This window comes from Mirounga angustirostris, unplaced genomic scaffold (assembly GCF_029215605.1).
Source record: "Mirounga angustirostris isolate CCGP_5_RB_7025 unplaced genomic scaffold, mMirAng1.0.hap1 SCAF_1, whole genome shotgun sequence".
Classification (NCBI taxonomy): Eukaryota; Metazoa; Chordata; class Mammalia; order Carnivora; family Phocidae; genus Mirounga; species Mirounga angustirostris.
Window position 1 is genome coordinate 109,719,120 of NW_026991709.1, and position 72,089 is coordinate 109,791,208.

A 72,089-nucleotide genomic window follows, 5' to 3' on the forward strand; every position below is an offset into this window, starting at 1 on the left:
CCATGTTGAAAATGACTTCTTTGGGTCTTCTGACATCTGTTAGTCCCAACAATCATGTGGGTAAATATAGCCATACTCTGTTATTAGAACATATTATCACAATAATTAATAATCACTTTTTAATATTAAAATTTTAGACCAACCTAAATGAAAATGTCACTGAAAATCCAAATTCAAAGGCTTTCCTGATTTATGATTCTAATCTCTTTCGTCTTCTGCTTCAGATTCCTCCAAAATCAGATTGTGGAGAGATGGGATTAGGAGAGAGAAGCAAGGATCTTTTTGCATAACTCATCCTGCTGCAGTCCCTGGGCTTTACATTTGCAGGAAGCAGGCCTCCTAATAGTGGCCTGCATGGATGCAAGTATGAGTTCTTTGGAGGACCTATCTGAAGGGCCTCACTGTAGTTGTCTAGTATGTGTCATGTGCTTTCCAGCAAGGCTTTTTCCAACCACTTCACAGCTCCAATTTGCTCCTGGGGTCATCTTACCTAGATTAAAGCCCTTCAGACTGGGGGCTGGAGAAATGGCTCAAACTTAACATCCCTTGACTGATAGGAAACTCATATGACCTTGCCAGGCTAATAAGGGCTACACTGCTGTTGCTTCTTCTTATATCTTTGCCAATATGGACTAATTCAGCAAGCTTTTCATCTACTCAGTCTTCTGGATAAGGAGCAGCTTAAGCCATTACATTCACATATGCATTTGGACCTCTAGGGGCATATGCCTGGTCTCCTAAGAACTTGCTTACTGTGCTCTATCCTATAGCCTGAAATTGTTTTCTTTGCTGATCACATAACAAACATTTTTAATATGTGATTATTATCCTTGTTTTGGAGTATCCTACTCCAAAAACTTCCTTTGAGAAAGAAACTGATTGGGTCAAACATTAAACCCTAGTTCCCTCTACTGTGGTCAAAGAAATGGAGTTTTGTGGGTTTTTCCCATTTAGAAGTTTCTCTGGAAGCAGATTCTCTGATCAGAGGAATTTAGCAGATTTATTAAGGGTAAGTGGGGCAGAGTGGAAAAGGATGTCTCCAAAATTTAATTCTCCAAAGTATAAACATCAAGAAGAGAAGAAAAGAACTCAGAAACTGGGATACCTAAAAGAGAGTAGATCTTTAATAAATTCTACTTTGGTGTAAATTCTTAGGTTAATTTTTGATGTAAATCTTCTTCAGTATAAATTCTGTACTAGCCTCACTTGCTCATCTAACAAGTTAAATAAAATTAGTTGGAAGCATACCAATTAGATTTTTTTTTTAAAGATTTTATTTATTTGAGAGAGAGAATGAGATAGAGAGAGAGCATGAGATGGGGGAGGGTCAGAGGGAGAAGCAGACTCCCTACTGAGCAGGGAGCCCGATGCGGGACTCGATCCTGGGACTCCAGGATCATGACCTGAGCCGAAGGCAGTCACTTAACCAACTGAGCCACCCAGGCGCCCCACCAATTAGATTTTTAAGTGATAAAAAGTAAAACGGAAAAGAAAGTTTCTTATAATAGTTAACATTTGCATAACCAGTTACAAGAATTATCCTCTTACTGAATGAAAAGATTTTATTTTAGATTTTAAAGATCAATGCATCCTAGTGAAAGAAACAGACTAGTAAGGAAAACATATTTTATGGCAATTTTCATGTTCTTTTACAATTACAACTCAAGTTTCAAAGTTCAGGTCAGTAGATACATATTGTCTCCATATTCTGAAGATAAATACTAGATTTATCTGTGCCAAACTTGATGAAAGCTGGCAAAACCAGTCCTCTACCAGCCTTTACAGTTAGAACACTAGAAAGATGTCTCATAAAATCTGAATGTACTTCTTTCCTCTGGGAAAATGGAAGTAATAGATAGAAATAACTCTGTAACCTTTTGGTAAGTTTCTCTATTTTTGCCTGAAGTACTTCTATGAGTCTCTGTTACTTGCAACCAAAGGATCCCAGACTAAAATATGAAGTACTATAGTCTTAAATGGATCTTCAGACAACCATATCATTTTCCTTTGTCTAAATTGGTTTCTAATGGAAGTAAGGAGGGAACATCTGAAGTAATGAGACCATTCTCTGGAAGGTTATATAGAAGGACATCTTAAGGTCATCATGTGGAGAAGACCCAAGGTTCTGGTGGTAACTCAGTCATCCTGACAACAAACAAAATAAAAATTGCCATCTCAGCTACACTGAGGGCAGGCACATTCTAAAGAAGTCGGTAAAATGAGGACATGTCTCACTTTCTATAATGTATTATTGCTATTATTTATCTCTTAGCCTATGTAATAGTTCACATATATTATCTTCCTTATAAGGCTATGCAGCTCTGAGGACATAGTTCCTAATTCATCTCCGTATTTGCCCATCAATCAGCACGAGGTCTCTAATTTAGTATTCAGTATGTGCTTAATAGGTATTTGTTAACTGAGTGAAAATGATGAAGGAATAGGATTAACTTGACTCCTGTTGAAAATTCTGACACTCAGGGATCTTCCCTATAAGACTATGCATCTCTGAGGACATAGTTCCCTAATTAATCTCCATATTTGCCCATCAATCAGCATGAGGTCTCTAATTTAGTATTTAGTATGTATATGTATATATTTAGTATTAATAGATATTTGTTAACTGAGTGAAAATGATGAAGGGATAGGATTAACTTGACTCCTGTTGAAAATTCTGACACTCAGGGATAGCTCAATTGAAAACAAGGGGAATATGCATTAAAAGAAGAGGCTCTCTGAGATAGCATGTACAGCTAGAGTAGTGGTTTCCAGTCAGAACTAGTTTGCTCCCAGAGCACCTGCAGCGATATCTGGAGACATTTTTGTTTGTCACCACTGGGGGGTGAGGGAGGACACTACTACTATCTAGTGGGTAGAGAGGGCAGAGATGCTGCTAAATATGCCAGAACAGCTTGTAAGAAGGTACACTGGTGTCTTTTTGTTTTGTTTTTTGTTTCATTTTACATTTGAAAACTTCATAATTAAACTTTCCTAACAGGTGTTTTAATATTTTTATTCAATGTGCCATCTGACTCACTACATAAGCTGTGGTTAGTTTTGTGAGCCTGGTCACAAAACTCCCCACCCCTCTACAAAAAGGAATTATCTTGTCCATACGATCAATAGTGCCAAGGTGGAGAAATACTGTACTAGAGTTTTATCCGATCAAAGACCCCTTCTTGATGACTGGAACAGGAAGCATGTCTTTGGGTTTCAGTTGCTAATAACAACAGCTGATGCCAAAAATATTATTTGCCCCATTACAGCAAATATCCCCTTATCTTTTTTAGTGATAAAACATCCTGAGTTTTAGCTGGGCCCTTGACTACCAACTAAAGACTATATTTCTCATCTTATAGCCAAGAATGAGGGTGGGACTGAATTCTAGCCAATGGAAAGGAGTGGAAGCAATGCCTGCTTTGCTCTTAAAAAGGAAGATTTTTGTACTCTCCATTCTTTCCTTCCTTCAAGTTATAACATGGATATGGAGGATGTGAGACAAGTTTTCTGTGAAGCCTGAGGGAGTGCAAGGCTCAAAGTTAAGTCTGCTCAGTGTACATCTTCCCGGCCAAAGTCATCTTTGCCTAGCAATAGAAGAGTAGAATCAGAGATGTTTCATCGGAGATGGCCACAGATATCCTATCCTCAGTCTTTCACAGTTTTGGATTAGTGCAGAGGAGTTCTCAGTGTCCTTGAGAAGGGGGACAAGAAAGCTGATTGGGAATTTGAACAGACCTTAACAGATGGAATAAGGAGGATGGGAAGTGACCTTAGACATGGCAGAGTGAAAGTAGAGGGGGATGAGGATGCTATGATAGTGGGTATAAGTGGGCTCAAGTTTGATGAACAAATAGCAGTAAACCCCAGGATAGGACTGAGAGAAAGTAAGCAAAAGAACTACCATTCTGTGTAGGCCAATGAGTACTGAATCCCTTCTAAAATATAATTTATGTCATCCCCTCAAGAAAAGAGAAGGGAATGAAAACAATCTGGAATTGACAACTTACAGAAAGAAACAGAAAAATTCATAGGCTTTCTGCATAAATACACAGTGACCTCCAGTGGATGGAGGTGAGAAATCTTTCAAAGATCCACAAAATCTTGCCTAGTCATGGAGATGTTTTGAAGAAATGGATTCTGAAGAAAGACAATAGTTTCCAAATTCTAAGAAAGTATTCAAGACGGACTAAAGTAAATAGTATTTGAAGAGGGCATAGAGGAAGAAATGTAGTAGAATGAATATTGGGGTGATATCTGAAACTTTCTACCACCTTTTCAAATGGGCTGAATGCCCCAACAATGGATCCTGGGCATTTATTGCTATAGAAGGGGAATAGATAGAGTTCAAAACAAATTGTCAGTTGGTTCCTATATATGGTTAAAAAAAGTCCTAATTGCATAAATAAGAAATAAATTTTAAATTTAAATCATAAATCTTATTAGCACAAGAGCCAGAGTTATGAGAAATAAAGGGTATTTAAGGAGCAAATTCCTAAAATGCAAAGACCACCAAGCTTTCAGATTAGCAATCCTCAGAGGAAGAAAGCATGATGATTTAAGGGTGGTTTTCTCAGTCAAAGGAGACAGAAATTCAACCTGTTACTAGGAAAAGGAGCCTTATAGGACATAGGACTAGATCTTAGAGGTTTGTCTGTGTCTAGGAGTGAGAACTTTCACCCACTTCCATTGATCCTAGAGCTCTGTGTAATAAATAAAGCCAAACAGAATCAGTGCTACTAGAGTGATATCAACTATATATTTTGGGTGACCAGGCTCACAAAACTAACCACAGTTTGTGTAGTGAGTCAGATGGCACATTGAATAAAAATATTAAAACACCTGTTAGGAAAGTTTAATTATGAAGTTTTCAAATGTAAAATGAAACAAACAAACAAAAAAACAAAACAATAAAAAGACACCAGTGTACCTTCTTACAAAATTTACAAAAAAATTAAAAATTTGCCTGATTTTCATTGGATTTAAAAAATAAATAAATATAACTCAACTATTCTCCTTCTTCGTATCATTCCATTATCTTAAAAGAGACAATGTTTGCCTTAGCACAGATGTGAATCCTCAGGCAATAGAGCAAAGAAAAGGTATTAGAGCTCAAGAGCCAGGCTGTAGAACCCATGTCGGGATCTGGGCCTATGGCTGGGCCTGGGTCTAAGTCTGTGGTGGGCCTGTGGATCATGAGCTAGGCCTGGCCTGGGCCTGGACCTGGGTCTGGGTCCTAGGCTAGACTTGGGGCCTGAAGCTGAGGCTGGGACAAGCCTAATCCTAAATCTGGGTTTGGGATTATGCCTAACTCTGGATTGGATCTGGGCCTAGATATAGGACTTGGCCTAGGGCTGGGACCCAGGTGTGGTCTTTTCCTGAGGGGTTTCTGGGTTTGAGGCTGGACCTAGGGCTGGGGCTGAAGCTGCAAATTTTTATCTATAAGAGGAAGTTTCTGTTCCAGCTGCAGAGGTCTTGCTCCTGATTAAGTCAGTAGATATCAGGAGTCATATCTAGACTTGCTCTCAAACAAGGTCTCTGAATTTATCTCAGTGACTATGAATTTTGCATCAGCAAAGCAAAGTCTTTCAGACTCAGTCTTCTGTTTAAATCCTGAAATCTTGATATCTGAATTAAAATAAAAGTTCATGAATCATCTACAAAGAGTGAGAGTTTGACTTCTTTGCCAATTTGGATGCCTTTTATTTCTTTTTGTTGTCTGATTGCTGTGGCTAGGACTTCTAATACTATGTTGAATAGCAGTGGTGATAGTGGACATCCCTGCCGCGTTCCTGACCTTCGGGGGAAAGCCCACAGTTTTTCCCCAATAAGAATGATATTTGCTGTGGGTTTTTCATAGATGGCTTTTATGATATTAAGTTATGTACCCTCTATCCTTACACTGTGAAGAATTTTAATCAAGAAAAGATGCTGTAATTTGTCAAATACTTTTTCTACATCTAATGAGAGTATCACAGGGTTCTTGTCCTTTCTTTTATTAATGTATTGTATCACATTGATTGATTTGCAGATGTTGAACCAACCTTGCAGTCTAGGAATAAATCCCACTTAGTCATGGTAAATGATCCTTTTAATATACTGTTGGATCCTATTGGCTAGTATTTTGGTGAGAATTTTTGCATCCATGTTCATCAGGGTTATTGGTCTGTAATTCTCCTTTTTGATGGGGTCTTTGTCTGGTTTTGGGATCAAGGTAATGCGGGCTTCATAAAATGAGTTTGGAAGTTTTCCTTCCATTTCTATTTTTTGGAACAGTTTCAGAAGAATAGGTATTATTTCTTCTTTAAATGTTTGGTAGAATTCCCCTGGGAAGCCGTCTGGCTCTGGACTTTTGTTTGTTGGAAGATTTTTGATGACTGCTTCAATTTCCTTGCTGGTTAGGGGTCTGTTCAGGTTTTCTATTTCTTCCTGGTTCAGTTTTGGTAGTTTATACATCTCTAGGAATGCATCCATTTCTTCCGGATTGTCTAATTTGTTAGCACATGGTTGCTCATAATATGTTCTTATAATTGTTTGTATTTCTTCGGTGTTGGTTGTGATCTCTCCTCTTTCATTCATGATTTTATTTGTTTGGGTCCTTTCTCTTTTCTTTTTGATAAGTCTGGCCAGGGGTTTATCAATCTTATTAATTCTTTCAAAGAACCTGCTCCTAGGTTTGTTGATCTGTTCTACTGTTCTTTTGGTTTCTATTTCATTGATTTCTGCTCTGATCTTTATTATTTCTCTTCTGCTGGATTTAGGCTTTATTTGCTGTTTTTTCTCCAGCTCCTTTAGGTGTAGGGTTAGGTTGTGTATTTGAGATCTTTCTTGGTTTCTTGAGAAAGGCTTGTATTGCTGTATACTTCCCTCTTAGGACTGCCTTTGCTGCATGATGTTGGTAAGAATGAGGAGTAAGTGGAACCTTCCTACACTGTTGGTGAGAATGCAAGCTGGTGCAGCCACTCTAGAAAACACTATGGAGGTTCCTCAAAAATTTGAAAATAGAGCTACTCTATGACCCAGCAATGGCACTCCTAGGTATTTACCCCAAAGATACAAATGTAGTATTCCAAAGGGGCGCCTGCACTCCAATGTTTATAGCAGCAATGTCCACAATAGCCAAACTATGGAAAGAGCCCAGATGTCCATTGACAGATGAATGGATAAAGAAGATGTGATACACACACATACACACACACACACACTGGAATATTATGCAGCCATCAAAAATGAAATCTTGCCATTTGCAACAAAGTGGATGGAACTAGAGGGTATTATGCTAAGCAAAATAAGTCAATCAGAAAAAGACAATTATCATATGATCACACTGATATGTGGAATTGGAGAAACATGGTAGAGGATCATAGGGGAAGAGAGGAAAAAATGAAACAAGACAAAACCAGAGAGGGAGACAAGCCATAAGAGACTCTTAATCTCAGGAAACAAACTGAGGGTTGCGGGAGTGGTGGGGGGTGGGAGGGATGGGTGGCTCGGTGATGGACTTTGGTGACAGTATGTGCTATGGTGAGTGCTGTGTAAGACTGATGAATCACAGACCTGTACTCCTGAAACAAATGATACATTATATGTTAATAATAAAAAATAAAAAATAAAATAAAATAAAATTCATCAAGAGGAGAGAACACAAATGAAGAGATAGCTTTAGTTATGGCATAACAATATTTGTAGTGAGAGGGCACTTAGCTTCTTTAGTTCTTTTAAATCCTAAATAATTATTAGTTATCAAGTTTATGTTTTAAAATGATAACTTATATTTTAATCAAACATGTTGCCTTTGGATGTCATTGATATTGTTTTTGAAATTGAGTGATTATTACAGTAATTTTATTTCTAAACTTTTGTGGGCCTGTGATTCTATTAAAATGGATCATAGTTTATAGTTATCTATGTAGAGATGCCTTAAGAACCACTCTTTCAGTTCCAACTCTGTCTTTGACTTGACTTTGAACATGATGGTTACTCTTAGAACCTCACCCTTGGGTGTCTATGTGGCTTAGTCAGTCATGATCTTGGGGTCCTGAGATCGAGCACTGCGTCAGACTCTTTGCTCAGTGGGGAGTCTGCTTCTCCTCTGTGCATGCTCTCTCTCTTACTCTCACTCAAGTAAATAAATAAAATCTTAAAAAAAAAAAAAAAAAAAGAACCTCACCTTTGGCTAACAGCTCTGCCTCCTGGACTTGTGAACAGTCTATCAGCTAGTAAAAACAAAGTATAGAATCAACAAGCTGTATCCATTCCTTTCATAGGAATCGTCCTCCACCAGGCCTCACTATCAAAATTCTTCTCCTAGAGAATGCAAGCTACTGTGAGCAATTCAGTTGTTTGAGTTGAACAAAAGTGGTCATGAATAGTCTAGAGATTGTAGAATACCCCATGATACACTGCTGAAGTGCAAGTTACTATCTCAATTTGTACTTATTTTGCTTCTTCTGTTTTGATCCTGGTTAAAGAAAATAACAATTATTGAGTTTCTATGATGTGTCTGGCACTTGATACTCATTTACTCAGTTAATTTTCAGAATGACCTGCAAAGTAGTGTTGTGATCCCTATTTAATATGAGGAATATGAGCTTGAGATATATTTAATCACTTGCCTCTAGCTATGTAGGTATATTTGTCTGAACCAGGATTTGAAGTTAACATCCTCAGACCCTATATAGGAGCTGTCTGACCTCTGCCTATTCTCTGATTCCTAGGGTGTCTACAGAAGGGACAGTGCTCCCTAACTCATAAAAAAATGCTTGCCTTTGGTTTCTGACCCTTATTAGTTTTCCTGACCCTCATTTTTCCTTCAATATTGTGACTTAACTTCTGTCTGGAATCTGAGCCCCAGTCTATGGTTTACTGCTAGCTATTCTCTTGGTATGGTTTCTATGTGAAATTTTTAATGTATGTAACAACTGACTTAGTTCTGTGAAACTGCATAAAGAAGACCTCAAAGGGCTTCCTGACTCGCCCTCCACCACTCCTCCTCATCAGTTGCAGAATTGCAGACTTCAACAAGAAGAGACTATACCTTGCATTTCCAAAGAGAAGAAGCCTACTTTATTACTTCAGAAAGACAAGGGAAGAATTTTTCCTTACCCAGCAGCAAGCTCAGCCAATAAGAAAATACCATAATTCAGCCAATGAAAAATCATCACTACTCTCAACTTTTGCTTTCCTCCAGTAGACTTTTTTTTCTCTAAAGCAAGCACTCCCAACTTCCTCCTTTTCTCTATAATGTTCCTTTCCTTTGATTTCCAGACTTGCCTATGGTTTGTCATAGCTTGCATGTTCCCAGTTGCAATTCCTCTGCTATACCCAAATAAACCCATTTTGCTGGTAAAATAACTGGCTGTTTTAAGGTTCATAGTTTGGATTTATGTAATGATGTAGAAATTAAGATATATGATATATAAACTAACAAAAAGAAATATAACAATTCTTGATTTTTACAAGATGGTGTGGGTGTGTGTGTGTGTGTTATTCAAAATAAATTATGAATCCCAAGGCAATTTGTTATCCTTACCCAGTATAATATGCTGTTGTCTATGCCAGTCTTTGTTTTTAAAGAATGCAAATTAATTTTAATATTGGACTAAGGCATTTCTAAGGAAGGAAAATCTGTTGTAAAATGTCATATGATTCAAATTTCATTTGTATTCCACTTTGAATAGCATTGCCTGTGGCATCACTTCATCTAGTAGCACAGATGGTAGAAATGTGTTTATATATTTATGTTTTTTATATTCCTTATCAATTTCATTCATAACCTTTGGTGCTGTCATTTGAGGCAGTTTTCATTATTGAGACTCTAAGATATATGTGGAAATGACCTGTTCAGTTGCCCTGAGTAAACAAATCCAGGAAACTCAGGGTCATGAGAAAGTCATTAGTTATGACCTAGAAGAGTTAATGTAGCAAAGAAAATCAGGAAGCTTCTGTTGACAACAGATTATTACTCAACGTCATTTTTTTTAAGTAGGCTTCATGCCCAGTGTGGAGCTCAGTGCAGGGCTTGAACTCACAACCCTGAGATCAAGACCTGAGCTGAGATTAAGAGCCGGATCCTCAACTGAAAGAGCCACGCAGGTGCCCCTCAACATCACTTTTTGGTAAAAAAACAAATATCAAGAGTAAAACAGAAAGCCTTATCTGCACTATTCCTTATTAACATACTTAGCATGGCTAATGGTTGTCCTGGCCACCAGAGTCTCTAAGGGTCTCTGCACATTCTGCATGTAGTCATCAGCACCTAAGCCTCTGAAATTACGCTAGGAGAGAAATGACAGCTCTGTTTTCTTTTACTCTTTTTCATGAAAAACAACATCTGGACAGTGAACCTTTAAATCAACTTGATTAAGCATTGACTATTAAAAGCAGAGTGCTAATGATGTAAAGGAAAAATGACGGGACATGAATATCAACAAGTCATATCAAGGTAGTGGCAAAAAGGGATTTTCCAGTCTGAGCTGGATTTACATATACAAAATTATCTAAATGTTAGCCTGTTATAAATTCTGTGGTGTTGGGAAAATAAAATAAGATATTAATTCATGCCTAAAATCTCACACCATCTTTGTTTGTCCTTCAGGTAGGAGTTTTGAACTGTAGTAAATGAAAATAACCTTCCCTGAAAGGTGATGCCATACAGTAACTGGTACAAGGTTGCTTAAAGGAGAACCAGAGCAGGATGGTGTGGATGAGCCCATGAAGCAGAGTTACCTCTTAAGTCAATATGTGCTGATTTGCTTTGGGGCTGCCTATCTGTCACACTGACATGAATGGATATCTAAAGGCAGGTTTTTCTAGAAGACAGAGAGACAGAGACAGAGACAGAGACAGAGACAGAGACAGAGACAGAGAAATGGAGTTGAGCAGTGCCTGGGTGGCTCAGTTGGTTAAGTGTCTGCCTTCAGCTCAGGTCATGATCCCCAGGGTACTGGAATTAGGCTCTGCTCATGCTCTCTCTCTTGCTCACTCTCTCTCAAATAAATAGAATCTTAAAAAAAAAAAAAGAGTTGAATGACACCAAAAGAAAATGATCAGTGGGGTAGGTAGGCCATAGCTGCTTGAAATTATATGGAAAGCATGATATTTAAGAACAGAGATTTTATTATTTTTTTATTTAAGATTTTATTTATTTATTTATTATTTATTTATGAGAGTGAGAAAGCAAGAGAGCAGGGGAGAGGAGCAGAGGGAGAAGGACAAGCAGGCTCTGCACTGAGCCTGTAGCTAGACTTGGGGCTCCATCTCACGACCCTGAGATCATGACCTGAGCCGAAATCAAGGGTCAGATCCCCAACCAACTGAGCCACCCATATGCCCCAGGACAGAGATTTTAGAACTACACACTCCTGGGCTCAAATCCTTCATCCATTTACAATTTGTGGAGACAAGATACATAACTGTGCTATGGCTTAGTTTTCTCAGCTGTATTTCCTAGAGTTATGGATAAGATTAAAGATGATGAGTATCATGAGGGTGGTATAAGATTTAGCTCCACAAAATTAGAAAACATTTGGATCTTGTTAGCTAATATTAATTCTATTATTATTATCATCACTTCCATTGCATAGTAAGAGTGTGGATTCTGGAGTCAGACTATTTAGGCTCAAATCTTTTCTCCTTCATTTACTAACTTTGTAACCTTTGCCAGGTTATTTACCCTTGATGTGCCTTGATGTCCTTATCTATAAAATGATAACTATTCCTACCTTGTGAATTTGTTAGGAGGGGTAAATAATTTAATTCACATGGAGCTATTAGAATCATTAGATCCTGCAAATAGTAAACATTTTAAATGTTAGATGACATTACACCTGTATAATTTTAAATGGTTTAAAGAACACTGAACAGTGGCAATTTGATCATAAGACAGGGTGGTTTCAGTACAGACTGAAGGTTGGATTTTGGGTTTTGTTGGTGGTGGTTTGTTTTGTTTTGCTATGACTGTCTAAACTAACCTCAGGTGCCTGAAAGTTGGGATTATTTTTTTCCAGGATTCTGTTATGGCTGGAGCACTACCTACAGTCATAGCCTCTCTAAGTAGGAGGGAACTCAGAGGTCATCCAGGCCCATTTAAGACATGCACACTTTTCACGGCATCTCCAATAACACAAGGCATAGCCAATGATGGGGAACACATTACATCTCAAGGCAGCTCATCCAATTTTCAGATACTCATAGGATAGAAAGTTTGTTCTTGTCTGGAACTGAACATAACCTCAATTCCCTCCTAACCACTAGACAAGTTCTGTCCTGTAAAGCATCTCAGACTAAATCTAATTCCTCCTCCCTATGAAAATTTTTTGAATATTTCCAAATAACATTCAAATCTACTCTTCTCTGCACCATACTGAGTTCCTCTTTTCTTGAAGCTAAGTTTCTTCTATTGTTGCTTGTATAAGAGCAGCATGGAGTTCTGTGGAATCCAACTGAGCAGACATGAAATTTCCATGTGCTTAACTTGGGCAGTTTATCAGATTCCTCTGATGGAGGAATCTGCCTCACAGAGATGGAAGAGGTAATATACTACTTTAAAGGTAGCAATAGGGATTAAATGTATGAATAGATGCATAACACTAAGCACAACATAGGTGCTCAATAATAATGATAATTATCCTGATAATTACTGTTTTATGTAGAATGTTTCTGCTGCTATTCTGGGCCTTCTTCGATGAAAGTGTTCAATGTACCAACATGGAAGAGAGTGAAATAATTATATACATTCTTCTGTACTATTTCTAGATGTGATCTAATGTCAAATTTTAGGAGTCTCATAGAGACATTTGAAATCACTTATAAATAATAAGTGTGGTGAAAGTTACAGAATGCTTATTATGTGTTGTTCATTGTGTTAAGCCTGTTAGGTACATCATGCACTATCTCCATTACAACAATACTATGAGGCAGAAAGCCATTACTACCCCTACTTTAGAAGAACAAATTAAGGTTTAGTGATACTAAAAAACCTTTGCAAGTTCACATAGCTAGTAAGTGGCAAAACTAAAATATAATTCAGGTCTCTCTGATTTTCTTTTAAATTCTCTTCTATGTTACCTTTTTTTCACTTGTGGTATGAGTTGATTTAACATTTATAATAGCAAGAATGTTGTCATCTCCTCAATTTGCTCCCACTGAAAACAGATAGAGAACTAGGATAACAAAACCCAAATTCCTTGTCAAACATCTACAACAAAACTAGAAGCCAAGTATCCCCACAAATCCACAATACAACTGGGGAAATGATGACAATAGTGGAGTGGAAGGAAGTAGATGGAAATAATGAAATATCTGATGGATCTGGAAACATGAGAACCCCCAAATTGCCAGTAATTACTCACTGAAGGTGTGAGGGGCCAATCTGAAAATCATCAGTTGCAACTAGGGGTGGGAGGTAGATTTTTAACTTGGCACAAGGGGTCCACAGTCAGGTGTGAGGTTGCTAGAACAATTCAGTCTTATGAATTTTCAAAATTAATCAACAGAAGCTGTCTTCTAGGATAAAGTTCAACTATGATGAAGAACAAACTTCTGGGTATAGAAGCCAAACTGAAAAGAACAGTGTCAACGGAAGTAATGAAAAGAAAGTTCCAGATAAAAGAAATGAGTGGGTGAGTGGGCAGAGCCAGGAGATCTCAGGAAATATAGGGCAATTTTTAAATTGACTTTACAAAAAACTCAGAATAGCAGGCTCTAGATCTGGGGTGTTGGAAGACCTGGAGGGTCCAAAATGATTCCATTCATGTTGTTGCCTGCCAGGGGAGGGAGCTTAGCTGGGACTCTCACCAGGAGTCTTGATTCTTCTCCACATGGGTCTATCACCAATGCTTTTTGGACTTTCTCAGGCCTAAGGACTGGGTTCCAAGAAGACCTAAGAAGGAAACAAGAAGCAAAAGCTATCAGTTATCTTAAGACCTGGGCTCAGAAATCCCAGGAAATCACTTCTGCTACATTCTACTGGTCAAAGCAGTCATAAGGCCAACCCAGATTCAAGGTGTGGGGAAATAAACTCCACCTCTCAAAAGGAGAGTGGCACATATGACCAGTAAGAAAAGAACTGATGGAGGCCATCTCTGGAAACTATCTAACATGCATGTTTATATTGCAAAGAATGAAAGTGTATCCAGTTATTGATATAACTACACTGAAACAAACTATTCCAACTGACTTCAAAATATAGTCACAGATTATACATCTTTGGTAGGTATATTCTAAGGACAAAAATAACTGCAAAATGAAATATGTATCTTAAAAGAATTTTAAAAATCATATTGTTTGTGGTAGTGTTGATAACTGACATTCTGAAACTTACCTGTAAGCTAGAAAAAACAAACGAGAAAATTATGTGATATCATAAATTTATCATTCCTTATGTTATTGAGAATAAGGATTCTTAGCTCTGGAAAAATAAGACAGTATAAACTCATGGTATATTTTATCTTAATTTTTTTTCTTATAATGTATTTTATCTTAAAAAATGCTATCCAGTAAAATTCCTAGAAAAATGAGCAGTCTAGAAGAAACACACTAATAGCACTAAAATTGAAATATTATGTCTCACTAAAAAGAATGAAAGTTCCTTAATAAATGGTTGATTTCAGTAATAAGAAATGTATAAGATGGGCATGCCAAATAGCAAGGGAATTATCAAAAACACCAAAAAAGTCATACCAAAATATTTAGGAGCCTACTTGAGAAGGGAACAATTTGACCATAAACAAAGATATAACTACAATAAGTTTAAACATATCACAAAGTTTAAATCCATGAATTTAATATGGTCAATATGGGAAAATGCAGCTTATTATTTTAAAAACTGCTAAATGCAGGAAAAGAACAAGCATTTATCCTTTTTCTTCTACATATATTTGGCTACCCCTGGGGAATAGTAGATATGTAAAATGCCTCTTCATAGGAGTATTATAGCTAATAAGTAAAGAAGGAATATTAGATTTAAGATATTACCATATTTCAATTCTCCAAAGATTCATGAATCAATTCATTCATTTTTAAGGGTTTCTAACATTACAAAATGGAGGAAACTAGACATCATGTATCTCCTGATGAAAGAACACAGCAGCATCTGTGAAGTCATATTACAAAAGCAACCAAGCAAAAGTGAGCATGAAACTGAGTAAGCCTCCATATTCAAAACCCAGTAATCAGAGGAACATGTTAAGTGACAGTCACAGGGATATAATCAGAAAAATTCAGACCACAGCAAAATCTACAGGGAAAACAACCTAATTTATTCAACAAGTAAATTACAAAAGAATAAAAGAACTGGAGAAGATGCCTAGAAATTTTAGAGACATTAACCAAGTATAACATGTCATTCTAATTTGAAAAACTGAAAAAAGAATTTGGTTTATACACATATACTATATTGTACATATATATGCACACATATATACATGGACATTATATATTTAATATATATATATACATCATACATTATATGATATCTATCACATTTTTCATAGAATTAAAAATTTTAAAATTGGATATTTAATATATGATGACATTGGAGAAATATTAAGAAATTTCAGATGCAATAATTAAATCTAAATCTCAAATCTCAACAAGTATGTGTTTCTCTCTCCCCCAAATTTTTGCATTGTATTGCTGGTTCCACTTCAGCCTGTGTTGCATGAGTTTCTTAGTCCCCTTAGATTACATGTTCTTCTAATGGCAGATGGCAGGAGCACACAGGCCAAACTTAATCATACAGCCCTACATAGTCTCTGCTGGTGTCATGTCATGTCATTAATATTATAAACTATTTTCATGACCAAGTTCAATATCCACAGGTAGGGACATAAACTTTGTCCATAGGGGAGGAACAGCGAAGTCACATGGAAAGATCAAGAACATATAACCCTACAATGGAAGAGAAGTGAAGACATGAAAACAATAAGTCATTCTACCACATAATTATTTTAAAAATGAATTCTTATCTTTTAGAGATAAATATTAAACATTTATGGATTAAATGATATGATGCCTGGCATTTACTTCAATAAATGATGAAGGTACAGGTAAAACAAGGTCTTCCATGCGTTGATATATATTGAAGCTATGTGATGGGGACATTGAGAGTTCATTTTACTATTGTTTATTTATTACGAGTTTACTTGTTGCTCCAAAATAAACAGTTAAAAATTTCAGGATAATTGAAAACAAATACTCAATGTGTTTTCATCACTATGTATAGATCATAGAATTGTGAGCAAAAATTTGCTAGACATTCTTAGATATACAAATAGTTTTGAATAGCATCTTAGGGAAGGAGAATTTCTTAAAAATGAAGTAATTCTGAATTGTGAAAGATGAGACAACAAACCAAGTATGTTTATTCTTTCTGAGAAACTTTGAGTGATACATGCTTGTATAAATGACTAATGTTTCTCTTTTTTTTAGTTCAAGAAGCACTTTTATTTACATTATTTTAATTAGATCTCTCTTTGAAATTTTATTATATGTAGATGTAGATATTTTAATTATATATTTATCTGTACCACAACAGAAATATTTCCTGGCTATCAAAAATATCAGATGTCAGTTTTCTCTGCAAATGTATGCGTTATACCACTCATGTCTAGGAAAAACAACAAGTACACGACTGAAAGATAAAATCAAAGGAAAAAAAAAGAACATTCATTCAGGACTTTGTAGCCAGCAAAGTGTTTCCATATTTATCACCTCAAATTCCACATGAGTAAGTGAAATTATTTAAAAAAATCATATCCTGTAATTTACACTTACCCTAAGAAGACTATTTTAAGATGTCATATATAATAATCCCTCAATAATTCTGGTTAATCTTAAAATCTTAAGTGACTAATGTTTCACAGTAAAACCATTTCAATTCTATAAACAAGATATATCCACAATCACCTATTTAGTGATTATTCAGTGATCTGGTAAAATGAATGATCATTTATCTTTTAAGCATATCACAATTATTGAACAAAACAAAAAATAAAATTCTGATCCCCCGTTTTTTACCCATATTCTACATTATCAAATTGCTGCCTAAATTACAAACTCTTTTCATTCTGTTCCCAAGATCACTCAATCACTTCACATTTTTGTTTGATGATATGTTATAGAAATTATTTAGTTCTTCATTTTATTTATCTAAATTTTAAGACCTGTTATTTATAACTTATAGTGTACCTTAAGCTCACATAAACCTTGTAGATAGCATTTTATGAGCTTCATCCTTATTACTCTATAAAAGCTCGGTGTACTTTCCAAAAATGCAAAAAAGCAGAGATGAAAAAAATTCAGAGGTTTTATGAATGGTGCTTTTCCTAATTATTAGACATGTAGAAGTGATAGTTCTTTCCAACTCATTGAATCTGTATCATTATTCCCTAAATGTCAGTAAAAGCAATTATAAAAATAACGCAGTATTTTAACAAAATAAAATATTTAGAGTTAGGAGTATTTTGTCTAGTAGAAATCATTTACATAATGCTGATTTAAAAATAAATTATGCTTTGGCTCTTACTTGAATCTATATGTGATATAGGTATTAAAATGTATATTTAGGGCGCCTGGGTGGCTCAGTCAGTTGAGCGACTGCCTTCAGCTCAGGTCATGATCCCAGAGTCCTGGGATCGAGTCCCACATCGGGCTCCCTGCTCTGCGGGGAGCCTGCTTCTCCCTCTCCCACTCCCCCTGCTTGTGTTGCCTCTCTCGCTGTTTCTCTCTCTGTCAAATAAATAAATAAAATCTTTAAAAAAATGTATATTTATTGATAACTGAGCACAGTTTGGGGGATATTTACAAATTGTAACTGACTAAACTGGAGTGTACTGGAACTGAATTTGAAAATAACAGTTGAGGTGGGGCGCCTGGGTGGCTCATTCCATTAAGCGTCTGCTTATATATGAATGAGTCACCCAGGTGACCCGATTTTGAATGTATTTAGAACCCATGGCACATCTCAGTTTGTCTCATCAATCTCTGGTATAGACAAAAGTTTAATGAGAAAACATGACATAGGAACAAAATGGTTGAATTATTGATATAAAGAGCTTTACTTTCTGGTTAAATGTATTACAGATGTATGTATTTATCTCTCTATATAACAAATTTCTATATGTATGTCAAGACTTCCTCCAGGTCCACCAATTTGGGAGCATGAATAGATCACAGAATATCAATGCTTTGTCTTGCTTATGCTCCACCTACTCAGCATGTCTAAATCCTGCCCAGGTGTGTATTTATGTAAGGCCACTGGGATATGTTTCATTTAGGCTCATAAGTATACTCATGCTTCCTTCTCTTCTGGCAGATTCTCTCTCATGGCATCCTGCTGGGATTGCTGAACACAGATTTTACTAACTACTTTGCTCCTGATAAGTACTTCCACTTAGATCTGGCATCAAAAGTTCCAATGGAAACCACCATCATTGCCAATGGATGTTATATTATTATTCAAGTTTCAAAATAGCCTGATGTTCCAAGTTTACATTTGGGAGAATCTTTTTTGTCTGTTTTTACCTTCTACTATATGGAGGTTTTGGGTAATGTGTGTGGGAGTTTGGGGTGGGAGGGTGTTGGGAGGGTGTTGCTCACAAAGCTCTGCTACTTGTGCCCCAAAGTTTTACAAAGATTTTAATGAAACAACTGTTTTTCAATTAACTTAAATCCTCTCTTCTCCACAGAACTCGGACATGACTATGTGGGACTTAGGGAAAAAAAAATCTAAGTAAACCACATTGTGCTGCACTCAGAATCACCCATTTCTCATGTCAAAGGCCTTGTCCTAAAAAAGAATTGGCTGAACTCACCTGTTTCCACTGATGATGAGTTCTTTCCCTGCGGAACCCTTCATACACACACACACACAGTGCATGCCACCCTGCCCCATCGTTTACCAAGCAAGAGTCTTTATCCTGGCTGTAGACAAATTGAAGCAAAAATTGAGGTAATAGTTTCTAATGTACACATTAGAACTCTTGTAGAATGTGTCATTTTTCTAGCACACCAAATATTTGCTACTTAGTTTTTGATCATTGAAACAACAGGAGGTGGGTACAATATAATATATGCAAGCAGAGATAGCCCTGTTTCAGCAACTGATATTAAGAATAAATAACCTCATCCTCTCCCCCATGATAACAATTTTAACGTTTGCTACAAATAACTTGAATGGAGACCTTTAAAACACATACTTTTATATATTTTAACTTAGTACACTTTGAATGGAAAGCGCTGAAATTAGCTTTCATTAAATTAATTTCAAACTCTTCACATTCTTGAAAGTCAAATTTCAAATGAAGAAAACTACATTTTTAGGAGGAAAAAATTAAAAATCTCCCTTCCCCATATTATTGTTTTGTTATTGAAAATAATGCTCCATAATGGTTTGTAAATGGCTTTGATTTTTAAATACCTTAGTGGATTAAAATTTACAGTGATCACTTGGACTTCTTCTTTTTAAAAAATTTTTATTATTATTATTATTATTATGTTCAGTTAGCCAACATATAGTACATCATTAGTTTTTGATGTAGTGTTCAATGATTCATTAGTTGAGTATAACACCCAGTGCTCACCACAACACTTGCCCTCCTTAATACTCATCACCTGGTTACCCCATTTCGCCCACCCCCCTCCCTTCTGTAACCCTCAGTTTGTTTCCCAGAGTCCAGAGTCTCTCATGGTTTGTCTCCCTCTCTGATTGATTTCTTCCCCTATGGTCCTCTGCACTATTCCTTAAATTCCACATATGAGTGAAACCATATGATAATTGTCTTTCTCTGCTTGACTTATTTCACTTAGCATAATCATCTCCAGTACCATCCATGTGGATGCAAATGGTAGGTATTCATCCTTTCTGATGTCTGAGTAATACTCCATATATGAACCACATCTTCTTTATCCATTCATCTGTTGAAGGACATCTTGGTTGAGATTGTCCTGGAGAGTTTATGTTTATTTGGAGTCATATCTAAGTTTCAAAGCCAATTCTGACACTTGCCTTGCTTAATTTCTTAAAGCCTATTTCCTCAACAGTACATTGGAAACAGTAATACAACCAATGTGGTAAGGCTCTTGAGGGATCTAATGAGTTACCAAGACACAGCTAATAATTTTTTACACAGCATTCGTCAGTCTTTTTCTTTATGTGACATACACACACACATCAGTATAACATTATATATTTCAAGTATTGGTCTATATAGACTTAAGTGTGACATGAAAAAATTATAATTTAGTATCATTAAGGATCAAGTCAAACCAATATATTCACAGCGAGAGATTAAAAATCTAATTACATATTATATAGAATAAGAGCAAGTTTTATATTTGAATACATTGTTACTTTCAATAGAAAGTTATCAAAGAATAAATTTTCTAATAAAATATCCATATTATTAAAATTTAGACAAAATATGAACATGACTTATTGATTCTAACTGGGAATCTCACTAAAACAAAAATCACAAGATTCTGGGTTACAGGACTTAACGTTGCATTACAAAAGAAGCCAACTACCTATAAACCTTATACATCTGGTCGTTAATAGAATTTTCTATCCTCACATGTTACATATTCTCAAGCTTATCCATAGATTCCATATCATGTGGTTAAATTCAAGATTATAAATGAGTCCAACATCCTGCATGTGTAATAAAATGTGACTGACTGGAGGAGGAGGAAAAGATGGTGGAGAGTATGTGACCCTATCCCAACCGGTCCCCAGAATTGAGCTGGATATCTATCAGACCACTCTGAACACCCATGAAATCAGCCTGAGATGTAAGAAGATATATCTGGATCTCTACAAACAGAATATTGCAGGCAGTTTCAAGGTGTGAAGTGGGGAGCCATAATTCCGCAGGCACATATCCAAAGATAAATGGAAGGGGGAGGGAACCATGGGGATCCTACACCACCAGTGAGTGATAGCCTCCTGTGCTGGGGACCAGGCACAGACTCACAGACTGGTAGCAGAGGGGAAAGGACTTTAGGGCAGCCCCCTGGATTGAAACCTGGAGTGATGGGACCCTGCGTGTGAACTGGGGGCAGCTGGAAGTTTTAGAAGCACAAAGGGCAGAGATGTGCCCCCATGCCCACCTAGAGGCAAGGACTGGGAGTCCTGCTAAGGGGCACACAACCCAGGATGCTGCAGTTTTTAGGAGCACAGACAGAAACTGAGACAGTGTGGCCTGGAGAGCTCACTGAAGAACAGACTGTGATCTCTCTGCTCTGAGGCAGAGGGTTGGAAATGATCTCTTCTGCTCTGACTCTTGGAAGAGATGTGGAAATGTGCCAGGGAAAGCCACCAGAGAACAAAAGCCCTCCAAAAACGGTTTTCACCGAGGTCATTCCCCCCCACAGGGGGTAGGGCAACTCCGCCCAAACAGAGTTGCCTGAGTAACAGCCCAGCGGGCCCCTCGCCCAGAAGATAGGCTGGGAGAACAAGAGGCCAACAACCCTAAGGTCCCTATAAAACAGGTGCATCTTGCTTGGGTTGTGGTCAATAATTTGCACTCTGTACATTGCCTCGACCACCCCTCAACAGAATGACTAGGAGGAGGAACCCCCAAAATAAGAAAAAACTCAGAGACTGTGACTTCTGCCACAGATTTACAAATGGATATAGATATAACCAAGATGTCAGAAATGGAATTCAGGGTAGCAGTTGTGAAGACAATAGCTAGAATGGAGAAATTGATTAATGGCAACATAGAGTCTCTAAGGGCAGAAATGAAAGCTGAACTGGAAGAACTTAAAAATGCTAGCAGTGAGATCCAATCTAATCTAGATAGTCTAACAGCTAAGGTAAATGAGGCAGAAGAATGAATCAGTGATCTAGAAGACCAATTGATAGAAAAGAAAGAAAAAGAGGAGGCCAGGGAGAAACAACTCAAAATTCATGAAAACAGAATCAGAGAAATAAGTGACACCATTAAACGTTCAAATGTCAGAATTATTGGGATCCCTGAGGGGGTGGAGAGAGAGAGAGGACTAGAAGATATATTTGAGCAAATTGTAGTTGAGAACTTCCTTAATCTGGGCAATGAAACAAACATTCGTGTCCTAGAGGCAGAGAGGACCACTCCCAAGATCAAGGAAAACAGACCAAAGACCCAGCATGTAATAGTAAAACTCACAAATCTTAGAACCAAGGAAATCATCTTAAGGGCAGTTAGGGGGAAGAGATTCCTTACATCAGAGGGAGGAACATCAGAATAACGTCAGACCTATCCACAGAGACCTGGCAAGCCAGAAAGGGCTGGCAATACATATTCAGGGTACTAAATGAGAAGAATATGCAGCCAAGAATACTTTACCCAGCAAGGCTGTCATTTAGAATGGATGGAGAGATGCAGAGCTTCCAAGACTGGCAGAAACTGAAAGAAAATGTGACCACCAAGCTGACCCTGCAAGAAATATTAAGGGGGGTTCTATAAAAGGAGAAAGACCCCAAGAGTGATATAGAACAGAAATTTACAGAGACAATCTATAGAAACAAGGACTTCACAGGCAACATGATGAAAATAAATTCATATCTTTCAATAATCACTCAACGTGAACAGCCTAAATGCTCCCATAAAATGTCACAGGGTTGCAGATTGGTTAAAAAGACAGGACCCAACCATATGCTGTCTATAAGAGACTCATTTTGAACCTAAAGATACATCCAGACTGAAAGTGAAGGGATGGAGATCCATCTTCCATGCCAACGGACCTCAAAAGAAAGCTGGGGTAACAATTCCTACATTAGACAAATTAGATTTTAAGCTAGAGACTATACTTAGAGACACAGAAGGACACTATATCATTCTTAAAGGATCTATCCAACAAGATCTAACAATTGTAAATATCTACACCCCCAACATGGGAGCAGCCAACTACATAAGCCAACTGTTAACCAAAATATAGAGTCATATTGATAATAATATGTTAATTGTAGGAGACCTCAATACTCCACTCTCAGCAATAAACAGATCATCTAAGCAGAAAATCAACAAAGAAACAAGAGCTTTGAATGACACACTGGACCAGATGGACCTCATAGATACATACAGAACGTTCCACCCTAAAACAACAGAATACTCATTCTTCTCGAGTGCACACAGAACTTTCTCCAGAATAGACCACATACTGGGTCACAAATCAGGTCTCAACTGATACCAAAAGATTGAGATTATTCCCTGCATATACTCAGACCATATTGCTTTAAAACTGGATCTTAGTCACAAGAAAAATTTGGCAGAAATTCAAACACTTGCTGGGCGCCTGGGTGGCTCAGTTGGTTAAGCGACTGCCTTCGGCTCAGGTCATGATCCTGGAGTCCCGGGATCGAGTCCTGCATCGGGCTCCCTGCTCGGCAGGGAGTCTGCTTCTCCCTCTGACCCTCCTCCCTCTCATGCTCTCTGTCTCTCATTCTCTCTCTCTCAAATAAATAAATAAAATCTTAAAAAAAAAAAAAAGAAATTCAAACACTTGGAAGCTACATACCACTCTGCTCAAGAATGTTTGGGTCGGGCGCCTGGGTGGCTCAGTTGGTTGAGCGACTGCCTTCAGCTCAGGTCATGATCCTGGAGACCCTGGATCAAGTCCCGCATTGGGCTCCCTGCTCGGCAGGGAGTCTGCTTCTCCCTCTGACCCTCCCCCCTCTCATGTGCTCTCTCTCATTCTCTCTCTCTCAAATAAATAAATAAAATCTTTAAAAAAAAAAAAAAGAATGTTTGGGTCAACCAGGAAATCAAAGAAGAACTTAAACAATTCATGGAAACCAATGAGAACAAAAACACATTGGTCCAAAACCTATGAGATACTGTAAAGGTGGTCCTAAGGGAGAAATACATAGCCATCCAATCCTCACTCAAAAAAAATTAAAAAATCCTGAATTCACCAACTAACTTTACACCTTAAGAACTAGAGAAAATGCAATAAATGATGCCTAGGCCACACATTAGAAGAGAAAAAATTAAGATTAGAGCAGAGATTGAATTGAATTAGATTAATTGAATGAATTAGAAACTAGAAACACAGTAGATCAGATCAACGAAACTAGAAGCTGGTTCTTTGAAAGAATTAATAAGATTGATAAACCCCTGGCCAGACTTATCCAAAAGAAAAGAGAAAGGACCCAAATTAATAAAATTATGAATGAAAGGGGAGAGATCACGACTAACACCAAGGAAATAGAAACAAGTATTAGAAATTATTATCAACAACTATATGCCAATAAATTAAGCAACCTGGAAGAAATGGATGCCTTCTGGGAATCCTATAAACTGCCAAGACTGAAACAGGAAGAAACTGACAACCTGAATAGGCCAATAACCAGTAACGAGATTGAAGCAATGATCAAAAGCCTCCCAAAAAACAAGAGCCCAGGGCCTGATGGATTCCCTGGGAAATTCTACCAAACATTCAAAGAGGAAATAATACCTATTCTCCTGAAGCTGTTTCAAAAAATAGAAACAGAAGGAAAGTTTCTAGACTCATTCTATGAGGCCAGCAATACCTTAATCCCCAAACCAGGCAAACACCCCATCAAAAAGGAGAATTTCAGACCAACATCCCTGATGAATATGGATTCCAAAATTCTCAACAATATCCTAGTTAATAGGATCCAACAATACATTAAAAGGATCATCCACCAGGACCAAGTAGGATTTATCCCCAGGATGCAAGGGTAGTTCAACATTCGCAAATCAATCAATGTGACAGAACACATTAATAAGAGGAGGGAGAAGAACCATATGGTCCTCTCAATTGATGCAGAAAAAGCATTTGACAAAATACAGCATCCTTTCCTGATTAAAACTCTTCAGAGTATAGGGATAGAGGGAACATTCCTCAACTTCATAAAATCCATCTATGAAAAACCCACAGCGAATATCATCCTCAATGGGGAAAAGCTGAGAGCCTTTCCCTTAAGATCAGGAACACGTCAAGGATGACCACTCTCGCCACTATTGTTCAACATAGTACTAGACGTCCTAGCAACAGCAATCAGATAACAAAAAGAAATAAAATGTATTCAAATTGGCAAAGAAGCAGTCAAACTCTCTCTCTTCACAGATTACATGATACTTTATGTGGAAAATCCAAAAGACTCCACCCCCAAATTACTAAAACTCATCCAGCAATTCAGTAATGTGGCAGGATACAAAATCAATGCACAGAAATCAGTTGCCTTCTTATACACTAACAATGCAACTGTAGAAAGAGAAATTAGAGAAATGATTCCATTTAAAATAGCACTAAAAACCATAAGATACCTCGGAATAAACCTAACCAAAGAGGTAAAGGATCTATACTCTAGGAACTACACTCATGAAAGAAATTGAGGAAGACACAAAAAGATGGAAAAACATTCCATGCTCATGGATCAAAAGAATAAACATTGTTAAAATGTCTATGCTACCCAGAGCAATCTATACCTTCAACACCATCCTGATCAAAATTCCAATGACATTTTTCAAAGTGCTGGAACAAACAATCCTAAAATTTGTATGGAATCAGAAAAGATCCTGAATCACCAAGGAAATTGTGAAAAAGAAAAACAAAGCTGGGGGCATCATGTTGCCTGATTTCAAGCTATATTACAAAGCAGTGATCACCAAGACAACATGGTACTGGCACAAAAACAGACGTATAGACCAATGGAACAGAATAGAGAGCCTAGATATGGACCCTCAACTCTATGGTCAAATAATCTTCAACAAAGCAGGAAAAAATATGTAATGGAAAAAAGACAGTCTCTTCAATAATTGGTGCTGGGAAAATTGGACAGCTATATACAGAAGAATGAAACTCGACCATTCTCTAACACCATAGACAAAGAAAAACTCTAAATGGATGAAAGACCTCAATGTGAGACAGGAATCCATCAAAATCCTAGAGGAGAACATTGGCAGTAACCTCTTCAACATTGGCCACAGCAACTTCTTTCAAGATACATCTCCAAAGGCTAGTGAAACAAAAGCAAAAATGAACTTTTGGGACTTCATCAAGATAAAAAGCTTCTGCACAGCAAAGGAAATAGTCAACAAAACAAAGAGGCAACCCACAGAATGGGAGAAGATGTTTGCAAATGACACTACAGACAAAGGGTTGATTTCCAAGATCTATAAAGAACTTCTCAAACTCAACACCCCAAAAAATATATAATCAAGTCAAAAAATGGGCAGAAGACATGAACAGACACTTCTCCAAAGAAGACATACAAATGGCTAACAGACACATGAAAAAATGTTCATCATCATTAGCCATCAGGGAAATTCAAATCAAAACTACATTGAGATACCACCTTACACCAGTTAGAATGACAAAAATTGACAAGGCAAGAAACAACAAATGTTGGAGAGGTTGTGGAGAAAGGGGAACCCTCTTACACTGTTGGTGGGAATGCAAGTGGGTACAGCCACTTTGGAAAACAGTGTGGAGGTGCCTCAAAATGTTAAAAATAGAGCTACCCTATGACCCAGCAATTGTACTACTGGATATTTACCCCAAAGACACAGATGTAGTGAAAATAAAGGCCATATGCACCCCAATGTTCATAGCAGCAATGTCTGCAATAGCCAAACTGTGGAAAGAGCCGAGATGCCCTTCAACAGATGAATGGATAAAGAAGATGTGGTCCATACATACAATGGAATATTACTCAGCCGTCAGAAAGGATGAATACCCAACTTTTACATCAACATGGATGGGACTGGAGGAGATTATGCTAAGTGAAATAAGTCAAGCAGAGAAAGTCAATTATCATATGGTTTCACTTATTTGTGGAACATAAGGAATAGTATGGAGGACATTAGGAGAAGGAAGGGAAAAATGAAAGGGAGGAAATCGGAGGTGAGATGAACCATGAGAGACTATGTACTCCGAGAAACAAGCTGAGGGTTTTAGAGGGGAGGGGGGTGGGGGGATGGGTTATCCCGGTGATGAGTATTAAGGAGGGCACGTACTGCATGGAGCACTGGGTGTTATATGAAAACAATGAATCATGGATCACTGCATCAAAAACTAATGATGTATTGTATGGTGACTAACACAACATAATAAAAGAAAGAAAGAAAGAAAATGTGACTGACTTAAGAGCCTAATCTAAAACTCACTCTCACATCATCCTGAAGTTGTCTTCCTTAGAGTTGTGTTATTAGATGACACTGAGATCAAACTATGTGATACGTTATAAAATAAACATCCTTAGATAAAATCTAAAAATGGCCCTGAAGTATATGAACTTCCATGCAGTTGTAGCCTAGTATGTGGAGGTTAAGAGCATGGTCTTTGAAGTGCAATCCTGCCACTTACTTGCTGTGTGACCATTAAATTCTCTGTGCCTTGGTTTCTTCATCTGTAACCTTCATAGGGTTTGGCAACAGCTGAATGAATTAAATATATAAAGTGCTAGAGCAACCATGCCTTGCAAATTTTAAGTGCTTCCCAAGTGTTTGTTATTACTGTTATTTGTGCTGATGGTTTAGGATGGGATTTGGTGACTTGGTCCTGAGGAATCTCATTTAGAGTTCTGAATAATAGGGTATCCCCACAGGAATCCATAGCAAATAGAGATCAAAACACCTGATTTGTTACTGGTAACCCTGGATTGCAAAGCACTTGAACTTGAACTTGAGACCAAAGTGGGGTTTCCCCACTAATTTAAATATATAAATCTAGTCAGAGATATAATAGCTGGGAACCCTGAGGCCTCATCTACATTTTTATAGGGACATAAAGAAGAATCTCTTTCACATGATGGTAGATAGGTATATATTTATGTATATACAGATATATAGATATATCTATCTTCTCTAATAGTATCATAATTGAGTTAAATTGTAGGCTACTCAGGTGATACCACAGGGAATTGCTTGGTGGAAAAAAATTCTCCAGGAGGACAAAGTGTTTCCTTACACACTTCTTTTCCTTTAACAACAGACAAGAAAATGTTCTAAATATTTCTCATAGGAAAATGAGAAGTATATCTGTAAAATGAAAATTTTTCAATTCTTTTTGGATTTCAGACAAGAATTTCTTTTATGGACAATCTCATTTTTAATTTTTTTTTATTTTTTAAAGATTTTATTTATTTATTGACAGAGAGAGAGATAGCGAGATCAGGAACAAAAGCAGGGGTGTGGGAGAGGGAGAAGCAGGCTCCCGGCCAAGCAAGGAGCCTGATATGGGACTCGATCCCAGGACCCTTGGAGCATGACCTGAGCCGAAGGCAGACGCTTAACCAACTGAGCCACCCAGGTGCCCCTCACTTTTTTAAAAATGTTTCAAGTTTTTATTTAAATTCTAGTTAGTTAACCTATAGTGTAATATTAATTTCAGGAGTAGAACTTAGTGATTCATCACTTACATATAACACCCAGTGTTCATCCCAACAAGTGCCCTTAACACTTATTACCCATTTGTTTTATTTATTTTTTTAGAAGAGAAAAGTTATTTTATTTTTTATTATGTTATTTTAGTCACCATACAGTACATCATTAGTTTTTGATGTAGTGTTCCATGATTCATTGTTTGTGCATAATACCCAGTGCTCCATGCAATAAGTACCCATTTGTTTTAAAAGAATTCTTTGTTGCTGGAGTACTGGAATATGGTGTACTCCAATATTTTTAGTACCAAGGTTTCCAAGTGGGGCAAAATTACTCTTCACAAAGCATGGAGTGAGGACCTAGACTGAGGTAGGTATGGAGACCGGCAAAAAAAGCAGGACAATAGGCAGAGAATTCTATTTGCTTTCAGGAAAATTAGTGGTTTTTTGCTTTTTTGTTGGAAATGACTGCAGAGGTTAGGTTTAAAACCAAAATCGGTACAAAGGAAAAGAGAACGCATGAATAAATGCAGAGGCGAAAGTCAAATGATGGTCAAGATGAAGTAAGCCCTTAAGAATATTTAGAATCTATGAGTGGGAATTTAAACCATTTAGGATATAGACTTATATTATATAGTTAAGCTCATTAACTTCTAAGGGAGAAAATTTTCTGTTCTGGTAATAGCCTAGTAACTCTTATCAAACCACACTTCCTGCAAGGAATATCTATAAACTCCAGGAACATATAAACAACCAGCTACATAAAGACACTAAAGGGTGAACAAAAAAAGGCACAGGAAGGGGATCAATACTTGGCAGAAGTAAAAGGCACTGGGTGACATTCCCAGCTACATTTTAAAATAATTTTAGCGGGCGCCTGGGTGGCTCAGTTGGTTAAGCGACTGCCTTCAGCTCAGGTCATGGTCCTGGAGTCCCGGGATCGAGTCCCACATTGGGCTCCCTGCTCGGCGGGGAGTCTGCTTCTCCTTCTGACCCTCTCATGCTCTCTCTGTCTCATTCTCTCTCAAATAAATAAATAAAATCTTTAAAAAATAAAATAAAATAAAATAATTTTAGCCTGGGTGCAGGTCCTTATCAGGCCATGCAGGGCTGCTAAAATCCAGAAAGAAGCCCACAGCCTATCGGGCATGAGAAAGCAAAGGACAAGTTCAGGTTGAACTGAACAACTGGAAAATGAAAGGGAAGGATTTTGGAGAACAGAGAGTTATAGAAAGGGAACTGCACATCTTGACTCTACTCAAGTGTCTAGCTAACCTCTGAATGATGGATGTGCTGGATAGATTCTAAGCAGCTCAGTTAAGGCTAAAATAACTGGAATGAGATTGCAGAGTTTGGAGTTTGAGTTCAGCCATGAAACAAAATATTTGTACTCTTCAATGGAACATAAGAGAATCCAGAGACTCTACAATATATTATTCAAAATGTCCAGAATACAATCCAAATTCATTAGATATGAAAAAGCAGGAAATTGTAGCCCATACTTAAGATAAAAGGCAATCAATGGAGATCAAGTTTGATATGGCCCAAGTTTGGAACTAGCAGACAGATTTTAAGCATCAATTAAAACTATGGTCAAAGGTATAGAAGAAAATATAAGGAATAAGGCAATGGCGTCTGGCACACATGTTTGTGTTTACACACTCTATTCTTCATAGAAAATAGCAGTACTTATAAAAGCAGTGATGACAGAAAGTAGCTCAATTATGCACACTAAGGAGCATTGAATTCAAATTTAGTTTGTAGGACATTCATTCATAATAAACAACCATTTAAAATGTACCTTGCTGGGTGCTAGAAGGGCAATGAAAAATTAGATGTTGTTCTTCTATTCACAGACCTTAGAGTTGACTTGAACCTAAACAACAATATTATAAGGCCAAAAAATAATGCATTTCATTAAAACAGTACTTAAAAGCAGTCTGGGGCACCTGGGTGGCTCAGTCGTTAAGCGTCTGCCTTCGGCTAAGGTCATGATCCCAGGGTCCTGGGATCGAGTCCCACATTGGGCTCCCTGCTCGGCAGGAAGCCTGCTTCTCGCTCTCCCACTCCTCCTGCTTGTGTTCCTGCTCTCGCTATCTCTCTGTCAAATACATAAATAAAATCTTTAAAAAAAAAAAAAGAAAAAAAAAAGCAGTCTGAGGTCTCCGCTATTAGTGGAGGAGAAGATCTAAAGGAAGGCTTTAAGGAGTGACAGATGACATGGACCTTAAAAGACCTTAAAATTTTTATTTGTGGGCATGATGGGACAGGGGTGAGCATCCAGCTGTACACAGTGAAGAAAGGTCTGCATATAATGAGATGAAGTAGCCGCCTTTGGCTTCAGGGTTTAGTTTGTGACAATGTTGGTGGGATCTAACATGATAATGTAGGTGGGCTCAGATTGCAAAATGCTGGGACAGATAGTTAGACATGATTCTAAAAACAATAAGGAACCAATTAAAAAGAAAAGATACAAAAGCCCAACATCATTCCCTTCAAAAATTACAAACCCAAAAAGGATTTCCATTATTTATTATGATTCTCACAATCACCTGTTAAAAAAGTAAATGGAATAGCTCATATAATTTTAGTGTAGGTCTCTTTAGTCTGTTGAGGATTAAGTTACCAGATGATAGATTTGAGCAAGAAAAGGATTAAGAAATGTGCTATGAAATTACTTAACATTTTGGTTACAAGATATATATGAGAGTTTATGGTTTCATAAAATATTTCACTGTACTACTTTAAAGAGTCCACTATTCCTTTGGGTAGGGGTGAGGCAAATTGAATTCCATCTTTACGAATTAAAACTCATGCATAAAATACAAATTATGATTAAATTATATGTTTCTAAGTTTGCAGAAATAAGCAAATACTTCTTTCCTAAGGCCCTTTTGTGGCCTTTTCTGATGAGGAAATTCAGGAGATTCTGTTGTCAGCTTATTATCAGGCAGTTATGAAATCACATTGAAAATTTTAAAATATTGACAATAAAGGCAAGGCATGAAAAAATACCTTGAAGCCTAATAATAAATAAGAAAATAAATCCTTTGTGAGTAATGTGTTTTTATAATATCTCAGTAGCTTCAAGTACTGAAACATTAACTGGGTGAATTTTAGGTTTTTGTATTGTCAGAATATAATAACACCAGATTATCTCAGAACAGGAAGGACAATAGAATTTTATTTCTTTGTACTCATAATGCTTATTGTATCCTTCACGTTACAGCTAATGACTTTAAGAAAAAGAGCATAGCTACATGGCCTTGGACATATTTTGTTGCTTACAAGCAAATTATGCGATATTTATTTGACTTTAAAAAGCTAATGTAGCATCCGTTTATTTTTTTCCTATATTTGTTTTGTGGCGTGGAGTGGTGGCATCTGGTTAATCTATATTAATATGCACATAAGTATTCCCTATATTCTACAATTTCATAAAGTGCATTTGTTTAGAAAACTTCCTTCAATGGCCTTATGTAATATTCTGTGAAAACAAAGCTCATACCAGATATAAGTCACTGTCTTTGAGATAAAGTCGTCCAAAAGCATTTACCTTTGTTTTGTTTTGTTTTGTTTTGCTTTGGGTTTTCTGATAAGCACTTTGTGTTCTATAACTCTGAGATTTTTGCAATTCTCCATGGTCTCTCTTCTAGCAATCATTTACACCTAAATTCCATGAGAGACAAGCTCAAATTTCTCTCTCCTTTGTTGAACCATCTCCTTAGGTTCCATTTAATATGATTAATTGCTCTAAAAACCATACAAAAAATAGGACTTATAGTTAAAACTTGACCCCAATTCATGATCAATATAAAGAAATGTCATATAGGCATCATTGAACTCAACAAGTTGCTTTCTTCCTTGTTGCTACTGTTTACTTTAAATTTTGTTCAAGAGCACAATTTCTAACAACAGTCCTTAATAGTGTATGCCTAATCTGTTACTTAGTTTTCACATTAATTTATAAGCTCAAACAAATAAGAATAACATAGAGAATGTTGCCAACACAATTTTTTTTTTTTTTATAATCTGACCAGTGATTAAATACAGACTATTTGATGCTTTATCTATCTGCTATTCCTTTTACACTGATTGAGAAAGTCTTGTAACACCCACGGTTTTGGACTTCCATGATCAAACATTAGACAATGCCAGTCTAACTCCTTGAAGTTCTTAGGTGAAGAAACCAATAAATACTTCCCATTTTCTTCTTTTCACATACTCCAGATGCAGCGTGTTTTTAAAACAGTGTCAGGTCTATCCCTCTCTGATTTACATCTGTGAGTTGAATCAAACTGTAATTGGCCTACAGCTGCACATATAAAATAATCTGTTACACAAGCATCTCACTTTTCCCTGCATGGAAACATCAGTCCAGGACCTCATCTTCTAATGGATGTAAGGGATTTGAATTGGTGCCTCAGTTTACTCATCAACATCTCCCGGAAGTGATCTCCCAAAAGGAAATAGAAGACAGGGTTGATGGTACTGTTCAGAAAGGCCAAAGGCCTAGTCAAAATGTAGAAGAAGTTGATGGCTGCCTGAGTGCATTGGTATTCCTTCCACTTCTCCAGGCGTGAAGCGATCCTCACGTTCCGCATGATGTGGTAGGGAGTAAAAAGCACAGAGAAGATCACAACGGCCATGATGACTAAGGTGAGAGGCTTTTCAAGGGGCAAAGCAGTACCAAGCTGCCTGCTCCTCTGCTTTAGGAAAAGAGCAATCTTGAAATAAAAGAAGCACATCACCAAAAGGGGAATGAGGAATCCCAAGAAGGTTAGGCATATGCTATAAATGAGGCTGCTTTGGGCGTTCCCAGAACTTGCATAATCAATACAGTTGGTGCCATTGACAGCTAAATTAGGATTTATAAGAGAAAGTATGGGCAGTAGCTCTAAGGTTACTAAAACCCAAATAGCCAAAGAGATTAAAACAGCGAACTCCTTCTTTTGTAGAAAGTGTTCCCGGAAAGGATACTTCATGAGCAGGTATCGATCAATGCTGATAAAAGTGAGAAAAAGAATGCTGGTGTAGAGATTGGCATGAAGCACATATCGGTTGCTTATACAGAGCATGTCCCCATATATCCACTTTCCATGAGAATAACTTCTAATCAGCATGGGAAGTGTGCACAAAAAAGCCAAGTCTGAGATAGAGAGGTTAAAGAGATAAACGTTACTGCTATTCCAGTTCTTCAGACAGAAGAGGTAGCCAAAAAGAACAGTGCTATTCCCAAGGACTCCCACAACAAACTCGATCCCATAAAAAATGGAAAGGTAGTACTTTTCCAGGGCAGCCTCTGCTGCCAGCCAATTTGGGCAAGTTGTGTTCCACGCCTACAGAAGAAAAAGAGAAGGTTAAAACACTAGACTATGACTAAAGACAAAACTGCACAGAACATAATAATAATAATTTAAAAAAAACTCTTGTTTTTTTAAACTCTTAAAGCTTGAACTATAAAAAGTTGATTATATTAGGAAGGAGTGCATATACATACACATTCATATACAGGTATGTCACTAATATATTACTTTAACAAATATTTATTGAATACCTTTGAACTATATGCTATGCACTGGGGATAACAGCACCAAGTCAAAGTTCCCAATCTCAAACAATTTATACTTTCTTGGCTAGAACCAGGAAACAAATAAATGCATGTCACGTAATGGTAAAAAAGGTCTCAAACATAAAGGAAAGCACGTGCAAAGGCCCGGAGGTGGAAACACACTTAGAGGACTTGACAAATAGCAAAGAGGCCAAGAAATGGTGCAATGAAATAAGTGGAGCATCTAATTCTTTCTTCTGTCTCCAGGTATTCAACCAAGTCTGCTGAGTTAGATTTAATTGAACACAACCTGGGAGAGGACACAGGGATTCTTATCACTCCAGTCTTGCTATTTTAATAGATTCTATTTTATTTCCATATTGTCAAAGAATTATGGTTATTTTACTAAATTTGAATATAATTCCAGTTTTAAAACATGATTTTTTAAAATTTAAAATATGAGCCTTAAAATCTTAGTAATGATAATGAGAGTGGCCACAATTTGCTGAAAGCTTATAGTATATCTAAGCAACATCCTTGAAGTCAGCTGTAGTTTATCTCCAATAACAAATAAGCTACCAAGTCTTGTTTGCCTGTGGTGTCTGGCTATTTCTCAAGTCCGTCCCCTTCATGACCATTCTAGTCCAGGCCACCATGATCTTTATCTTAGACTGTATTTTATCTTCTATGGTCTCCTCACATCTTCTCAAGCTCCCTTTCAATCTCCCTTCAACCTGAAAGCCAGACAATCTTGAAAACTACAACCAAAATCCGGATCATATTAACTCTCCTCACCCAAAACACTTAAATGACCTTCCACTGTCTAGGTAATGAAGTCCGAATCCTTAATGAGTACTTAAGGCATGCAGGATTTGGCTCCTGTAGGCCACTTCAGCCTCACCTAGCATGACTCTCCTCCTTGCTCTTCTTCCTATTCGTTGAATGCACAGAGAACTTTCCCAATGCTCAGTTCACTGAATCCTTTCTCACTGACTTTTTCCCCCTGTGACCCTTACCCCATCACGTACACTGCCCTTATGTCTGCACTCCTTTCAGACTTCAGTTTAAGTGTGGGTTTCCCAAGACAGACTCTCTGACCCACCATTTTATGTATATTTTATGTTCTCCTTGTAAACTAAGTTTCTTTGAATTTCTTGCAACTTTATCTTATTCATGTTTATCTTCTACATCTGGCATAGTGACTGCCAGATAGGAGATGGTCTGTAAACACTTGTTGCATGGAGATGGAGATAAACATTTGACTGTTTGGAAAACAGTCTTATAAATATTTCCTCTAAGGTCAGATAAACCCATTGCTCTATCTCACTGTAAATCTGACACTGTACATAATATGACTAAGATTCAAAATGGGCAATTGTAGTAGTTAGGTATCTTTGTTTAGACACACATTTGTCAAAGGTAAAATTACATACATATCTTCAGGATCAATTTTTTTAATTAAGATTAATTTAAAAATTAGGAATTTATATCTGAAATTAATAAATATCAGAAAGTCTAGGATATGTATCAAGGTATGAGTTTTATCACTAGGGATGAGACACCAGATAATATTTAATGTGTCCTTTTTCCTTTCAGTTTATTTGGATTTTCTATTTGTTTCCCCAAATCACCATGTGTTGGGTATATTGAGATTTCTAGAAATATAGCAAAAAGTTTAATGGTCTTTTTTTTTAAATAGGCTTTTTTTATAGATCAATGGTAATTTTTCACTATTATCTTTATCTCTCTCCCCCACTGCTTTCAGTTCTAAGACTTCTGGAAGCACTCTCTTCCTTGCCTTCTATGATATGGCAATCTCCTTACAGTCCTCCTTTCTCTCTTTGTAGGCTATTTGCCCAAGCTTTAAATGCTGGAGCTCCTCAGAGCTCAGATCATTATTTTGGGATTGCTCAAAACGCAAGTGCACAAACTCAGTGGAATAGTAAGACAATAGAAAGCTTCCTTAAGACTCATTTCTTTCATTTTGAATTTCCTCTTTTTCTAGTCCTCACTCTTATTTTTCTGATGATGCAGTTCTTAAGTGCTCTGACTTATGTCAGTAGCTTCTGTGCAGCAGGAAGATTTGACTGCCATGGCAGGAAAAGAGAGCCATGAAGACATGTGTAACTCCATCTGCCAGGTTCCCAATAACTACCACTCAGGCAAGTCAGGGGCCATGCTGAAGCCATGCAGAAGTCTTCTGCTTTGAGCTGTCCACTGGGACTAGAGATTCAGGGAGGTAATAGGGGTAGAGAATACCAGAACTGGGATAAGGAAAATGAATGGCTAGTCGCCTTTGTCCTGCTTCTCAGGTTGCTTTAACCTTTTTTTTTTAAAAAAAATGTATGTTATTCTGTAACACTCACTAAGAAGATACAAGTAGGCAAAAAGAAGAAATGAAAGTTGTCTGTAAACCAACTACTCTTAATACTTGGATATACTCTTATAGTTTAATATTTATTTGAATTTATTTTTTACAAATAATGAGATCATGCTCTTTATGATATTTTATAATCTGCTTTTTGATAAGTTTATTTTATTCTTAAAATAATCGTCTTAAGTCCTTAATATTAATAAACTGTGGTTTATAAATGTCAGGCCGTCATATTTGCCGGCCAATTTCAACCTCACCAAGACCCATAATTTTCTGGGTATTAGAGTCCAAATTAGATGATGTTTGCAGTTGAGTGTGGTTTTTAGTGTGGCCGTTACAATTCTACAAATTGATGAGATAAGCTGATCCTTTAAGGGAATTCCTCAATTGAAAGGAAATTCCTCATGAAAAATTAATACTCTCTCTTCCATTTTCTAGTGGTTGTATTTTTAATTTCTAGGAAACAGAAATCATGATAAATAGGTTATAGCAGTGTTGGATGAGTTATTTTTAACTGTTTTTTTAGCTATCATAATTAAAGTGAAATATTTAATTATATATCCAAACATATATCTAAACCAGTTGAATTATTAAATTACAAGCAATATTCAATTTACTCACATAAGCAGATCAGTAGTATGCATTTTTAATTTGGAATAATGTTTCTTTCACTGTTGTTCTATTCAGCCCTTTAAAAATGTATAGTTTTGAAGCTTAAATTTATAAATACGTTTGATAGCTTATTAGCTTTTAAATTGTTTTTTCTTATAATTATCACAATTAAACAAAGATCGTTTGTGCATTTTAATCCTTGACTGATTCTTTAAGGCAAATTTACATGGCAATATGAGTATTTTTTTTAGCTAATTGCTATTTTCATTAATAAACAATTTGAATGAACAAATATTCATACAGAAAAGTACAATCATTTAATATTGATAACTTCATTTTTAATATATTTCCTGAATTTACATTATAAGTCAAGGTATTAAAAAGTGATAGTAAGGTATCAAATTATATGTTTATGAATTAAAAAAATAATTCACCAATTATAAAAAGTTCTGGAAGGTATTAGCAATGTTTTTGCAATTTCTCATTTTTCCTTAGTGAAATATACTCTTGAACAATTGTGATTTTTACAAACATAAATGCTAAATTTAATTTTTAGAATGCCTTGAGATTCCCTCTCACATATTTTTTTCTAAACATTTAAATTTTTTTCTGTAAGTAGTTACATTTAAATAAACCTGATTACTCTTTTTGTTGAAATATGTTACCAATATGTTGTCACATTTAGCAAATGTGATAAACCTCCTTAAGTAAAATAAATTTAGTATTTGGCAATTACAAAAGACATTACATTTAATAAAAAATAAACGTAGGAGAAAAAATTATGACTTCCCTTCAGTTTCTTTTGTTGTTCTACATGTTATGAATGACAGTTTAGACAGTTCATTTGCCCATTACTTAAAACCTTAACTGCTCATAGGCCACTTTTAAAAGAAACCCCTAATGGGAAGCCCGGCATTACTTTGTATACCTGAGTGACATGAGTTGCATTATAACTTACCATTCCGTTGGAAGGCCCTGATCCCTTGACAGAAATTATTTGCCAGCAACTTGATACAGCTTCTAACCCAATGCTGTGCCCCTGGATGTAGTGAAGTCTAATTTGCATATCATGCAGAGAGGATTAATAATTTATTCAGTCAAACTTCCAAGTACAGTTCAAGGGGAACTTCCCGTGAAGTCAAGACACAAACAAATTACACATTTCACAAATAGAGTTTGTAAAGACTACTGTTGAAATCATTCACTGTCAAAACAACAGAGAAGCATTCATTATTTTCATGTTGATTTGCATATTTAAAGTTAGCATAGTTTATATTGGAAATACAATTGCTTCTGCTTTTTTCTGCTTTTGCCTTATTTTTCAAATTTGACAATTGTAGTGAATTCTACATTGGGCATATAACTAAGCAGCTGTTATCAACAATTTTGAGGGAGCTGTAAAACAAATTCTGAAAGCAAATCTGGGTCTATGCTCTGTCCGTGTTCCAGCAAAAGGGACACTAGAGCTTCAGGTAGTTCCCATTTTATTTTCTGTGATTAAAATCAAGAGACACATAAAAAAGACACATCACATGGCTAGGAATTAGGGAGAGAGGTGGTGTCTAAGCAAGATAACCTCAGTACATGGCAATTCATTCCATCCCAATCAATGCCTGGCAGAGCACCTGAGAGCACATCACCACGATTTCAGACAGGAAGCACACCTGGCTTTTTCTGAGGATTGTATCAGATTCATATTCAAGTAAACACTCGGTCAGCTTGATTTGAAACATTGGGTTTATGCTGAGAAAGTCCTTTGTTGTGCAGGCAGTAGTCATTTCATTTGAATGCCGTAAAGTTGAATGTTTAGTTAGCAGTGACAGGCAGAAGCTCCAAGAGAAACTCTGTATTACAGCCCGTTCTTCTAGCCAAACATTTCCCCTTCTCCAATATATGAGAGTCCAAAACTTAGAAACTTGAAAAAATATATTTTATATATATGCACATATGTATTCCATACTTAAGAGTATACACATGCATGAAATATAAATGTATTTATATGTGAAATGCATGTGTATTTATGTCAAACAATGTCTCGTCAATTGCTGGGTTCTTATGATATTCTAGGTATTGCACTAAGCACCTTTGTGTACTGAATGCTTACAAAAACTCTCCAAGGTTGCTATTTTTTAAAATTTTCCATTTTATGGACGAAAACACAGAGGCTCAGAGAGGTTAATTACAGATCACAGAATCTGTAAGAAGAGAGACCTGAGTCTAAACCTATCTATTATATATTTTGATTCTAAAACCACCTGCTCTGATTCTTGATTGCTTACAAAAATGAATGACAATATCTTTAATGTATACCACAGATTGAATCAAAGTTCGAGAATTAATGAAAACCATTTTTCAGAAATGCAGCTATTTTCTACCTTTAAAAGGAAAAAAAGACTAAAAACATCATTTTTGTCTGTAATTTTGAAAGGGCAAAAAGCAAAGAATTTGGATGACCAGTGCCAGGCTTATTAATTTAAACATAAGTTAATATGGCTTGCCTCCAGACAACCAAGGCATATGAATGTATTTCATAAGTTCCTGCACCATTCTGATGAAAGCCAAGGGCTATTCCCTTTGTGGGGTGGTATAAGTTCCCCAGAACTTCCTCTTTCATCTCTCCACATCCTGACTCTGGACTTCTAAGATGAAAAGTGGTCTCTACTTCTCCTTTCTCATAATACAAGTGATCCGACTTGTGGCCTGGTCGCCTTACTTCCCTCCTATGTCTTATTTTTTTAATTTTACTTATTTATTTATTTGAGAGAGAATGAGATAGAGAGAGAGAGAGCATGAGAGGGGGGAGGGTCAGAGGGAGAAGCAGACTCCCTGCTGAGCAAGGAGCCCGATGCGGGACTCGATCCAGGGACTCCAGGATCATGACCTGAGCCGAAGGCAGTCGCTTAACCAACTGAGCCACCCAGGCGCCCACTTCCCTCCCATGTCTTACTTCACTGCAGATCCCATTGCCTCAGGATGCTTTTAATGGAGAAGCTAGAGTGACTCTGGGATGGACCTAATAAAAGGTCTCTAGTACTTCTATTCTATTCATATTATGAGTCTTTATGCAGGTCTACAGGAGGTAACTGAAGAGAGTTAAGGCCAGAGTCAGGGTTATAGGCTCTGTGAGCAGGGCTCCTGTAATGAATGCGCTACCTTTTAGCCACACAGGACCTGACACTGTAAAGGACCACACACTTGATTTAATGCTCTACTGTCACATTCCAACTGAAATTTTTCATAACCTTTTAACAAGGGGCCCTGTATTTTCATTTTGCACTGGGCTCTGCAAATTATGGAGCAGTCTTGCCTGTGAGAGTACACATCTAGAAAATCATTTCTAGTCAGCATATAAAATTTCAACAGGGCAAAGTTTTTGGTTTTGGGGTTTTGTTTTGTTCGAAATAAGGTGACATGTTGAAACTTACTGCTTGAGGAACAATGAAAATTTTGAAGGCAGTCAAGTTTGCGGTATAATTCACTATCTAAGACGTAATACCACATACTGGTTAAGAGCAGATGCCCTGGAGGCAAACGACCCCCTTTCCAATCTTAGCTTCATGGCTTACTGCTGCTCAGTTTTCTTGTCTGTGAAGGAGGGATAATAAAAGTGCCAGTCTTATGGAGTTGTTATGTATATAGTAGAAGCACACAGTCTATACATCTAATATATAGTATGGGTATATATTAATTGCTGCATAAATGCTGACTGTTCTAGAAGTTTATAACAAATGAGAAGGAGACCTCTTCAAAATGATCATGTCAATCCAATGTCATCAATGTTAGAATATTTGCTGCCCAGGAATGTCCATTTAAAATGACCCTATAAAAGCCAGCACGGTTTAAAAAAAAAAAAAAGAATTCTAATCTGGCCTTGCCTTTTACTCTCTGTGTGGTCTTTGAAAAGGCAACATAATTCGGTTTCCTCATTTGGAAAAGGGGAATAATAATTCTTACCCCATAAACCTCATAATGTCCGTTGTACAAATGAGATATTATGTGAAAACGCTATGGGCTAGGAATGCAAGAGGAGTTCAGGTAAACCAGGAGCACTCATCAGGAAATTCAAGAGGAAAAATAAAGGGTGGGAAGGACAATCAAAATATTAACTAAATCCAATGTTAGTAATCAGTCTAACATTTTCTGAGCAGTCACTCTGTAACAACACTGTGTGTGCATTAGTTCCTTTAGTATTTACTAGGATTCAATGCAGTGTAGACTGTTAATACCCCTAATTTTCAGATGAAAAAACTGAGGAGGAACAAAGTTTAAATAATCATCCACAATCACGTAGCTCATAAGCATCTGGGTTATAATTTGAAGTCTTATTTGTTTGATTCCTGACCAAGTCTCTGATTTTATTTTGTCCCTGTCATGGTAAAGAAGGAAATACGAGGTCAAAACATAAAATGACTATTGTTGGACATTTTTGACTCTAAATATGGCACTTTAATGTGTCTTGGCCTAATAAAAGTAAGTTTAAAACTAACACTAAGTTTAATTATTGGTTATTATATTTACTGGTTATCAAATTTAATTATCTGCCATCTAAATAGAATAGAACATTTTAGATAAGAAACCAGAAATGTTGAAAATGAGTAAGCAAAGTGTTTACAGGAAGGTTCTACTAGTGACATCTTTGAGCATGTTTGGAAGATACACTTCTTTCAACAGCATAAACAAGTCTGTGTGGAAAACAACCTGGTCTAAGGGTCACAGGGATCTTCAAGGAATCACAAGCAGGGAAATAAAAAGACAATTAATTCAATTCAAGGAACTTCTAATCCTGTAGGGGTGGTAAAAATATTATTACCTTACTATTAATATTGCAGCTCCAAAGAGGTTGAAAGGAATCAAGAAAATTATTGAGGAAGATATTCTGGTGTTGCTATATTGGATGGGCATACCCAGGGCTACCTGATTATTTTCCTGTCCAATTATGGTTTTACGTAATAAACTAAGAGAACAGCAAGACAGAAAACATAATAGAGAGTATATGTGCATTGCCTCTAAACTCTTCCAGCTTGCAGATTCTAGAAACAAATTTATTGACCAAATTTGCTTTACCAAGGAAAGTTGTCCATTCAAGATAGGCATGCAAGCTGAAGCAAAGCAATCTGTTTCCTCTTTACATAAAAATCCTTGTCATGTAAGAGTCACATTAGTAACGCAGATTTGTACAACAATGTTGCCAGCATTTTTTCTTTTATCATGCAATTGAGAAGAATGTGACGTGTTTATTATTTTGGGGCATAATTCAAAGAAATTGTTTTCTGCTGAATTAAAATATGTTACTTGTTAAAAGTATCTGGCGACAGCTGAAAAAGTTCTAAATTCTTTGAACTATTAATAGTTAATCTAGAAACATAGCAAAATCACCTTTTAATTTTCAGTTTATATTCAGATTCCAACAGCTAAATGATTTTTTAATGATATATGGTAAACTTAATCACAGGTGTTTCCCAACAAAAATAATGTTGTCTTGTTTCTTTGATATGAAATTTAAACATATGTGTGAAATATGGAGACAATTTTCCTTCTTAACAGTCACTAAGGCATAACCTGATTAAAAGAAGAGAATTTGCCTGAAATATTGAAATAATTTATTCATTTGTTAATTGACTATTCAACAACTCAGTCTTTTCCAGTCACATTTATTGTATTTTGTATAAGTTTGCTTGATTCTTGGAATATTTTGCATTATTTATGAAAACAAAACAAAACAAAAAAACAGCTAGTTAATTGTTTTGATGTACATATAAGCACTTGCAATTGGGTACTAATTAACCATTCCCCATCTCACGTTCCTTGTTTGCTCTAGTTTGTCATTTACCTTTGGAATAAGGAATAAGAAGTCAGTTTGCTTGGATCTCACTGAGCACTTTAATCATTGAATCGGGAGGTTTTCAAAATTCTCTAGAGTATGGGAAATATGTTCATTAAGAGAGCTAAGTGCTTTGTGAGTGCATTATAGGTTAAATTAAGGAAATTGCCTGCCCCACTAATAAAACATTTAGTGGTGTAATTCTCCTGTTTTAGTATCTTTACCTCTGCAACATACTCATTGATGCAATTATTAATTTTGAAATATGTTTTGTTCTGACTTACTATACTGCAAAACTAACACAATTTGATTTCACTGTTAGGCCAATATTGGAATATATGTAATGTAATGAAGAATTTTCAGGCTGTAGTAGTTCTGACAATTGCAATTAAACAACATAAAAAGTTAAGAAAATATTTCAAACACTGCCTTTTAAAAATATCCCCCACCCTGTACATATTATTTATGTGTCTATAAGTAGTATTTTTTTTTAAAGATTTTATTTATTTATTTGAAAGAGAGAGAATGAGAGACAGAGAGCATGAGAAGGAGGAAGGTCAGAGGGAGAAGCAGACTCCCTGCTGAGCAGGGAGCCCGATGCGGGACTCGATCCCGGGACTCCAGGATCATGACCTGAGCTGAAGGCAGTCGCTTAACCAACTGAGCCACCCAGGCGCCCTATAAGTAGTATTTTTTCATGTTTAAAACCCAACAACACTTACATTATTTAAAAGAAGAGCCCACTTCTCTAGAGGAGCACTGAGTAATGTATAAAATTATTGAATCATTATATCGCAAACCTGAAACTAACATTACACTTTATGTTAATTATACTTCAATTAAAACACAAGTAAAAGAGTTATTATTGCTGGTCAGAACTCCTAGTACGAGCTATTGGGTCAGGAGAAGTGCTTAGAAACCATCGTGTAGAGCTGCCTCATCCTGAGCACAAGGGCCTCAGGCTCAGTGGTTTGGAAGGACATGGATGGATGGAGAAGGCTGAATCTGGGAACATGGAGGAATGTTTTATGCACAACAGAGATGCCAAGATCCATGTTGAGGGAGGAAAGAGTGATATCTATCTATCTATCTATCATCTCTCAGTGTGGACTCCCTGTTGCTTCCTATTGGAAGAGGAGAAAACCACTCTCTGATCCATCCCCAGATTAGTGCCTAACATTGTCTCTTTTACTTAAAAAAAAAAGGAGAGAAAAAGAACAGCAAACGTGAGAAAAAGAATCCAACAATTTGACCCTCCATGATGCCTCTATCTTCAGGAGAAGGGTAGAACATATCAGGAGCTTCTCACCGCCAAAGGAATTCAAAGCACAAAAGCTTATGCCAAAGACGATGAACTCCAAACAAAACTCTATTTTGTTTGTACACTGTGACCATAAAGAAATGCACCAGCTTCATCAATTTGTTTTGCCACTGATAGGGCCTGTAATCCTCAAACTCCAAGCAAACTTTTTGAATAATAATGGCCCAATCCCTTTATTCTATCATTCCTTCCTACTGTACTCAACATCTTTTGAAGACCTGTGTGTATATCTATCAGGAACTGGAAATGGTGAAATGCTCATTTGTAGCAGAGATTAGAATATAGGGAAAATAAAAATGAACTATTTTTTTCAATGACACTAGAATCTTGAATGTTAAATACCAAGCTCCATGAGAAGAGAAAAAGAAGCAGAGATTAGGAAAGACTTCCACAAGCAATATCTGATACTTCTTTTCTCTCCTCATTTCTGTTCCTTCCTCATTAGTCAGACACTAATATTTCATTGCCTAGCTCATGTCATGCCTTTTTTTCAATAATGAATTCAACAGACATGTATTGATCACCTACTATGTTCAAAGTGATAGAGGAAATAAAAGGATAAATAGTTATAAAACCTGACCTCAAGGAACTTATGACCTTTTGAAACTCAGATCTTTTTAATATTCTCAATAAAGTCTAACTCTCTGTGGAATTTCTCTTGCTTGCTCTCCATATCACTTCAGCTATTCCACAATATATGCTTGTTATTATATGAATTTTTAGAAGAAAAATTTTTTATACTACTCTATTAATGATCTAGCACTTCCATAATCCCTGAAAAATCTCTCCTTTTCTTGAATGGCTAAGTCAAATATTTAATATGTGGTCTTAAAAATTTATATCATTATCTGGGCTTTGATTTTCTCATAGATGAAGCAAATTGGTGGGCTGAGTTGTAAATGGTAAATAAGAGATATAAGGGCTACTTCTCTCCATGCTTGAGTTCATGGTAAACATTATTTGTCAATCATGCTATTGCTTCTTCTGTACCCAAACTTATGCTTAGAAAATTTTTTTTAACAGAATGCTCCAGCAACTCCTTACAGATTAAAGATATCATTCATGGTACATCTTGGTTTGAATATAGGAGTTCTCATTTAAATATAAATTACCTGGTTCTACCACCTGCTAACTTCCTCTTAAAAATCTAGTACCAACTGAGAATTTGTTTTTTTTTTCTTTTGTATTTATTGTTTTTATTGAGGTAAAATTGGTATATAGCATTATATAAGTTTCAGGCATACAACATTATAATTTGATGTTTGTATACACTACAAAGTGATCACCACCCTAAGTCTAGTTATCATCCATCACCATTCAGTTGATCCCCTTCACCCATTTTGCCCATCACCACCACCTTCTCTGGTAACCACCAATCTGTTCTTTGTACCTATGAGTTTATTTTTGTGTTATTTTATTTGTTCCTTTGTTTTTTAGATTACACACATAGATAAAATAATACAGTTTGTCTTTCTCTGTATGACTTATTTCCCGTAACATAATACTCTCAAATCCATCCATGTTGTCACAAGTGGCTGAGTAGTATTCCATTGTATATATAGACCACATCTTCTTTATCAATCCATCTATTGATGGGCACTTAGGTGTTTCCATATCTTGGCTATTGTAAATAATGCTGCAATGAGCATAGGGGTACATATATACTTTTGAATTAGTGTTTTCATATTCTTTGGATAAATACCTGCCAGTGGAATAGTTGGATCATATGGTAGATTTTTTTCCCTAACATTTCCTGCCCTTTCATGTTTCCTTATTGTCCAGGTTTCTAGAAAACTCCTGGTTGTGAGTTTGACCACAGTGGATGCATTAGCTAGATTTGTTTATTCTGATTTTATTGGTTTTATTATGTCTGAAAATTATTATAAACTGCTTCAACTACTTTTTGAAAAATGTCAGCTTCTAAATAAGTGCATTGTTGTTTCAATGATTATTCTTTGTATGACCTTTATAATCTTATTCAAGGTTTATGGGGTATAAATTTCAACTTAAAGTAATCCAGACTATGTGTCAATCAATATATAGGGCTTGAAATTTTTACAATTCATTTTTGCAATGTGTGCATTTATGAGTAATGCAAGGGCGTTGTCTACCTTTGGTTATTATATAAGCCTTCTTTTAAATAGCAGAAAGAATTGTGTATACAGAACAAGGGACAAAAAGTTTCCAAATATTGTTCCCTAGAGAAATGAAATCCCAGCCTCTTAGATAATCTGTGGGAGGAGGGAATGCAGGAAAAATAATTCTAGAACTCAAGAAGAGAATGAAGAAGAAAATAAATCATAGAAATGGGGGAAAATCCCCTGAGAATCCAGGACATCAAAGACTGTGCTGACATAGGGGAATGTTTGGAAGCATAGATACATGCATGCCAAGGTCAAAGAACAGGAATTAATGGGAAGAACAAGTACTTTACCAACAACAAGCAATAAATTCACTGTTGATGATAAAAATTAGCAAAATTTAAGGAATCTGATTTACCTTTCTCTTAACTGGGTCTTTTGCATATTTATCTTAGTTAAGACAGTCTGTTGCCTCCATTAAATTTATAACTATCTAGTTTTGTTTACACAGATGGGAAAGATTTTGCCAGAATTGATATGTTTCTGTTAATTTTAGTTTGCATTTTATGCTTTTACAAAGTTGGAAATACTTGCCAATCATAATTTTTAAAGTTTATTTATAGGTATGCAGCAATACAAAGTTCTAAATTTGCAGATGAAATTTTATTATGTTTAACTCTAGGGAAATTAAAAAATAGTAAAATTATATTTTCTAGAAAGAAACCTGTACCATTAAGCTGAGAAATAAAGGAAAAAGAACAAAGAGTTGATTGTGTGACATGAAAGAAGGGCAGGAGAACATTATATGTGCAGATGAAAGGTTAACACGAGCCAATAAGAGTCTCCACCACAGTCAGGACACTAAAGCAAGTAATATGAATACTGCCGACGAATATGTTTGAATTTGTGTAAGAGTACTTGCATTTCACACTTTCTGGTTCAGACACAGTACAATACTTAAAATTTTTATTTAAGAGATTGTAGAGACACCTGCTATTGTAAGAGGTAATTCAGAGGGATCTCATATATTCTTTACCCAGTTTCCCCCCCATGGTAAGATCTTATAAAACTCTAGTACAATATCATAACCAGGACATTAACATCGATACAAAGCATTTCCAGCACCACAAGGATCCCCCATGTTGCCCTCTAATAACCATCCTCACTTTCTGCCCACTTCCACTTTCTTAAACATTAGTAAGCACTACTCTGTTCTCTTTTTCTATAATTCTGTCATTTCAAAAATGTTATGTAAATGGAATCATGTGGGATGTAAACTTCTGGGATTGATTTTTTTTCATTCAATAGAAGTCTCTGGAGAATCATCCACATTGTTGTGTGTATCTATAGTGTGTTCCTTGTTATTGCTGAGTAGTATTCTATTGTATGCATGTACCGTGGTTTAATGATTCAACTGTTGGAAGATCTCTGGGTTGTTTCCAGTTTTGAGCTATTAGGAATAAGGCTGCTATGAACATCTGTATACAGATTTTGGTGTAAATATAAGTTTTCATTACTCTAGGCTGAATGCCCAGGGATAAAATTGCTGGGTTATGTGGTAGTTGCGTGTTTAGATTTTTAGGAAATTGCTAAACAGTTTTCCATCCTAGCTTTGCCATTTTACACTTTCACTAGCAACAAATGAGTGACTCAAGTTTTTCCGTATCTTCATCAGCATTTTGTGTGGTTGTTCCCTATGAGGCTTCTGCTGACGTTGTTGTTGGTGGCTCCTTGCCACGGGGCCATGGTGATGGCTACGGGGCCGTCCTGACTCTCCACTAGGTCTCCTCTGACACCCCCATCTGGAATAGCTGTGAGGAAGGTGCCATGTTACTGCCCAATGGGGATGAAAGTCCTGGCTCCCTGTAGGAGAGTTTGCGGTGGCTAGGTACCTGTAAGGGCAGAATTCTACCCTTACAGCCTGGCAAGGGTAGAATTCTAGACTCCTCACTCAGCCTTTGCTGGAGTGGGTGGTAGTGTGCCGGGTTTTTTCTCTGGTGTTTGGTTTGATCAGTGTTTTTTTGTCTAAAAGATTTCTATCTTGCTAGGCTGCCTTTTTTTTCTATCTCTTTTGTTAGAAGGGGCAGGCTTTTGGAACTCTTTTTTCTGTCTATGCCCCTGGCGTTTTTAGGTTGTGCTTCTTGAGCTCCAAATCTGGTATATATGAGGCAAAACAAAACAAAACAATAAGAGAAGTCACCCCAGTGTTATTCCTTGGAGACCAAATTTTCTAGCTGGTCTGCCTTCTCTCCCTCTTTCAGAGTCTTATGTTTTTAGTTGCACTTAACAAGGAGAGTTAGGAAAAGCTGTATTTGTTCCAGCTTCCTGGAAGCAGGGGTCCCCTAACACAGTAATTTAAATTAAACAACGTAAGTTAATAATTTTTTCTTTAAGATAACAGAAATAATTCACACTGTTAATGTATATGTTCTTCTATTTCCCTGTTACAGTTGTGAGTAGTGGCCGCTTCACTATTAGAACAAGAGTGCCTTAATCAGCCTCTACAAATGTTCTTACACAAAAGTCAGCTGGACCGTCAGTGATAACTGAAATGACTTCAATTACTTGGAAGAACTTCAGCGCTCAGATTGAGTAATTTTCAACCCCTCACATTATGTTTTAAATCTGTCTCAAAGGTACTTCAAAAAGTGTAAACGATGTGCCAAGCATGACACAAAAATTATTCTGGATGTTAGAAAGTTCAAATATAGTAAACTGATTTTTCTTTTTTGTTTTTCACTTTTAATTACAAAGGTTATTCTTGCCAAAGGTCATTTGAAAGGAAAATAGAAATGGGAGTTAGAAAGTGAGTTTTTGAAGATAATGCTAAGAAGAAATGAGAATAGTTGTTGTATTTTAAATAATAAAACTTCTTGTATCAACAAAATAGTAGTTTCTTTCACATAATGAAACATTGGATTTCTTCCATTTTCCAACCAAATATGTATGTGTACTAGAGATGTGTATGTCAGTTAAAATTTTTGTTTTATTTTCAGTTAAATTTTAAAAAATAATTTATGTGTTCTTGCCTGAAGATCAATTGCGTCCAATATATTGTATCCAACTACTTAAGAACACTGATAAACTATCCATGGTTGATGCAATTATAATTTGATTCATTATATTGTGACACAGGTCACAGAAAGCCAATGGCGATTTAGAATGGGAATGTCTAGAGTAATGTGACACAAAAATATCACTTCCTGGGAAATTCAGAAAACACCTTTCATTCTAACTGCCTACATATATAAACAGATACAGACATACATGGGCAATGGTGTGCTGGATCCCACTCATACCAGCTCGTAAGGCCCTATTGTTACATTTCTGGCCATTTTTTTAAGCTATTGGCGGTCAGGGTAGTAATTTGAACTGGGCATAGGGGAATATTTACACCATGGCAATTGGCAAAGCCTTTAAATAGGCACCATCCTCCTCTCAACACCTACTTTTCAAAGAGATAGTGGTTAAACATTTGCCAGCATACAACTCCATAAATCTTTACCTTTGCCATCATGACTGGCACTTAAATATATATATTTAATAAATAGATATATATGGCAAATGTGTATAGCAAATTTTATATACATACTATTTATTATACAATTATATATACACATATTATTATATATAAGTGTGTATAGACATACATAGTCCAAGATCACTTTTCCATCTAGTGTGCGTTTTAACCACCAGCCTGTGGCAAAACCTCTCCTAGGTGCATTAGGGAACACAAGAGTGACTTCAGGGAGTCCCTTGCCTTATTTTTAGGAGAATACCTAATTTGAAACAAAAACAATATTGGGACATTTTCTTCCTCATCTTTGCCTCATTTTCCCCTTGGAGTCATGAAATAAAAATTTCTTGGAAACAGCTGATAGTTAAACAAATATTTACAGAAATGACTGCTTGAAAATTCCTTAGTTCTTTTGGGGAGAACACAGCCTCTCTCCCTATAGGAAGTTACAAGTAATAGCAATATAAAGCACTATGTGATACATTCCAGGAGTGTCTAGAAATCCTCCCTTTCTTGGCTGGTGTCCATCCACTCACAAGCAATGAAGGACGGTCTCTCCTGTTTGGATGCAGCAGATAGGCATGTGGAGCTGTGTGACTACAGCTGGGCACGACAGGAGGAGTCACCACAAGGATTCAGGGGCTTTGGGAACCTTGCTTCCTTCTCCCCCCTGTGGTACCCCAGCTCAGCACTCCCAATCTCTGTTCATGGCTTCACATTTAAGACAGAAGAAAACCATACACCTTAACCCCTGACTACAGTAAATTTTTTTTTAAATTTCTTAATACAAGAACACTTCACCTGCCTGTTTAGGTCTAAAGGGAGAGAAAGCTATATAAAATAAATGTTGGGTGTTGATTTATTTTATTCCTGGTCTCCTTCAGGCATTTGTCAGTTAAATATAGAATAATAAAATATCTGCACAATGAGAAAACATGATTCATGATTAAGATCATTAAGTTTGAACTCATAATGATTCTGTTTCAATGTCTTATTATTGCTTTTAAGGAGCTAAATGATAAATGGCTTGAAATTGTGTAGCCTGTTTGAATTATGAAATTTAAGAGTATTATTTCTGTCATCACATAAATAATTGCCACACAGTCCTCAGAGGGAGAATTATGTGCATCTAGATTTGCACCTGTCTTAGTTTAATTTAAAGTTACATACTGCATTAGATGTAATCATAACAGCAAATGAAATAGTCTCTTGATAGCATTCATTGTACTGATTATCATTTATATAGTTTTGTTCTTAAATTTCTGCCAGTTTAATGTATCCCATTTCAAACTGTGCAAGTATCATAAAGAAAAAAAAAATGAAACATAAAATAAGTTGTCTTAACTTTGGCAATAAATGTTTTATAACTTCCATATAGAATTGATTAAAATGAACTAGAAAAAAGATGTTGCATTGTTGTCCTTACAAAAGTTCTTTCTAAGAGAGAAAGAAATGTCCCCTAAAAATCTTTCTCTGTCCCTCTATATCCAGAAAAATAAACTGCCATAATCTTAGGGAGTCAACTTTGGTGGCCCTATCAGGGTCAAGAGATAAGAGTGTTCTATTGTGAAGAATCATCACTCTTCGTCTTGAAGGGAGAAATAAAGCCCAGGCTTAATTTCAAAAATGTTCCTAGAGTAGAGCGATTCCACCATCCTATGTCCTCTGTTGCAGACAAAGGGGATAAATGCTTGGGATTTTCTAATCCCAGTGAATGAGTCTACCCTACCTCCATGATGGCTCAGACCAGTCATGTGATGACAGATGGTAAGAACATGAATCATGTGTCCACACCACCTCTCAATGGCCTTTTTCTTTACAAACATGACATTGGATCATATTTAGTTGTAAGACAGAGGAAATTTCAGATTTATAATCAGTCAGCAAGATAATTCAAACTAACTAATTAACATGTCTCTAAAACAATGTCTACATGTCTGTACACAGAGGACGTAACATAGTTCCCATGTACCAGAGGGCAAGTATTAAATGAAGGAAAATTTCAAATTCTAGATTAGAGATGATCATACTAAACAGAATGCACTTAATTATAGTGTTTTTTTTTTTTTTTTTTAGACTTGCGTTTTTCCCTTGAGATTTAAAGGTCCCTGAGATACAATGTTTACAGGCTAAAAACTGCAGCTCTTGATAATGTCCACGATAAAGACCTACTGAGGACTATAATTTTGAATAGGCAACATTTTATTGTTACAGGTAGAATACCCTAGTGAGTTTTTCTCCATACTAGCACTCACATAGTACTATTATTCATCAATAGTTAAAATTTTGCACGATGGTTTCAAAGATCTTTTAGTCACTTGCAATCTTTATGTTCTCTCTATATCTTCTTTTGCAAAGCTTATTTTCTTGTGTTTCATAGTTGTTGTGTCTCCATGTCCTATGACAGCCAGTTCCCTGACCTCTTATATCTTTAAATTCCCACAGCTCACAGTTCAATGATACTCTCTTTCCAAGGTCATGTACTCTGGGTCTCCTATTACCCTCTCGAACTTCTTGGACCAGAGTTCCATGTAAGGCAAGCTATGAAGAGGCTTTCTTGAATCAGTGAACCAATGATGTATATTGCAGACTATCTGTAGATTGGCAAAATCTTTAGGAGTAAGTGTAACTTAAAAAAAAAACACACATTAATTTTTCTATACAAAGTTGCATCATCTTACTCACAACTTTCCATAAATAGGAAAGTGCCACTTTCTATATAGATTTGGTAATAAATCAATTAATGATATGTTTAAATTATCCCTATTATGGTTAAGATTATGTCCATTGTCTCGAGGTAAGGAGAGGTGAATCAAATAAAATGCCTGCCTTTAAAAATGACTTAATAATGTATTTGAAACTATCAGTTATCCACCAGGAACCACAGAGGTGTGAGCATAAGGATGTAGCTAGCCTCTTAATGTGAGGCTTCACCTCTCCCACCTTTCCTCAAAGACTCATTTACATGTGGAATACTAAATATGGGACTTAGAAAAATATGAAATTATATGACTCTTGCTTTCTTAGCACACTACATTTTATGTTTCTTTATTAAACTTTATGTGACATTATGTTAGAAGGGCTTGCAACAAAACTGTCTGCTTAGTGATGTCTTTTCTTGCGTTTCTGGGAGGAGGATTAGATTATGTGGCATATAATTTTGTAATCCATGAAATAAACATGGCCCTTCATGTCAGGCCAACTCTGAAATGAGGAATATACATATTTGAGTTCAAAGTACACGAGTGTGATATGAACTTCTCTGTAGTATCATCACCCTAATCTTTTTAAAATGGAATCTATAATATTTTCTTGAGCATATGTGGTAATGATATTAGAGCCCTTGGGGGATTACAGAAAACAGAGAACACCAGCTAGATAGATGGCTTTACCCACAGTATTTTAGTCAGGGCATATCTGGTTGCAAAAGAGGCTTATTTTCAAGATGGAATCATAGATAAAAATATAGATGCAAGTACAGTTAGCCCTCACTAAGAGCCTGGAATTTTAAAAGTCAGCAATTAATGAATCAAAGCTAGTTTCTCTACCTTTCTCTCTGTGTATCTCTATTTATCTATCATCTATCTATCTATCATCTGTCTATCTATCATCTATCTATCATCTCTCAGTATTTCCTCCATCATCTTTTCTTTTTTTTTTTTAAGATTTTATTTATTTGAGAGAGAGAATGAGATAGAGAGCATGAGAGGGGGGAGGGTCAGAGAGAGAGGCAGACTCCCCGCTGAGCAGGGAGCCCGACGTGGGACTCGATCCCGGGACTCCAGGATCATGACCTGAGCCGAAGGCAGTCGCTTAACCAACTGAGCCACCCAGGCGCCCTCCTCCATCATCTTTTCTTTCTGTGTGGCTGCGAATGGTCACTATAGTCACGAAGACTGCATATTCCTTCAGCACAACTTCCTTAGGTTAATTACCTCATTCCCAATTTTTGAATGAGGGGTCTAACTTTCCAAGCCCACCTTTTCCAGCTAGGTCTATGGGTCTTGAATAAAGAATAGGCAGATAGTACATGCTGAATGTAGTTTTCCTCAGAAAGGGATATAGATGGAAAGTGGCGAACGACACCTCTTATAAACCTTAATCACAATATGCCTAAAACTAGAATCATCTTTCTCTTCTCTACACCCTTCCTCAACCCATGTCCACACTGTATCTGTCTTCTCTTATCCCTGTCTTCATGAACGGCATCACTGTTCATCTAGTTATCCAATCAAAAAAGATAGGAGAGGCGAACCTGGGTGGCACACTGGGTTAGGCAACCAACTCTTGGTTTTGGCTCAGGTCATGATCTCAGGGTTACGGGATCGAGCCCCGTGTCACGCTCCGTGCTCAGCCCAAAGTCTGCTTAGGTTTCTCTCTCCCTCCTCCCTGTTCTCTCTCTCAAATAAATAAATAAATCTTTAAAGAAAAAAAAAGGATAGGAGATACAGTTGACTTCCTTATCTCCACATACCCAATCAGTTCTTAACAGCTGAAGATACACTGATTTTATGATACAAGTGACATTCACTTCCTGGAACTTTTTATATATTGTTTTCATTCCATTTCAGAAAAAATAAAAATTTAATATAGTATACATATTTTATAGATGAAGAAACAGAGACTTATTTTATAGCTGAAGAGGCAGAAACTTAGAGCAGCTAAGTAACTTATTCAAAGTGACCTACATAGTAAAAGACAGAAGTGGGTTTTTAGCATAAGGCACTCTGACTCTGGAAATATCCTTGTCCTCATCTAACAGATTAGAGTATTTGTAACCAGGATAGTCAGGGAAAGTTGGACTTGCTGCAGTTATTTTACCCCTAATGTTAATCCTTTAATGGGTAAGTTACTTATTAATTCCTACCTTAATCAATAGCCAGGGAGCTAACTGGATACTGATAAAATGATGACTATTCACTTCTTAGGTCTGAATTATTTCTTGACTCCATTCCCTTTTCCAGCCAGGATTCCTTATCATCCCTGGTACCCAGAATGCCTGGCTCAGTTCAGTGCTTGGGCCTCTGCATTATGGGGTGTTGAAATGACAAGTTAAAATACATCTAGCCTTACTTAAGCAAACTCATGAGTACTATTACCTAGAAATAAAATATAAAGAAAGAAGCATGACCTATTACTCTTTCCCGTATTTTAAAAAAATTGGGGGTATAGGAGCAGGGAATTGAATCTATTGTTTCCTTCTGTCATTTTGGTTTTGTTGTAATTTATCTTTTTTTCTTTATCCATCTCAGGCCCTATTTCAGATTTGATTAATTGCTGCAATATTTTCCTCAATATTTAGAATTGAACAGTCTTTATTCTTTACAAATATTGGTTCATGATAATTGTGTGCTCCAGTGTCTTCATGCATATGTTTGTGTATATGAGTGTGTAGGTAAGAAAGAGTGTAAATTGCTAACTTAACTTGAATAATAAGCATTTAATTATTGTATATCTGTTCTTGTGACTTTGATGACCAATGCTGTAATTTATTTGATGTTGCTTCTTGGTCAGATGTATTTAGAAATCTATAAACCGTTTTAAAGTGTCCCACTTTCTGATTCGTTTTCCAGCAATATATTTACAGAGAGTTGGGAGTGTATGTATAAAAAATGTCTTCCATTCAACATTATAGGACCTTGACTTGTGATCTCTGCTACTTATTTTCTAGAAAAAAATGTAATTTGCTTTATTGGCCACAATTTTGTACTGTGCTCTTAACCTTTCTTACTTCTAATCAATTCGAAACATAGCCTTCCCTAGCATTTTTTTTTAAGATTTTTATTTATTTATTTGAGAGAGAGAGAGAACATGAGGAGGGGGTGGGCAGAGGGAGAGGGAGAAGCAGGCTCCCCACTGAGCAGGGAGCCCGATGCGGGGCTCGATCCCAGGACCCTGGGATCATGACCTGAGCCGAAGGCAGACACTTAACGACTGAGCCACCCAGGCGCCCCTACATTTTTTTTTTTTATAATTTTGTTAGGGCACATAACACATTCTGATGTATAAGTATACTCAGTTTATTGTTTTCACAGTTAAGGTTCTAGAGTACTTCTCATAGGAAGAGCACATAATTAGAGTTCAATAAATGTTTCGTGAATTAAAGGGAAGCACTATTACACTGATTGAATCTTAAGCTTATTTTCCTTTTTCATATTTTTAAAAATATTGTCCTTTGTTCTTAAAAGTTTTAGAATTAAACTCTAGGGTATATTCATTAGGAGTTCTAAGGAACATTTGATATATGTCAGCAAATCTCATTGATTTTAAAGCATTCCACATTTTTTATTGATTCTAAAAAAAAAAAAAAAAAGAAGAAGGGAAACCTTGACCCAAACATTTTGTATCAACTATAACAGCATTCTAAGCAAATTTTGTGCTGAGTTTCATTTCTGTGATAAAAAAAAAAATAACATATTTAAATTATTTGGTAAATATCCTACTTAATTCCTTAATTAAAAACAAATTTGTTTCTGTTGGTCTTGTTTTATAGTGGCTGACTATAAGAAATAACAAATTATGTTTAAAAAATACCAATTTTTAATTCACTCCCCAAAATATAGCAATTTATCAGAGATTATTGCAATGAGGATGATGGTGGCTTCTACCAGATTGGTAGTGAAAGAATTATGAGAAATATTTTTGGGATTACGGGGATAATTTTGAAAGTGTAGCCAACTGGATTTACTGATGAAATAGTTGTGAGATATAAGGGAAAGAGGAAGAAAAGATTAATACAAGATTTTTGGCCTAAGTAACTGGAAGGAAAAAATTTCATAGTTTGAAAGACTATAGAACAGCTGTTTTTGATCTTGTTATATTTGATTGCCTACTAGATATGTCAAATTGCCAATTGTACATATGTTTCTGGGACTCAGGAGAGAGCAACAGGTGGGAAATATAGAAATAAGTGGGACATACAAATCTGAAGCCACTGAAACATAGATGGTAAGTAAAGCCATCTTAAAAGATCATCTAAGTGAACTACCATGCGATCCAGCAATTCCACTTCTGGATATATATCCAAAGGAAATGAAATGAATATCTTGAAGGGATATCTGCCCTCTTATGTTAATTGCAGCATTATTTATAATAGCTAAGATGTAGAAACAACCTAAGTGTCCAGTAACAGATAAATAAAGAAAATGGGATATATGTATATGTATATACACATAGATAATTCAGCCATAAAAAAGAAGGAAATCCTACCATTTACAGCAACATGGATGAATCTTCAGGGCATTATGCTAAGTGAAATAAGTCAGGCAAAGAAAGACAAATACTGTATGATATCATTTACATGTGGAATCTGAAAAAACTGAACTCATAATAATAAAGAACAGATTGGTGGCTAGCAGGGACAAGGGATGGGGAATGGGGGAAATGAGTGAAAGTGGTCAAAGAATTCAAACTTCCAGTTATAAGATGAATCAGTTTTGGGGATGTAATGTACAGCATGTCGACAATACTGTATTGCATATTTTAAGTTTCTGAGAGTAGATTTTAAAAGTCTTCATCACACACACACACACAAAAAATTGTAACTATGTGAGGTGATATATATGTCAACTAATCTTACTGTGGTAAACATTTTGCAATATATACATATATCAAATCATTATGTCGTACACCTTAAACTTACACAATTGTATGTCAATCTTGTCTCAATAAAGCTAGGGGGAATGAAAGATCAGCCAAGAACTAAAAAGGACAGATCATGGACTGAACGCTGAGGTGTGCCAACACTCAAAAGTTGAAGAATGGAGAAATGGCTAGCAAAGGAGACTGAGAAAGCCAGAAAGGTAAGTCTGAGTATTAAGTTCCACATTCCAAAAGCAGATCATCAACTGGTACAATTCCTACCAATAAGACAAGTAAGATACAGTTGGCTGAATTCCCTGCTACATTTAGCAGTATGGGGCCATCTGTGACACACTCAGGTGTATTTTAATGGACTTGTGGGGTAATACACAAATTGCAGTGGATATAAGAGAGGATAAATGGAGAGGAATTGGGGTCTAGTATTAACACTTTTGAGAATTTCCTTTAAAGGAAAACAGAACTGTGGTGGTAGCTGGAAGACAACATGGTCTACTGCAAGGCTTTCTTTCTTTCTTTTTCTTTCTTTCTTTCTTTCTTTCTTTCTTCTTTCTTCTTTCTTCCTTCCCTCCTTCCTTCCTTCCTTCCTTCCTTCCTTCCTTCCTTCCTTCCTTCCTTCCTTTCTTTCTTTCTTCTTCCTTCCTTCCTTCCTTCCTTCCTTCCTTCCTTCCTTCCTTCCTTCTTTCTCTCTCTCTCTCCTTCCTCCCTTCATTTTAATGGAAGAACTAATAATGTTTGAATATTGAGGAGGAAAATTCAGTAGAGAAGGAAAAGTTTTTTAATGCAGTGTTTCAGAGCAATGGCTTTGTTAGACAAGAGGGGATAGAAGGCTCAGTTTTATGTAAGAACACATAGTTACAAAGTAAAAGGTAGAGTGTTTGCAAATAATGTAGATACGCTGGTAGACAAGGTAGCGGGGAATGTTGAGAAATCCTCTTTCATTTGCTTCAGTGAAATAGGTGGTCTATTATAGTGAAGAGAAGGGTGTGTCAGAGATCTGAGGAGACAAGAAAAGGTGTGAAGTAGGTGTGTATGTTCAAGGCAATGCCAATGCAATAGGGAAAAGTGTGGGATTTCTGTGTAGTTTTAAGAGTCTACTGGTTTTAGTTGCTAAGAATCAGCATAATTGTTTGCTTTTCTCCAGGCTCATTTGGCTGTGAGTGTGGAGGCAGAGTTGGATTTAACTACAGTTAAGATTGTGCCAGGTAAGTGTGGGAGAGGGAGGGACAAGCAATTTAGAGTTCTTACAATGGAAGGACTAAAATGATAGGCCATGGAATCTAAGCTGGGAGAACAAAGATGTAAGGGCATTAATTCAGTGAGAGAGGAAAAATAAACAATAATTGAAATCGATTCTCATGGCTTGATATCCTTGTAAGTTTGAAAAAGTGTTCAAGTTGGGATATCAACAAGGAATGATCTGAAAGACAGAAGAGAGCAGTCAGGTAGTGGAGTATCAGAAGTTGAGTTTATGAAGAAAAAGCAATTACTGGTAATGACAAAATCTAGGGTGTAGCCAATCACAAGTATGAGTGGCTGAGACCTGATGTAGGACATACCATTGTAAGAGAGGAGGACAAAAAGCCTAAGCTGAAAGAGTATTGAAAGGATCACCTAGGTAGATATTGCAATCCCAATTCTGAATGGAGAGTGTGGATAGAATTATCAGTAGTCCAGGAGCTGAAATCTGCAAGGAAAAATAGGTAGTGGCTCAGAAGTCTATATATGAGTCCATACACGACGGCAATAAGGAGGGATAGTGGGTGCTTATAGTTTGGAAACAGGGGCTTCAATGCTGGGAGTTTTAAAGAAGAGAGGGAGAATGGCCTGGAAGAGGCAGTGAAGAACCACAGGATGCTTCCCTCATTTTTAGGTGCATTAGTATAAGGGAAGCACTTCAAGGGCTATGGGAGAATCAGCCCACGGTGAAAGAGGTTTTAGTTAGAGCAGGAAAATAAGAAACTTTCAGAGCAAGTTTGAGGTTTGAGGTAAAGGAGATTTTACTATTAATAAGCCATGATTTCTTGAGGGAACAATAGAAAGATTCGAGAAGGAGAAAGTGGGAGATGAGGTAAGATAAGACAACATTCAGAGCCCTGAGTAGTTTAGAGTCCGAGATCTATATAGTATTGGGAAGCCTGGGTTTCTCGTTGTGATGGGCATAAACAGGGTAAAGAATGCAATTTGTGTCACCGAGTAAAGTGTGGGTGAGGATTGCAGGGAATCTGGGCTTTATGTCTAGGGAGAACATCATGGAAGTGAGAGGAGGCCAGTGAAACTGGAAAAAAAAATGAAATACACAGTGCAGCAAAATCATGTGGGCCAGGTTAAGATCAAAGATAATATTCATATATCATGAAGCAGAGGGAACAACTGAAATGTTGGAAATGACGGAATCATAATCACATTTGCATTTTGAAAGAATCTCTCTCTCTCCCTCTATCTTTGTCTCATGCACATGCATATGTGCGCGCACACACACACACTTTCTTTTTCTTCTTTTCTAATTTTGATTTTTGTTTTCTCATACTTAAATCATTAGAATAATTTCACAAGATTCTTATTTCTAGTTCAATTAGTCTTCAAAATAGCTGAGTGGTAAGCAACTCTTTTTATCAAAATATTCCTCTACTCAAACTTTCAGCAGCTACCTACCTTATGGGTTCAAATCTAAACCCCCTAATTTCCAATTCAAGAAGCCTAACCAACACATCCCACTCTATCCTTGTAGTCCAATGTGTTAGTCTATGCAAACTTCATTACTACTACACATTAGATGGCACACTCTTTTTTTCTTTAATTCATGATACTCCTCCTCTTGGAATACCTCCTGTCAAAATTCTACCTATTTTTCAAGTTCCAAATCAAATCCTACTTACTTTGTAATATCAGCTGGAGAAGATATCTTCTGCCACTAAATTCCCAGCATATGTTAGTAGCACTAATACAGACATCTAAATATAACTGTAAGATAGTATCCCCAAAAATCTGAGTTTGTGGCAATTGATAACTACGTGGAAATAGAAACTTTTGATGCTGAAGACCATATCTTATACATCAGTTGCCCATTAGTTGCCATGGCCTGCAGAATGTTTGGCATAAATACTATTTCAAAATATGTTTTAATAAGACTATAAGTAAGTTTATAGTACTTATAGGCGAGAGAACACTAGAATTTTATTTCTTTTATTATAAATTTGGTGACTATATAGATACTTCTTTTTTTATTATATTCAGTTAGACAGCCTATAGTATATTGATATTTCTTGATTTCTCAATTTTAGGTATTATCTTTTGACTTCCTTTTAAAAGATAAGTAGATACAGCTTTATATAAATTAAACACAATTATCTTCTTTCATCATCCCTACAAAATTAGATCATAATTTTTGTTAGATCTCCATTCAGTAGCTACCATATTGTTGCAGTGCATTCTCTAAATACATAAATTTCATTTCATTAAGGTAAAATTTAATATTAAAAAGTGTACATCAAAGCCAAATTTTCAGGATAATAAAGAATAATACACATTTATTTATTGTGGATTAACCTATAAAATAGTTAAATAAAATTATTTTAAAACCTCTGAAGACACACACCAGAAACGAAAGGATACATGTTATTTTTCAGATAAGTTTAAAATTCTGTAATTATACAATTACTCAATATAGGAAGTCAATATGAGAACTAATAAGAAATAGGTTGAATGGTATAATGGTTTTGCATGGAACTTATAAAAATAGTGAAATTAGTAAAATTATAACTTCACAATTTGATTGATATCATAGTTTCAGGTACCATAGGAATCAACTGTACAATGAGATAACTAAATTAAAAGAAAGAAAAATAGAAATATAATAATCAGCTTGCTTAGCATTCCACTCCTAGAATACTGAAGCTTGTATAAACAATAGATTATAAAATTAATCTGATCAATTAATACATTGACCAGCTTGAAAGAGAAAAACAGCTTGATGGTAATAAAGCAAAATAAGTGTCTTTTCATTCATAAAAATCTAAAAACAAGCATTTTAAAAGATTTCTTACAACTACATATACAAATCTATTGTGAAAAAAAATCAAACAATGGTTGCTTCTCTGGCCGTGGGGCTGAGATTTACTGGAGAAGGGGCATAAGGGAACTTTTGGGGGGTGATGGTGATACTCTATATCTTGATAGGGGTAGGATTCAGCCAGGTATGTGTTTGTTGGTACTCCATGGATGATATATTTAAGATTTGTGCATTTCATTATATGTAAATTTTGCCTCAAAGAAACCAGAAGCAATAATAACTACTATATTTGGGTTAGTGAAACATACTAAAACGTTTAGGGATGGAAAGTACTGATGTCTGCAATTTTGAAATGCATGAAAGAATAAGTTGGGTTGATGGAGAGAGAACACGTAAATGAAGAGAGAGCTAATGAATCAGGCATAATGAGATGTGAACTGTTTAAATCTAGGTGGTGGGTATATGAGTATTCCCTTTGAATTTCTTTCAACTGTTTGGTATATTTGGAAATGTTTATGGGGTGCCTGGGTGGCTCAGTGGGTTAAGAGTCTGACTCTTGATTTTAGTTCCACATTCAGCAGTGGGGGGGGGGTGTCTGCTTGAAGGATTCTCTCCCTCTGCCTCTCCCCACTGCTTGTACACTCTCCCAAATAAATAAATAAATCTTAAAAAAAAAAGAAAATGTTTATATTAAGTGTTGGAAATGAAAGGACAAAAAACTGAAAAAAAAATGACATAATCTTTGACAAAAGGTATGCCTTGTCACCAGATCTTCCTATGGGTAATGTATTTACCTAAATATCTACATTTGTAAACCAACCAAGATGCATCCACTGCCACTAAGTCTCCACCTACAGAGCCAAAAAGGAACCCAGAGGGGGAAATATTGAAAAGAGAAGTAAATAAAATTGAAATCTAAATGAAATCAGTTATTTGAATCTCCAAATAGTCAAAGTACCAGCCTAAGTAATGAAAGACAGATATGATGTGTTATTAAATAAAATAAGAACGAAAGAGAGATTATCCATTGAACAGTTGAAATACTATATTTAAATAAAATAAAATTTTTATTTCCAAGTAAATGGAAATGGAAAACTACTTAAAAATATAAAATAGTAAAAGTGACAGTATCAAATAGAGAACATGAAGGGAACAATACGGGAGGAATTAATGGCAAAAGGGAAACAACTTCAGAAATAAACTTCATGGAATTTTTCAAAAATTTTTAGTGTTGAATACTTCTCCAAGATTTAAAAGCATGGTTTATTGCTGGTTTCTTTGAGCAAAAATAAAAAATGTGTTTTTTCTCCCAGTCTTGACCAGAGCAAAACTAAAAGACAAATATCAGTACCAGCATATTATGAAGATAGATACACAGAGCTGAAATAAAATCTTAGGAGCAGGAGGGGAAGAATGAAGGGGGGGAAATCGGAGGGGTAGACGAACCATGAGAGACGATGGACTCTGAAAAACAAACTGAGGGTTCTAGAGGGGAGGGGGGTGGGAGGATGGGTTAGCCTGGTGGTGGGTATTGAGGAGGGCACGTTCTGCATGGAGCACTGGGTGTTATGCACAAACAATGAATCATGGAACACTACATCTAAAACTAATGATGTAATGTATGGGGATTAACATAACAATAAAAAATTCTTATCTAGAGTGTTGAAAAATATCTCAGAAAATAGAATTAAGTCTGTAACCTGCTAAGATTTTTACTTGGAAAGTGACATAGAAAAATGTTTTTATTATGTCAACATATATTTGAAGAAACAAATGGATAAAATTAGATTTTACCTTTGAATATGCAGAGAAGGCTTTGGATAACAGGCTTACCTACCTCAACAAAATCATAAGCTTTTGGAGGGAAATGGATGAGTAAGCCTACTCACACTTAGGAGACCCTGCTCACCTCCAGGCCCTGCTGAGCAAGTGAGCCCTTTTTCTGTGGGAAAAGGGGTAGCAGTTCCTGATCTGACCTATCGCTCAAATGGCCTAGTTTGGAAAAGTATGCCCAACAATCAGATTTCTCTATAAAAAGCTTGGGTCAGGGGCGCCTAGGTAGCTCAGCCGATTAAGTGTCTGCCTTCTGCTCAGGTCATGATGCCAGAGTCCTGGGATAGAGTCCCAGGTGGGCTCCCTGCTCAGTGGGGAGCCTGCTTCTCCTTCTCCTCTAAGTGCCCCCCCCATCCGCTTGTGGTCTCTCTTTCTCTCTCAAATAAATAAATAAAATCTTTTTTAAAAAATTAAAAAATATAAAAATATAAAAAGCTTGGGCCAAGGAGAAAATGAGACATCAAGAGCAGAAGTCACAGCATATATCAAGGGTTCCTATGAAGTGAAGTGTGTGGTTGTGTCATTTACTCCATTTTAATCAGGGATCCGAAGCAAGGAAAAGGAACCCCACCCTGGGGTAAGAAATCCAGGGTCCCCAGTGGTTGTTACCTCTATTCCCTTGAGCTTTTGCCCTTGGCTGTCTATGAGCCATTCTTTATAGTTTAATAATTTCACTCTCACATTCCTTCTCCATAACTGTTCTAATCTGTAGCCAGCTGTAATGTGTTTCTTTTACTTGAAACCAAAGAGCCCCAACTAAACAGAATGGACAAAAACTGATTAATCATTATATACTTGAAATGCCTAACACATAAGAGCAGATTAATTATTTGCTGAATAATTTATAAAATAGAACATGTGTAATGGATTAAAATTCCAATGAGGAAATAATTCACCATTTCAGACACATTTTTAAAACAATAAAAATATGGAGAATGGTTAACTTTGATTCATGCCTTATTCAGTAATAAATTATAGTTAGGTCAAAAGTATAAACATTTTAAAAGAGTCTGCTGGTTCTGTTTTTATGAAACAACTCTAAAATCTTTAGCCCCTACATTTGAATATAAGTTGCTATTATGTGACATTGTTGTGGTAGTTTAAATTTATAAAAAATAAACCTTTGGTGAAATAAATTCTCTGAGGGCTGATTTGTATTTCTATTAAATGAAATAAGGATAAAAGTATGACTTTCTCCATTCTTGGGGAAGAAGGGAGTGCCTCAGACTGAGCATTATCATGCATGGCAAAATTCTACCCATTGGATTTTAAAATACGAAGTTAACCTCCCAAATATTATATTTCAAAGCTCATTTTTATTAGAGATTCAACATATTGTTATGCAAGAAGCAATAGATACCCTCTTTACAAAATTAACATATTATTTGTGAGGGCTGTAATAGGGGCTATGTGAATAGAATCACTCCCTAGTTATTCTTCCCCAAACTGATTCAAGAAAGATTTATTTGGTTTTTAAGTACAAAAACACTATGATAGGCACCAGAGGGAATACAGAAATGAAAAGTAGGTGAACTATTAGTAATAAAAAAGAGGATGAAATTAAGGAAGTAAAGTTCTTATCAGAGAACTAAAGGAAGAGGATAGCTTTTGATATGAATCTCAGAGATTTAAATGGATTATGTTCAGCCAAGTGATGTTAATTGACCACAGTCCTGATGCACTTTGGCATAATTTATTTTTTCAAGTTTTATCATTTGTTTCTAGAAACGGAATTATAGGTTGATAAGTGGCAGACTTTGGAGGCAAACAAAAAATGGATTTTAAATGTTCAATGATTGATAAAACTGAGGAGAAAACAAAATCACCACTCTGACTTCAACCTAGCACTGGTTATAAGTAAACTTGGAAACAACAGCATGCTCCAAACTTCACATTTCTGCCAAATCTTCTTAATTGCGCTTAATTTATACCCCTTAGTTGCTCTGAGTCTCATATAATAGCTAGTGTATGTTAACAACCAATTGCCTTGGAGCCAACATGGTGAGAGAACAGCATATCAGGAGAAAGGAATGACAAGGATAAATACAGAGCAGAGTCTTTGGAGGATATAACTTGTTGTGCCTCTTGTGTTAAGTTCTGAACAGACTCCACCTCAACTTGGGGAGACCTGGTAGGCTAAGCTGAGTCATATCAGAACTTGATAAAATTTCTGTTTGAAGTGCCTAGAAAGTTAAGGATATGAACTATCATCAGTCTTGGCCTTGCAATACCTGGCTCCCACCTGCATTTTCAGAAAGTCATCCTCTTACTGATGGCAAGACATCAGATGACTATGGGAGATACCATAACATTCACTCACATAATGAGAAAAATATTTATCTCCTTCTCATTTACCTTTCAAGAAGAGAGTCTGATTTAGATTATCTCAAGTTTTTAATATTCTTTAACACTTGCTATTACTCTTTTTTAAAAGGGGGTATGCAACCTCATGCTCAGAGCGTTGATAGGCAAGAAGATTCAGATAGTATGTATATATTAGTATCCTGTGTTTATTACATTCATGACAGGTAGACACTGGTTTCTGGCTGATTATGTTATTATGTTATTTTAACCACCATACATTACATCATTAGTTTTTGATGTAGTGTTCCATGATTCATTGTTTGCGTATAAAACCCAGTGTTCCATTCAATATGTGCCCTCTTTAATACCCATCACCAGGCTAACCCTTCCCCCCACAACCCCTCCCTTCTAGAACCCTCAGTTTGTTTCTCAGAGTTCATAGTCTCTCATGGTTTGTCTCCCCCTCCAATTTCCCCCCCTTCATTTTACCCTTCTTACTATCTTCTTGAGTGGTAGATGGTGGGTAAATGAGCCTAAGTAGGTTTTTTTTTTTTTAAAGATTTTATTTATTTATATGAAAGACAGAGACACAGCGAGATAGGGAACATAAGCAGGGGGAGTGGGAGAGGGAGAAGCAGGCTTCCCGCGGAGCAGGGAGCCCGATGCAGGGCTCGATCCCAGGATCCTGGGATCATGACCTGAGCCAAAGGCAGACGCTTAACGACTGAGCTACCCAGATGCCCCGAGCCTAAGTAGGTTTTAATCAGAAAAAAGTTTTGGGTAAAATGTTATTTACTTCAGCCTTAAAGATGAGAAAGCCAGGGTCTGCTTTAATGAATAGAGGAGTTGTTCTATGAGTGAGATATAACCTAGTTAAAGAGGACCTGAATTTCACAAAAAGAATTCATTTTAGTTGTGAAATACTTATGAGAGGCTTATTTATCCATATTCACTTAATGTGTCTGGAAATTGGAAGAAAATATAACAAAGAAATCTCTATATTTTTTACGATGATGTTTGCATCTTAAGAATTTGTGTGGGTACTAAGAAACTGTGCTCAGATTTTAAGAAAATATACAAGGGTGGTTGGTCACAGTAAGTAATAAAAAACAACATAAAAATGAAATAATTGAGGCAGATAGGCTAAAGTTCCAAATGAGCATTATGGTCTATATTCTATTTTCTAATAATCTAAATTGTAACATTTCAGAGAATATTGTTTTCAAAATTACCCACCATTCTTTTATTATTATTATTATTATTATTTTAAAGATTGTATATTTAAGTAATCTCTTCACCGAACATGGGGCTCAAACTTAAAACCCTGAGACCAAGAATCTCGTGTTCTACTGAACTGAGCCAGCCAGGCATCAACCACAATTCTGATCACACATTTTCATTTTATTTTATTTTATTATGTTATGTTAATCACCATACATTATATCATTAGTTTTTATGTAGTGTTCCATGATTCATTGTTTGCCTATAACACCCAGTGCTCTATTCAATACATCCCTCTTTAACACCCATCACCAGGCTAACCCATTCCCCCACCCCCCTCCCCTCTAGAACCCTCAGTTTGTTTCTCAGTCCATAGTCTCTCATGGTTCGTCTCCCCCTCCGATTTCCCTCTCTTCATTTTTCCCTTCCTACTATCTTCTCTTTTTTTTAAACATATAATGTATTATTTGTTTACTTTTTAAGAATAAACATACTCAATTTACAATAGTTACTCAAAAAATTAAGAGAACTGATAGTCTAGGAGGCACATGGATATGGCAAAATCAGGAGGCTCTTACACAAATTAGTGAAGTGTTGAGACATTGTTCTGAGCTGAGGGAGAACATGAGAGCGTGTGCCATAGATCTAACAGGACTCAGTCATCTGGAAGTCCCAGAACAGAAATAATAGGCTCCTTCCCTCCATATACCTTCAATACAGCTGAAGCAGCATTCTCTGTTAAGTCAGTGTTAGGCAACTGTGTTCATGATAGATGGTTTTAGGAAGGCTAAGCCAGCTGTTGCTTTTCATCCTGTGTATTATGAAAGCAGGGAGAGAGATGTTTACTCTCTCTTTTATTTGTGTTAACATCATAATAAAATATGGCCTGTTCTGCTGTTTGTCTTTGACCTCTAGGTCAGTTGCATCTTTCCTACAAAGTTGTTCAAGCTGGTTATTTTTTCACTGTTGGTACAAAAAGAAGGGGCAGATCCAAGTTAGATGTCTCGTTTTCTTTTTATCTGGGTTTTTGGTTTTATTTTGGCTGTGTTTAATCAGGAATGACTATATGGGGACATAAGGAGTCTTCTTTAACAATTGAAAAAATTCTCTTTATAAATATACTTTGCTTCTTAAAATTAGTCATAATTTCATAATTAATTCCCTCTATTCTATGGACCAAAATAAAACACACATATGAATAAGAAAAGAATTGTAGGATATGATATGTTTTATAATAAAATTCCTATTCAGTTATGAATTTTTAGTTATAATTGTTCAGTGAAAAATTTTAACCATTAAATATTTTGTTAACAGACTCATGATTGTGTTATACTCAAATCATCAGACTAAATAAAATCAAACTCAAATAATCAAATCAGGAAAGTAACATCAATATAGTAATTAAATAGCTAATTATATTGCCTCTTAAAGCAAGAAATACTGTTTTTGACAATTTTTGAATATTGCCCCATTTAGTAGCTTTAACAAATTTGTGGATCTTAAACTATTTGTTAATGGAGAGAGAGTTTGAATCTATCACTTTTGTTGGTAGATGATCTTAGTTATAAACAAACAAATGTTAGAAGCCCAGTAAATATTAGTCTATCTACCACCTATTTCCTTCTGTCTGGAGTGAGTCTAACTGCCTAGTATAAATGTTCTGAACCATCTTCCCCCTTGGAGTGTGTTCATTCTAAATCTGATCAGCAACCAATCTGTCTTTTGATCGATTGCTCTTATTATTCTTCAATTCATTTGCTCATAACCTCATCTCTGCATAAGCTCAATTATTTTGAAAGTTTACTGGACAGACTTGTGTGCCTGTGGATATATTTCCTTGAAACTCTTAACATTCTTTGTTTCAGTATCATTGATGTTACAAATATGCTTTAGTTTTTGGCTTTTTTTTCTTCCCCTCAGAGCTCATGACATCCCTTCCACACACTCTGCCAAGAAGCACTCCAGATTACCATCATTATGCTAGATATTTCAGCAAACACTTCCAGGAGGTTGTCAGTTTTCTTTCATAACATTATTGCAGCTTTGCTTTAGCTATCACATGCCTAACAGTCTTCTAAATCGGTTTGCTTCTTTTGAAATGCTTGTAGGAGCTGAACACCCAGGAATAGTTAAGAAAAATCAATTTGTCTTTCCTCTGTGGTGTGCTGCCTCCTGCTGGTAGCTCATTTAAAACAAGTGAATATCATATTTTAAAATAAATATTAAATGCTGAAAGAAATTTAAGAAATGTTTCTCACATTCAAGCACTTGTGGACTATCAAGAATACTTTTGAATATGACAGAGAGTCTATGTACTGAAAAACTCTTACAAAATCAAAGCCTCTGGTTTAGGTTAGGGCTTCATGAACATGCCCAGTTATAAGATGCTTATCTAAATGATCTGCGAGTTGTATGTATAGTTAGATTATCATAATTGTGAAAACAAAATACTTGTACATTCTTCTGGAAGACTGGTGGACACTTAGATCTGTAGACCTCAGTTTGAAAAATATTAATCATCTCCTACACTATTATTTTACAAGTAAGAAATCTAAATCCAAAGAGGTGGAAGGGGCTTTGTCCACAATCAACAAAAAAGTTTCAGGCAAAAGTCTGGGTGAGAAAATTTTGTGTGTATATGTGTGTACATGTGTACATGTGTGAGTGTATGTACATATAATATAGTTTGAGCTCACCTGGCTTTCTTTTGCTTCCAATCTGAAACAACATACTGTACTGTACTTAGAGATTATGGTCATATCAAAACTGGGGACACTACTTGGGAAAATTACATTGCAATTAATTGTAATGTTTGTGTTTATTCTTTATCCATTTCATTTGAGAATCTGTGTACCCATTCAAACATGGAAAACTAAAAACCCAATTACCCCACCAAAAAAGAAATTAAAATGAAAATAAATCCCTTAATGCATGAAAGAACTGTGTGTAATATAAAAGATAAAAATAAAAGATATGGATTAAATAATATAAAGCTAAGTCAAGCATAATATTGATTAATAATATTATAGTTTAGAAATTTCATGTTCAAAATTTAAGAACTTATAATAAAACATCAATATTGACCTATTAGTTGTCAAAATAAGCCAGTGGAGAGTTATCACTGGACACATTTTATAACCTACAAATGCTGGCATTTAAAATCTAGGCAAATCTGGTGTAATATATTCAAAGTGCCAAATGGGAAAAATCTGCATTCAAGAATACTCTACCCAGCAAGGCTATCATTCAGAATAAAAGGAGAGATAAAGAGTTTCCCAGACAAACAAAAACTAAGGGAGTTTGTGACCACTAAAGCAGCCCTGCAAGAAATATTAAAGGGGATGCTTTGAGTGGAATGGAGGGACTAAAAATGACAGTATTAAGGCAGGATGCACAAAAACAGTAAAAATGAATATTTCTGTAAAAATCAGTCAAGGAACTCACACACACAAAAATGATATAAAATATAGTAACATACACCTAAAACAGGGGGAGAAGAGAAGAATGGGTTCAAATGTGGATGACCATCAACTTAATATAGATTGCTATTTTCAGAAGAGGTTACATACAAACCTAATGCTAACCATATATCAAAAACCACTAATAAACAGGAAAAGAATAAAGAGAAAGAAATGTAAATATATCACTAAAGAAAATCAGCAAAACATGAAAGAGAGAAAGAAAAGAAAGGATCAGAGAAAATCTCCAGAAACAACCACAAAATAAGTAATAAAATGGCAATAAATACATATCTATCAATAATTACTTCAAATGGACTTAATACTCCATCAAAAGACAAAGGATGTCAGAATGAATAAAAAAACAAGACTCATCTATATGCTACCTACAAGAGACTCATTTTAGATCTAAAAATACTTGCAGATTGAAAATGAGGGGATGGAGAAACATTTATCATGCTAATCAATGCCTAAAGAAAACTGAAGTAGCAAACTTATATCTGACAAACTAGATTTCAAAACAAGGACCATAATAAGAGACAAAGAAGGCACTATATAATAATAAAGGGATGTTCCAACAAGAAGCTATAACAATTGTAAATATGTATGTAGACAAAATGGGAGTACCCAAATACATAAAATGATTAATAAACATAAAGGAACTAATGGATAATAACACAATAACAGTAGAGGATTTTAACACCCCACTTACATCAACTGACAGATCATCTAAACAGAAAATTAAGAAGGAAACAATTGCTTTGAAGGATACACTGGACCAGATGGATTTAACAGATATATTCAGAACATTGTATCCTAAAACAGCAGAATGCACATTCTTTTCAAGGGCACATAGAACATTCTCCAGAAGAAATCACATATTAGATCACAAAACAGGCCTCAACAAATACAAAAAGATTGAAGTCATACCAAGCATTTTTCTGACAACAACGCTATGAAACTGGAAGTCAACCACAAAACAAGTTCTGAAAAGACCACAAATACATGGAGGTTAAACAACATGCTAAAAAACAATGCATGGGTCAACCAGGAAATCAAAGAAGTAAACAAAAATACATGGAAACAAGTGAAAATGAAAATATGAAGGCTCAAAACCTTTGAAATGCAACAAAAGCAGTCCTAAGAGGGAAGTATATAGCAATATAGGCCTACCTCAATAAGCAAGAAAAATCTCAAATAAACAACCTAACCTTACACCTAAAGGAGCTAGAAAAAGAACAAACAAAACCCCAAACCAGTAGAAGGAAGGAAATAATAAAGCTTAGAGTAGAAATAAGTGATTAAAAAAAATAGAAAAGATCAATGAAACCAGGAGCTGGTTCTTTGAAAAAATTAATAAAATTGACAAACCTCTAGCCAGACTTATCAAAAAGAAAATTTAAAGACCCAAATAAATAAAATCACATATAAGAGAGGAGAAATAACAACCAACATCATAAATATATGAACAATTTTAAAAGAATATGAAAAACTATGTTTTTGGACAACCTGGAAGAAATGGATAAATTCCTAGAAATAGAATGTACCAAAACTGAAACAGGAATAAATAGAAAACTTGAATAGACTGATAATCAGCAAAGAAATTGAATCAGCAATCTAAACAGTCCTAACAAACAAAAGTCCAGGACCAGATGGCTTCACAGGCAAATTCTACCAAACATTTAAAGAATAGTTAATACCTATTCTTCTCAAACTATTCTAAAAAAAAAAGAAAAAGAAAAACAGAAAAGGAAGGAAAACTTTCAGAATCATTCTATGAGGACAGCATTACCCTGATACCAAAACTTCATAAAGATACCCTAAAAAAGAGAACCACAGGCCAATATCTCTGATGAACATAGATGCAAAAATTCTCAACAAAATACTAGCAAACTGAATCCAGTAATACATTAAAAAAATCATTTACCATGATCAAGTGGGATTTGTTCCTGGCTTGCAAGAGTGGTTCCATATTCACAAATCAACCAATGTGATACATCACATCAATAAGAGAAAGGATAAGAATTATGTGATCATTTCACTAGACACAGAAAAACT

At 36.0% G+C, this 72,089-nt stretch overlaps 1 protein-coding gene across 2 annotated transcripts; it reads right to left on the reverse strand.

Moving 5' to 3' along the window:
- Positions 1-15,514: 15,514 nt before the first annotated feature.
- Positions 15,515-38,043, reverse strand: SUCNR1 (succinate receptor 1). Of its 2 annotated transcripts, XR_010410063.1 has the most exons (3): positions 37,823-38,043; positions 31,884-33,666; positions 15,515-15,888 (listed from the first exon to the last, which is right to left on the reverse strand). XR_010410063.1 is itself a non-coding variant. In XM_045863703.3 (2 exons), the coding sequence occupies exons 1-2, from the start codon at positions 37,928-37,930 to the stop codon at positions 32,713-32,715; spliced, it is 1,062 nt and encodes a 353-aa protein (XP_045719659.1). In that variant the 5' UTR covers positions 37,931-38,043; the 3' UTR covers positions 30,587-32,712. The 2 variants fall into 2 exon arrangements, 1 of the variants encoding a protein (XP_045719659.1); XM_045863703.3 differs by lacking the exon at positions 15,515-15,888 and having other exon boundaries at positions 30,587-33,666.
- Positions 38,044-72,089: the final 34,046 nt, after the last annotated feature.

Coding starts and splice junctions, on each gene's coding strand:
- SUCNR1 (XM_045863703.3), bottom strand. CDS start 37,930: ATGCAAATTAGACTTCACTACATCCAGGGGCACAGCATTGGGTTAGAA. Junction 33,667..37,822: donor CAGGGCCTTCCAACGGAATG/GTAAGTTATAAT, acceptor TTTCTTCTGTAG/GCGTGGAACACAACTTGCCC.